Genomic DNA, 72089 nt, shown 5'->3' on the forward strand with positions numbered 1-72089 from the left:
GGAAGTTTATTTTTACTGTTATTTGTTTTAAGAAACCGAGCAAGTAGGTAACCTACACATAAAACAATTTAAAAGAGTAATTCATAAAAGGAAATATCTATGCAACTTAACTTCTGATTTCCAGTGTTCCTTCAATAATGGAATATAATATTATTTAGATTCAACAAAGCAAGTTTAGCAGAAACTTGAATGAAGAAAAGGGAAGATGGAGACAGGGAAGGGGAAAGCAACAAAATTGAGTTATTTAAATCAACATTTTGGTAATGGAATAGGATTATATACAAATGTCGAACATGAGAAGAACGTATATGAAACACAAAAAAGAGAACATCCTTACTACAACGCAAATAAATTGATAAAAAATTCTGGCTATTTCAATATGATTGATGGGAAAGAAGTGCCACGTGGTGATAGCAAGGTATTAAAGAAAAATAACGCAGAAAATGGGAACAATTATGAACAAATTTGGAATAATAATGGTGAAACAAAATGTAGTTGGTAACGAGAGAAGGATAAGAGTAACCATGGTCACAAATCAAATTTACGAGACAACCTTGTTTGTTGGGACAGAGTTGGATCGCATAGCACAATAAGCTATTCGTAAAATTTTTAAGATTAACGGGCTGCCCCCCCCCCCCCCCCCCCTCCCCCTAACGGTGTTTTTAAAATAACTTCCTAATGCTACATTGCATGGCTACAATACTTACTGAGTTTCAGTATTTATCTACTAAACACCTGCATGTCACATGTTTAGGTGCCATACCGTTCAGAGGCTTTGATATTGGCTATTACTGGAAACTACCCTTACAAATCTCTAGGAAACCCTTGTAATGGGGAAAATATAATAACTCTTGTTAGAATTATCGTTAGAACTTGAAACTTACAATACAACTTTGTTTCATCAAGAAGATTTAATTTCTATGTTTTGGACACGTGATTAATCCGACTTCCCGAGTCTTTCGGATTTTACCAGAAAATCAGAAAAACCCGGATTTCCGGGTAATTTTTGGCAGTTTTTAATGCGATAAAAATGTATAAAAAAACGTAAAATTTGTCAAATGACTCTTATTTATCTTTTAGAAACTTCAAACAGAATGTAAAAATTCGCTCTAGAACTAAAGTAATTGAATTTTAAGCAGATAGTGACATTTTGAACAAATTTTAAGCTTTTGATGACGTCACAGAAATTGTGCTGACCCAAACAAAAATTTATTGCTGTCATTTTGTTCCTTTTGTGACGGCAAAATATAACACGGCACTGTTCCTGTCAAAATATAAGCTTCCGTAAATTGTAATCAAGCACAAAAACAGATTTTCCAACCGCATTAAAATAGTTCATTGGGGTACCAAGTTTCCAGTTTTAGCTGGATTAAAAGGAAAACGGTGCATTTGAGTTACTTGCAAGGGAAGTAAAAGTCAACTATGCGGTCTGCGAATTCCTTTCTTTCTCTAGTTGTAAAAATTAATTAAATCGATTAAATATGCAAACAAAAGAATTATATATTATTATTAGGGAAAATTATAATCTAATTTGCCTGTATCACACAGACAAATACAGCTAGCTACCTTATTTTTATAAGAGATGGAAAGAATATTATTCAAAGTTAATTAAATAATACTCAATTCCAATATCGACAAAAGTATAGACCAAACAAAAGGTTCGACAACATGTTGATGTTAGCTCACATCATCATTTTATAACTCACAAACTTTTGCAAAGGAAATTATAGGATAGGACACCCCATGCCCTTCTAGGAGAAACCACTTTTCCCCGCGCCTATACTACGGCATGGATTGAGGAAAGAATTATGTTCCAGACAGTAAATTGTGACTTTGCTTGCTACAACTGAAACATCAAACGCTTACAGCACAGTTCGTATTGCAGGTTGTAGTGTCTTTATTGAAATTTAGCTTCTCTCTATCCAACACCTACGTGTTTGTTTCCAGCCTAAATCTGTTAGCTTTCGAATCATTCCTGTCAGGGGGAGGATACAGAATTTTTAGAAATACCACTGTATTTCCACTTATTTCTATTATAAGTTCTGTCTAAAAAGACTAGTACTATGTGCATGACAATATAGTTACTCCTGTTGTCTTCACTGAAAAAGATACACATGGTTATAGTACTGTCTGCTACCTACTTATATTATCAAAACTGGCAATTTAATTTTATGCTTCCGTGTTTAGGCGTAGATACATAGATATTTTTCATGTCATTTTCATACAAAAAAATTAAAACAGTTTGGGTTGCAGTTTGATAGTATTTTACGAATTAAAAAGTTATCTTTTTAATCCCTTATTGCTAATACGTCACAGCTATATCAGCAACTTAAAATACATGATAAATACAGAAAAGAAAAGAAATTAAGTGATACACTGTAGTAAATTTATTAAGAAGAAGCAAATAAATATATTTATTATTTAAAAAATTAAATAAATGACTAAGTTGAAACACAGGTAATTTTATTAGGGAGATAGTCATTTAGAACTCCAATGGATCACAAATATTTAAGAGTTCTCACTTATTACACATATTCCCACACATACTCAGGTTCGCAATCATTATTAAACACTGAAAGAATAGAACAAACAAACAAACAAACAAAACAGCCAAAAAATGAATGTTTTAAATTAAAATTAATACAGTTAAATACTTTGAAGGTTGAATTAAGTTCTCTTTATTAATTTGTTGAATTCTGTTTGTCTTTTCAAAAGAGTTGCCGATATTATGATCTTTCCGCGATTTTTTAGAAACCAGGTGATTGTTTAATCAAAAAGATCATTAAAGATTAAAATAAATTCAATTAATAAATTTATTTATTTTAATTAATTTAATTACTTTAATTTATAAAATTAATTGAAAAAAATAAAAAGTGATTTAAAATGGATGTATTATTATTTTGATACGCCATTTCGAATATAGAATCCGGTAAGCTTAATTGCTGATTCCGCGCAGGACCCACAAAAAACGAATGCAACATACTTTCACCAACTTTGTTTTGACCACTCCCGCGTAGTAAACCAATCACGACGCCCGGTTCTTTTAAAAAACCAATCCAAGATTGGAACGAAGGAACATGATGACAAAGGACATTATGATTGTGACAGCGGTCGTGGTCAGTGTTACTAGATCTGTCTGACCTTTTGTCTTCTTATCAGACCTTTTTGTCCTTTAGTAGCTTTTTATTTTTGTAACAGTTGTTTTCTGTATGTTTTCACATTGTTAAGATGAATATATTGTCACGTTTTTCAGCCATGTACAAATTTTAACCACACTAACTAAGGATTTTTAGCAGCTAACCTTTGTTATTACCATTTAGTGTGGTATTAGAGCTTCTTATGCTAGCTAACATTAATTTTTTTGTGTTAGGATGGTGGTTATCTACGTAGCTCCTTAGCTACCTATGACGAAAAGTTGAAAGTAGCCAAATGCAGTTAGGCTGCAATAAAATTCTTAGCAATTCTTATGTCAAATACAATTAGTTTGCTTACCTTTTATGATATACTGCGAAATAAGATTGCTAAGCATTTTTGTCAAGTAGAAAGGGCAATGACGAACTGTATTTCTTTTTAAACCGAAGTTGCGATAATTTTTTTTTTGCAAAAAAGTATTACGCCTATACACAGGACATGGTTACCTGTACCGAGTGTTCCACCTGGTGTCGCAATTAATTGTTAAACTTTTACGGAAACTTATTTCACCAAATAAAATAATATTGACTGATTGTTTTTGTTTAACGGGGTAACAACGGACTGGAAATTGTATTTTTATTTTTTGAACAATATATTACAGCATTATGTGCACTTTACTCAATTTACAACATACTACCTACTTGTGCATACTTGAAAAAAACTCCACTTAAATGTGTGACACAGTTTGCGGCTCTTATTAGGCGCTCCACAAAGCGTTCATAAACAGGTGGCACAGTTACTTGTGATTTAACCCGGTGTGTTGACGCAGGGTCCCCCCGGCTAGTATATTATTAACACTTTAAAAAACTTTAAATGTTATGACTAAATCCTCCTGCAACGGTATATGCGTTTTCCTCAACATCAACATCATCTCGACAACTTTTACCTTTACCATGGCCACTTTTGCCGTTTTCGACTTTCTTTTCATCTCCGTCGTTATTACTCCATATTTGGTCATATTCGTTCACATTCGTCGCATTTACTGACTTATTGTCAACATGTGACGCTTCTTTTTCACCAAAAACGTTATAATAGTTAGAATTTTTGTTTATATCGTTTGTGTTGTAATAATGACTGTCTTGTTTTTGTATTTTTTGTTCGTCGCTATCATCTCTCACTTTTGCGTATAGATTTATCCTATTACCATAGTTTGTATTTGGAAACTCAATTACTTCGTTTTCGCCTTTCTTTTCGTCTTCTTCTTTCTTGTTGACTTTGTCATAAATATTTTCTTCAATCTGAAGGAGACAAAAAAGTTTGATAAAGAAAAAGAAAAGATAAAAGAACGGAAATAAATGAAATTAATTAGCTACTTTTTATTTAGCTACGTTAACTTTTCACAAATTAAGTACTTACATTTGATTTGATATAAGCTACTTTTCTGCTTGATTTCCTAAATTGAGTAAAATAAAAATTACACTAATATTGGAGAGGACGTTTATCCTTCATAGTTTATAAAAGGAAAAATTTAAAACCAAGAAGATCTGCATAAAAATAATTATTTTTGTTGCAGACGTCTTCCTTCAACATATTTGCGTTTTTATTGTATTTGTAGATGAGTTGTGTAAAAGCAGAATTACTATTAATACTTATATAACATACTTTCTGTTAAGTTTCTTTTTGTAACATATCAAAATGATTATAATAGTAACTAAAATCAAAATTACAGTCACTGCAATTCCTGCTGCCATGGCGATGTCTCTATTTTTGTTGTGGTCTTTACTTGTACCTGTTGTTGGACTTAAAGGTATTGAGGTTTCATTGTTATTTGTAGAAAAAGAAGTTACGGGAGTAGAATTTGCAGGTGTAGCGTTTGTATTGCTTTTAGAAACTATTGTCGATAGTTTTTGCTGGGTAGTTGCTGTTGTCGTTGATACTGTCGGTTCTGGTGTTGTTGAAGATACAGGCGTAAACGATAATAGATCTAAAGGATCTATAAATAAAAATAAAAGTAATACTTTCAAGCAGCTAAACCTCAAACATTGGCAGCGTCTGCAAATATGAATGGCACAAAACCCTTGTTTGTTTAAATTTGACGGAAAGTTCGCTTAAGGGATAATCACTTTCTGTTTAACACATACCACATATCATCCTATATTAAATACGCTTGTGTGAGTGGCTATGTGAATCCATGACACGCAAATCAGGGGTCACTTTCTTATAACGTGGCGTTACGCTAACATTTACTAAGTTAAAAAGTTAGGGCTGTACTTTATAGAAATCACATATAAGTTGTTACTATATAATTGCAGCTATTTACGATATGAATATATATACCCTTATGCCAAAAAATCTATATGGGCATACATATATATAGGTATCGCTACATATGAATTAACGGTATTAGATATCCACAAAGCACATAGACTGTTAAATGAAGTTCCTGGCATAAAGAAACAGAAACTTTGTTTACAAAACGTATGGCTGTTCTTTTTTAGTATTCCCTACTCTTTCCTTTAAAATAAATCTTTAAAAACACATTTTTAAGGAGAGAGGCGGGGGAAAGATTTGCATATTTTTTTTACATTTAGGGAAATATATGTACAGGGAAGGCTGGGATGACTTTTCATTTATATACATGGTATATATAATATATACAAATTGCTGTGGGTTTTTCTTTGTTTTTGAAATTTTGTGTTAACTTTTGGGGCAAAAGGATCATAATTTTTACTAATTTTTACGGAATTTTTCTTTACATCTTGCAAGCTATTTGTGTTTTTATATTATAATGAGAAATTCAACTCTGACATTATATATGTACTAGCCGGGAAACCCGGCGTCGAAACGCCGTGATGAGCCACAAGTAACTGTTGTTGAACGCCCTAAGGAGCACTTAAAAAAAACCGCAAACTGTGCAACACAGTCAGGTGGAGCGCTTTAGTACAGGTATGCAGTATGTCGTAAATCAAGTGAAGCGACTGTAACATATTTGTCAAAAAAAACTTTCCCGCAACAAAGGCTGAAATAAAAACACAGTTTACAACCGTTATGACTCCATCATACCAAAAACAATCGGTCAATATTATTTTATTTTGCGGAATAAGTTGTTGTAAAAGTTAAAAAATTAATCATGACACCGGACTGAGCGCTTAGTACAGTTAAGCGGTGTTACACAGGTGTTAAAGGATAATACCCTTTTGAAAAAACTTTCTTGCAAACTCTATTTAAATGAAAACACAAGAAACAGTCCTTTTCTAGCACAGGGCTGAGCGGTTAGTGCAGGTAAACATTGTTGCACATTCGTAGAGGCGTGATTCCCAAGAAAGTTTAAAAATCAATTGTCACAGTGGGCTGACCCGGATAGGCGTAACAGCCTTTTCCAAAAACAGTCTATTGTTAACACTTTAAATGAAAACACAGGAAACAGCTTGTCGTTACCCCTCCCGCTAAAGGAATTGCTTCGCCATTTTATTTGCAAAAAACGTTTTAAGGAAAATAAGTTAACACTTTAAATGAAAACACAGGAAACAGCTTGTCGTTACCCCTCCCGCTAAAGGAATTGCTTCGCCATTTTATTTGCAAAAAACGTTTTAAGGAAAATAACTAAAAATGTAGCTACCTAGCTAAACTGCATTTAGCATAAGATTTATTGCTGAGAATATTGCTATATTGATAGCCAAACTGAATTTTTATACTCTCACTTTTCAGGTAAATATATGAGCTAGCTAAATGGCTACATGTAAGGAAATAATTTAATTTCTGTAATTTCTTTTGATCAATCATAAGATTTTCAATTAAACAACCCCCTTGTTTCTAAAAATTCGCAGAAAGATCAAAGGCATATCGGTAACCCTTTTGAACAGACAAAATACGGCTAGTCGTTAGCTCGTAGAAAAATCAACGGGTTCACCCGTCCTTTAAATTTAACCATCGCAACACAGTGGATAAAAGTATATCGTATTTAATATTCGTGTTTCTGTAGCATGATTTTTTAACTCAGCGGGGTCCGCGCAGACACAGACAGACAGAATGCGGCTATTATTAAAGAGACATACAAAAAGGGAAATTGTCACAAAATCCATTAACCCTGAAATTTTTAAACAATTTTAATAGATTTATGACTTTTAAACAAGTAAAGTCCTTTAGATAAATCTTAGATACTTCAGAAGATATTATTTCTACTTACACGTTGCTGTACCTTCATATTTGAAAAGAACGCAATTTTCACGTGGTGTGTATTCCTTTCCATTGCTTGCTTTACACTTGACTTCAAGTTTTATCAGCAATCCAGACCATACTGCATGAAACATTACCTTCACCTAGAGTTAATATGACAGCGCAATATTTTAATACGAATCAACTTAGTTAGTGATTGTCAAAAATGCAAACAGTTTTCAGTTTGTAAAGCGAATATAAGTCTATTTTGTTGGTATAATTGTAAATACATAAAGTCAACTTACCTCCTCGACATTAGGTATACTATATATTATTGAATTTGACATAAATGTAGGAACAACTTCCCATTGATCTGTCAGTGCTAACATTCTTACACTTGATGCTTCATGTGTACCCAGCATATTTGGACAAAGATTTCCACCATCTTTAGTAATTTGAAACTCTGTTTTGTTGAGCATGCTTTGTGTTATTAAAGGTACATCAGTTGTGTATCCGTCCACACTTAAGGAACACCCTACAAATAAATACAACATAAGTCTTAATAAACGAGAGTTTCTTTTTCCTTCCCAAGTCGGTGTAACCGGCAAAGTGGATGTGTTCATTTTTCTTTGATGTCGCCGTAAAATCTTTGATGTTACCGAAAAATATATCTATTTTGTTAGCGGGTTTACTTTGTTTACGTCACGTGATGAAAACGACTCAATTTGATTTGCTAAAATAAGTTTAACGGCTAACTTTCCAAAAATGGTGTCCCTCATCAAGTTATTCACTGAGGTCGGTTTACGCAGTGGTGTAGCATACTCGTACAACATAAGTATTGTATTGTTATGCGACCACCGATGGCATTGATAGCCCTCCTGTAGAAAAATACATCTCGCCAATAAGACGTATGTTACGGCAAAAAGAATTTGAAGTTTTTTTCTATACGTGATGTTATCCTTCTTTTGTTGTCTTTGAGCAACATTAGCAATAATAAGAAAACTAAGTAATCAAACCTGTTTCATTGGCACCTATACATTTTCCATCACCTGGTAAGTTAAGAAAAGTTGCAGTAGGACTTGGACAAGTACACGTATTTGTACATGTTGTTCCTTCTTTCGCAGTATCAAATAGTTTACCTCTTATTACAGTTACGCAGTGGCAAGTTTGTAAACACAATAACATAACGTAGAATATCATTTTACTAGTTAATCACCCAATGATTATAACTTGTAGGAACGCAAATTTACAGAAACATCTGTAATAACTTTGGAACTTAGAGTTACCTCACGAAGGTAATTCTAAGGATCTCTTTTTCACTTCCCTTTAACATATTTTTATTTGACTGAACTTTCTATATTGTCATTTTCTATAAAACGAATCTATTTGTAATAAGTAGTTAAAGTTTAAATTCTAATGAATTTAATAAACTTTTTTCATTTAATCTTTCTTTACAGCATCATGAGGGATAACAATAGAGTAATCATGTATTAGCTTGACGTATAGTTGACAGTGTCATGTGTAGATACAACCTTAATAACGCAACACTTGCTGGAAATAGAAATTTTATGCCCTTATTGTCTTAAACGTAAAGAGAAGAATCATAAATGCTGGAAATGTTACTATCTTTAGGAAGTATGTTTGTAACTTTAAGAAAGTAAATCTAAAAATGACTATAAGTTTAAACCGATACTTGTCAACTAAAGTTTCATTTACACTTTGATCAATTATTATTTGAGTACACGTAATTAAATAATGAAACCTTAATCACTCATGCTACATTTGTAGGATTTCTAAGGCAAAAGATTAACAGATTATGATATTAAGTGACCGAGTAACAGAAAAATATCACTTTGCATAGGAGGTCAAGTTGGACATATTTCGCAAGATTTTACTTAGTGTAAAGCCCGAGGCAAACCAGTCCGATATTTCATTAAACACGCTTCTCCCATGTTGTATGAAATGTTGGATGAAAAACTTCATGTTAGATGAGGTAATATTTTAGGTTTGTGGGCACTTCTTTCATCCAATATTTGAACATTTGAAAGTTTGCTCGTTCATTCATCTTAAAAAACAAAATGACGGATGACAAGAGGTGTGTAGTGCTTGTTGTGTTACTGAATGAGCTTTTGATTCAGATGACGAAAATTCAACACGTGGTAAAACAAGAGAGTAGATAAACAGGAGAGCGAAAAATAGATATTTTAATAATATCCATAATATTTTTCTTGTAACTAGCCTCTAATGTATTTTTCTTTGATTCATCAACCTTCTCTTTTTTACAAGCTCGTGAGCTTGTATTAAAACGCAAATGTGACCTACAAGAATGGAAATTTTTGCCTCTCTGAGCACCGACACGGGAGTAGTCGTGTGTTCGAATCTCATCTTGGTAACTATTTTTACTTTTTTTTTTTTTTACTTTCTCGACCGCGAGGACGTGTTTACAGACTGACCTAACGAAAACTGAAATTTCGAGAAATTTTCTATCAATATTATTGCCTATCCGAATAGCAAAATATGTCGTGTCTAACTTCAGCTTTTTATACACTTTTTTGGCGAGGTTGTTTGCGTATATCATACGTCTTGTTTTATATGTTGTGCAAAGGCTTTTCCTTTTCCAGAAGTATCTTTGTCACTGCTAGAAGACATTTTTGTTTTATCCTGCTTTTTGCCGGTAATCGCAAATGATAATGCTTTTTATTGACGCATTCGAATTGTAAACATTCCATTGACAAATTCAAATGTTTTTAAACGACGTTTCGGACGTTTTAACGTTCGAAATTCACAGAGTCTATAGATGTTGGACATAGTATACCACCAATCCAATCCAACATAAAAAATCGTGCATTTCAATTACAGAATTTCTTTAATCATGTTGAAATTGTTAGATGAAATGTTTGACAGCGATCAAACTTAATCCACCATCATCCAACACAATTTTTTCTTCTTAAAATTTTTAATATGCGCAAACCAAAAGTGTGCGACATTTCATCCAACGTGACAAAATATGCCAGTTTTATCCTAAATCGATATTTTCCATCGCAGATTCGGGATTAACTTTTCTATCTTGCTTACTTTTATTCTTTGTGGGGCCAGTGGATAATCGTTGTGAAGTTCATGTAGTTCTTTAGGGTATTCGAGATCAACCTCCAACACATACCCCTCATCCTTGTTTTTGAAATTTATGTCTGTAAGTCGTGTTCCTTCATCCATTTCAAACATCTTATTGGTAGTAGCTCTGACATTGCCTATCCGTATAGATTGTTTGCGTCCAGTTACATTTGATATTTCGATGGGTTTTTCGGATCGTAGTTCGTCAGGTACTTATTAGTTGCCATTATCTCTTCGATATCACGTGTAAAATGTAGGTCCTTTTTTTCAACTTTTAAAAGAAAAGATATCGCAAGTTTTATAGCATAAATTTACTGCAAATTATATGAATCTATGGGAATTTAAGTAAATTAATTTCGAGTGATGATATTTAAAACTCAAGAGTATGAGTTTTAAACTTTGACAAAATAATGTCTAAAGGTGATGATACTCGATCCGATTAATCGAATTCGATTTATCGAAATGTAAGAAAATGTATGAAGCATTAATATAAAATAAAAACTTGGCAGGTGATTCACGAGAACAGTTTTTTGATATTGTCAGTTCGATAAACTGTCTTCAGAGAGCGAAGACAGAGTTGAACTCGCTGCTGTTGCAGCTATTATTTCAGAAACTAAATATTTAAGAAAGCGTTAGAAACATCGTATGTGATTAGACCTGGCTGCAAATAAGATCTGGTTTTGAAGTGTGTTATATGTTATTAAACGAAATTCGGGTAGAACAAGAAGGTTTTTTTAATTTTATTGGATATCTTCTGTTAATAAGCTCCAGAGCGCTTCTTCCAACATCCATTCACTGATAAAAATCTTCTTAAATTCTTTTGTATCATTTTTGAAGACATGATGCTTTTAAGCGTTCTTTAGTAATGTTTATTTTTCATATAAAGCTCACATTTTTCTGAACGCACATTTGATGTACAGATTTTAAGCATTTTGATCGGTTAAAAACAATTCAAATAATCGAAAAAGTTAAACCGCTGTAACCGTAAAAAATTACTCCCCAAAAGAAATTACTCCCCCAACTGGAGTGGTGATTTCCCAGGAAATTATTGCTCCCACACGGAAATTATTACTCCCTTGAAATCACTCTTTTATAAATTGAGGAGTAATTTTTTCCCAGTAAAACTAACTCTCATATGAAGACATTCCACTGCAAATTTGAATGTACGAGCTTCCTTTATTCATAACTAGTAGATAAAGCCCGTGGAGTAATCCACTTAGGCAGAAGGACAATGGAAAATAGGTTGTTTTAGATTTTTTGATGACGTCAGCAATGCTGATAAAAAGAAATTGGCGAAAATTAGTTATTTGTTGCCTGTAATGTATAAAGGTTAAAACGCTGATCACAATAATGTATAGGATAGCATATGTTTTCGACGAACGCCTAAGGAGATATAAGAGTTTAAAAATGTTGGTGACGTCAGCAAAGACCCGCCAAAACACAAATTTTTGTAATTGTGTAAAACTGAAAGCGCTGATCAAGAAAATGTTTATAATCACATGATTTTGATGAATGGTTAATAAAAACTTTCTGACTTCAGCAATGGCCCGTCAAGACTCAAAATGGTTTTTTAGAAATTTGTATACATGTTGCCTTCATTTTATAGATCTTAAAACGCTGATCAAAAAAATATATAGGATTATGTACTTTTAACAAACGGTTACGGAAATATTGTGGTTTAAAGGTTTTTTGATCACGTCATAAACCCGTGCATTCCGAAACGAATTTGAGGGCCCATTTTGGGCAACTTACTCAAATTGGTCCCAGGTGGTACCTAGTTACCCACACGGTGAAACGGAACTGGGGTATTATTATATAGACTAGGCGATAAAGCCCGTGGAAAAATCCACTGAAGCAGGATAAAAATGAAAAAGAAGCGTAATTTGAAATTTGATGACCTCAGTAATTCACCCACAAAAAAGATTAGAACCTTGGATTTGCGTTGCCTCTATTGTGTAGAACTTAAACTGCTGATCAAGAAAATGTATATGATCGTGTGCTTTTGATGAACGCTTATTGAGATGTAAGGATTTAAATATTTTGCAGACGTCAGCAAAACTTGTCAAAAACAAAAAAAACTGTTTTTGGAAGTTTATTTAACCTGTTGCCTTCATCGTATAGATCTTGAAACCCTGATCAAGAAAATGATAGAAGCATGTATCTTTGACAAACGGTTAAAGAGATAATAGGGTTTGAATGTTTTTTGATGACGTCTTCAACCCTTCCATTCCGAAACGGATTCGGAGACCCAGGTTTGGGAAAATTACCCCAAATTGGTCCTAAGTGGTCCCTAGTTCAGGTTGCTCACAATCTGCAGTATACAGAACGTTTAAAAATATAAGCAGGTCAAACAACAAAATAAAAATGAAATAAAATAAAAATGCAAATGGTCTAACATAATCGAAGGTGTCTAACAACGGTTATGTAAAAAGCTAAATCTGCTAAAACTTTATACTTGCTTTGACATGCCAGAAGTACACCAGGGAAAATAGTATACCAGACATAAGAAAAAATCGTTAAGTCACACAAAAAAGATTATTGCAAAATTTCCAGTTTCTAATGCATCATACCAAATTAGCTATTTAGTCTATTGCATACAGCAACCCTCCCAATGCGTAAACGTGCCGTGCATGATAACAATGCAGTAACAATGCGGTAACGTAACAGATGTAAACAGTGATTTAACTTTGTTTACATTAAGGTTTATTTTAGCGAGATAAACTTCGTAGCGTTAAAAACAGTAACAACGGAAAAATTACTTTTTACATTTTATATAAAATCTTCTCTAGTATACACACGCTGTATTTTATAAGAATAGTGTTCTTTTTTTGTTTCAGCCTTCATGTTCTTAACTTTCCCTGGTGTACTTGTCCATTGCTTTGGAGAAAAAAGATTCAGTTTGTGAGATATATACGCAATAAAAAAGTAAATTTCTAATGAAATTTGTGCATCATACAAATTTTTATATTAAAACAAACAATCAAACTTAGACATATTCCCGGTATATTCTGACTTATTGTTTAGAGTATATTCTTACAAAAAAAAGTTGTTAATTTTCTTGACAAATACTATCCTCGTTATTCCTAATTATACCCTTGGCTGGAAATATATAATGCCTTAATAAAGTAAAGCTAGCTATAAGTTGATTGTAAATGAAGTCTCGACGACCCTACATCAAATGACAGGCACAGATAAGCGAGTTACATTTGCATACCATCCCCAAAGCAATGGATTTTGTGAGCGTCAAAATCGGACAATAAAAGACTCCTTGGTAAAAGTTCTCGAAAAAAATCCGAAAGAATGGCCTAGTTTTATCCAGGGTATACTTTTTGCACATAGAGTTAGTGTGCACTATTCGACAACGTACTCGCCGTTTTCCCTAACTTATAATCGAAATCCCGTTTTGCCGATAGATATAAAATGATCTTGTCGATGACGCTGCAGACGTTGATTCAGAAAATGAGCCTTTTGACATTGTGACCTTTCAACCTGTTCTCGACTCAAAAGCTAAACTTAGAGAAGCCGCATACCATCAAGCTAGTCTGAATATCAAAAAAGCATAAGCTAAGCATCAAAAGGACTAAAATAATCGTCATCGAACACCAGAAGTTGCATTTCCTATTGGATCAAAAGTTCTTATGCAAAATTAAACGTAACGATATGAAAGGAGGAAATTTTTTAAAAATGGATGGGACCTCTAAAATCAATTTTTAAAAGTGGACATCGCGCCCTTGTAAATAAAAAAGATATTCTGCCACAGAAAAAGTATAACGCAAGTTTGCTGAAACATTTCTACTCAATCCGAGAAGCCCAAAATCATGCCAACTAAGACGATGAGGAACAAGGTACTACCAGTCATCAACCCAAGAGTCAGCAACAAACAGCTGGTAAGAATTATTGTGATATTACAATGATGAAATTCTCGAAACTATTTTAATGAATGCCACAACCTTGGACACATTCGCTTCTATTATCAATACATGAAAATGCTTCAAGTCTTTATGAGAAGGAAGAAAGGAGGATATTCTTCAGATGGCACATATCAAATTCCCAGAAAATATGTACAATAATATACCCACACGATCAAACAAAATTAAAGTCAGCGTCAAAGAAATTTTACAGTGTTTTGGTCAATCTAGTGGTATTATTGAACGAAATCACAATTGGTTCATAGTTGAGCAGGCAATTTGAAAAAAGCAAGACAATTCTTCAGAGTAATATTCAAGAATCAAGTCAACAATTAGCTTTCAATGATAGAGGTATTATGGCTACAAACGATTTGTATTTTCTGAATCAAGAGGATCATCGCACTTTGTTGTCAAGCGATGGATGGTTGAAAGAAATTGGTTCAGATGATTTGTATCAATCAGTGCTTAAGAAACACTCAAAACCCGTACCACGCAGTTTCACAAGAGCATGTCCAGCTCCTTCAAGATGGATCACATTATTGGTTTCAAAGCTTTTGCTCAAATAGGCGTGTTCAAATTTATGACAGTCTTAGATCAAAGTTAACTCGGTCTTCAAGAAAATCGATTCAATCGCTTTACAAGAACTATATGGCTAATTGTGAACAAGTGATTACGTTTCTTTCCGTTCACAAGCAACAAGATGGCTACAATTGTTGTCCATTTGCTATTGCATATGCTGCAGAGCTCCATGGTGGTTAATCTCTTTCAGAAGCAGTATTTAAAGTCGATGAAACGCTAAAACATTTTATCACATGTTTAAAAAGTCAAAGTCTTTCTCCGTTTTCCAAAGTATCTAGTACTTAGATTATTTTTACATTTTAGATTTGTCTGTTACACGAAACAGTATTATTTTCCTACTGCTGTTTGATAATTTACTTATTTATTTTTGTTTATATTTTTTATACTTTGTTTTATTGATTTTCTAATCTTAAACAGTTTATATTTTTCTATGTTTTCTACGTTTTGTTTTATTTTTTAATCTTAAACAGTTCTTCTCTATATTTTTCTATGAGTTTCAAGCTCCAGTTATTTTTACTTGTTTGATGTTAAACTTTATCTACAACAAAATACTATTATTTACCTTATCTGATACGCTCTTAACCTCAAGGTCAAAAGTTTGTTTTTCTATTCTTTAAAGCTCTAATAATCTGTTTTTTATTTCAATTATTAATTTTTAAGTTCAAGCAGTTCATGTATTCCAGGTTTTATAAGGTTTCAAGCTTTGAAAAGTTTTTCTCTCGTGATTTGTTAGCTATAATCATTTTGTTTTTAAACTCAAAACCGATTGTACTTTTTTGTATTTTGTTAAATTTATTTCCTATTCATTTTATTACAGTTTTTCGTTGTAAGACTGTAGTTGTCGTGAAAAAATAGATTATCAAATGATCTTGAAATGATTATACTAAAGTCAAGTTCAGCTGCATATACACTAACCATTTATCAGAAACAATTAAAATCATTTGATTCTGAAAGCTTTTTGTATTGACATTTCTTTAAACAACTCTCGCTTCTTATAAAAACTTGTGTTTATATAAATTTTAATGGTTCCACCAAAAACAACAACAAAAAAACAGATCCAAACCACCGGATTTTTAACTTTTTCGATAGTCCACTTATTAAGATAGGGGACTAAGATCTGCGAGGAGTAACAATTTCCTGGAAAATAGATACTCCCGGGATTAACAATATCCCGCGAAATAAATACTAGGGAGTACTTATTTCCCAGTAAATTATTACTGGGGAGTAAACTTTTAGGGGAGTATGTTTTACGGTGACCGGTTCGACTTTATAATAATTAGACAAGTCTGGCAATGCCGAAAACATACGATGTTTAAGCGTGGTTTCCAATAAGTCGCGGCCTGTTGCGTAACTGTTGTGCAACTGTTGCGGAGTTGTTGGAAACATAATGTTGCACAACTGTTTCAATGTTGCACAACAAGTGTTTCCGAGATTGAATAATATCTATTTTGTTCTGTGTTGCAGCTTGTTGCAGAACTGTTGCTAAGCAATAGTGCTTTATTTTTGTTGAATATTTATTTTAAAAATTTTGATTCTGCAAAATAACCCTTGTACTGAACAACAACAACAAATCATATAAGGAAAGATTCATGCAAGAAGTCCAACAATACAAGATTTTATGTGAAAAATTTGACTAAATAGAGCTGATTATTATTATTAGCCTGTATTTCATACAATTTAACAAACTGTTCTTCTACCTACACGTGAATGTAATAATGAATATGTCAATTGTATTGTTAACGGCGCACAGTCTTCTGTTGCACAGATGGACAGGACGAAAGTCTTCTTTTTGTACTCTAGCTCTTTTATCTTGATAGGGATTTCGTTACGCGAGATTGTCAAAATCACGGTCGCTATATATTAAATTTCCAATTCTTTGCAAGACTCGGCAATACTACAATCTATCGTCCAATAAACGATGGGGCGGTTTATTCCAATTTAACCAGTAATTGAATATTTCAATACCAGAACTGTTTTGGAAATATATTGTCTTTAATAGTTACTACCATTGTTAGTCTTAAATTAGTCACGTCTAGATCTGCGGAATTATAATCAGGAACGAAGTATGACATTCTTAAAAAAAGAAACCATTCAGAAAACAGGAGACACGTGGTACTACCCTTCCCGTTTAACATTCCGTTATCTTCACCCTCTTTGTTCTTGTTTACATCGCCACTACTTATGCTGCCATCTAACACATGCTTGGTTTGCGTCTTAATAATTCTAATATCGATTAATAAATGGATTTATGTTGTGTTTACTACTTGTGAACGTTTAACTAAACAAACAAGTATACAGATACCACAATTATTTGCGTCGGCGAAAAAATATCAGTGGGCACAATATGTGTCACGTACTGGTAAGCGGATAAGTGTCTGAAACTGATGCGTATAAATTTGTGACGAAAAGACTATTGCCTGTGTAAACAGGTCGGTTTTAACGTGTTTTTTTTGGTGCACATGTTGTAGATGTTATGAACGTTCTTTAATATTTTTAAACAAATTATGACAATTACAGTCTCGAAAACAGTGTGATCTTAATAATTAGAAAATATAGTTGCGAACTATTTTGTGGTAGATACGAATGAGACACAATTAAAAATAGCGCATGCAAATCAATCTGGCGTTAATTTACAACTCTTCCTACAAGGCATCCGCTATGATGCAATTACTGTTAATTGCATATTAAGTGGGAGACAAATGAAAACTAATTAAGGTAATGGTTGCTTAGTTCCTGTGATGATGTTAGAACGATAATAGAAAACAATGGGTTTGATTAGTCTTTTTCATAAGCCGCATATTACATATCAATATATATTTTTATATAAATACATAGAAAGAGCTGTATAAAAAGATAGTTAAAGGAAGGAAAATGATTTATAACATTTTATAACCAATTAAAAAATCAAAGCAGTGTTCTATATTTTGATTTTAACACATATTTAAATGTGAAATAGTTATGATTACTCGTTTGTCGATTGATCAAATGATTTTTTACATCATTTTGTTGTACTTGAGAACTTGCCACAATGAAATAGTGACGCGATTTCAACATGGTGATCAGATTAAAGCGACTACATTCTGTAGAGAAGGAAACTGCAAATGTGGAAGTTCCAGTGCGACGTACTATAATTTTCCTGGAGATGAAAAATGCATACATGCTACTGACACTGGTAATGGCTACGTATCTGAGCTTTACATTAAAATTTTCTCTTTTCATTTCTTTTTACTGATGTCATTTGTTTCATTTTCTGTTTTTTCGTTAGTATGTGTAAAAATAAAAAAACAATAGGCAATACACAGATCGTGATCAAGTACGATTCTTGCAATGTAAGTATTCTAGACAAATAAGGCAGAAAAGTTTGACAAATGAAAGAATGTTCTATTGTTCTTTTTATTGCTAAAATTTCAGTATCTGTAATACATTCTTCAACAAAGAAATTTATATTTTGCAGAGTTTTGCAAACATAATTTGGCGTTTTTTGGTAAGTAATCACGTTCAAAGAAGAATACCTTATTATAACTCGCTTTTTGAAAAAAGTTAAGAAAAGTTACCGCTAACTGTTTATAATTATTGCGAATATAATAAAAACAATTTGTTTTTGCCCATCAGATGCACTTAAAATCTAAAAAATAGGATTGTGCGATCATTTTTCGTGAACTTCTTCACTTCACATCGCCCTTTAAATTATGGACATTAAAAATATTTAGGAAGAGGAAAACAGTGCTTGTTAGTTGATTAAAGCAAAAAAAAATCTCATTCGGCACAGTAGGAACTAAAATGAATATTCAGCACATTAATCAATCTGGGCGTAAATATTTCAAAGGCCTAAAAGGCTTGCAGAAAAAAAAGCAGCGGGCTACTTTAAACTTTTACTCCACAATTTTTGTAAGACATATGGGAGAACAGTTGCCAACATTGAAAAGATAAAAAGTGCTGCTTAGTACATTTATTTGTTGCAGGCATCAGCTGTTTTGTACGGCGTGATGAAGAAGAAGAAAATTCTATGTCATGGAGAATCAGCAAATTGATTCTGCAAAAACAGATTCACATTAGCATGCAGTATGACCAACAATAGTTTCACGGAAAAAGACATCTAATCTGGGCAATTCTATGTCATTTCGACAACTACGTTTGGCTTAGCTGCTTGTCATGTCATTTTGTTTAGCTGTCACGCCAAAAGTGTTTGTATTAGCTAATTAATCATTTTGATAAAGTATTTATCAAAAGATTGTCATGGCAGACTCTCGGAAAGTCACTATACATCATGTATAAGCGATGACAATTATGTGTTTTTTAACTTCATTGTTTGTGAACAACAAGAAGGGTGATTGATGGTCATTCCCATTCTTATCCCAATTGCTACGGAACTGAATAGTGAATTATTATCCGCCAGTTAAAAACAAATATGTTAATACTGTTGTCAAGGGAGTCGGCATAATAACATCTCAAAAATATTTGCTAAATTTACTTACAAATATACTTACAATATAGTTAAAAAAAATCCTAACGAAAGTAAAGTATCTCACAGTGTGAAAAGAAAAAACCGTTAAAGATGAACACTACCGTGAAAGGTAAAAAAAAGAGAGCCGAAAAAAGAGGATGGCAAAAGACTATATGTCCAGCTGAGCGAAAATGTAAAGAAAATATAGTACCACTGCTGAAGCAAATACTCGTTGAGGATATAAGCGGCATGTTTTGTAAATCATCATCTTGCTTCGTCCTTTAATTCGACGCAGCAAGCTGCAGATATTTTTAATGCTCAGAATAAAATTTAAATAAACTAAAATAAGATATTCATCAAAGCACAAAGGTAACCTCCTCTTTAAAAAACAGTAAAATATTATAGCCACTTGTAAGTTCAAAATGCAATGAAAAATAATCAAATTGCATGCGGTTAGATAAAGGAACAAAACCTTTAATTTATGAAATCGGCAAATTCCTAAAATTACTGAATAAATCGCTTTCATTCCCGTTTCAATTCAATTCAATTGACGTATTTTCTTCAACGATGACATATTTAATAACGAAAATTACCTTGTAACAAACAATAAGACGTGATTAATGAAAATGCATTGCAAAATATGCCTTGCGAGAAAGTAAGAGGTTTCAATGAATGATTTTTTGAGCAGGTACATCATACATGCATGTTGTCAATTATAAAAGTTAGCAATGCTAATAAAAATTTTAGGATCTCAGGGAACTGTAGCAAATATTCAGAGCATGCTGTGCAAAATACCACACCATGACCCCGCAACAACCACCTTTTGGTAGTATTGTTAACGCCTACCTTTCTACTTGTCAAATACAATTTTAATCAAACGAATTTTTGTGTGACTTGTTCACTAGTATTACAGTACCAATTAGTAAATAATGTCCTTATTCAATTGCAGAATGTGCACTAAAAGTGGTTGGAGATGCAACAAATGTACCTATGATTACACAAAGCATGCTCCATCATACAGAATTAAAAATAACGAAAGAAGGAGAGAATTTCTGTTCAAGTGCATTTAGAGCATCAAGCGTAAGAATTTTAGCGTTAGCAAATAATTGGCAGGAAGTGCCCATGTTCTTTGCAAATTCCATCTCAACAAAACTAAAAATCCAAGAGGTACGTTATACTTCCCCTTGGATAGCATGATGCATGCTATGTTTTAATTCCAAAAATGATTACATTTCTTCTTGTTTCTACAAACCATATCTGAGAATAAGTTTTTGCCGTTTACTATGTATATGTAATCTTTATAATTCTAGCTAACAGTCCAGTTTCGTACAATATGGCCTGGGCTGTTGATAAAGCTTGAAGTCAAGTGTAAAGAAAGTAATGAAAGGGAATATACACCACGTGAAAATTGTGTTCTTTTCAAATACGAAGGAACCGCAACTTGTAAGTAGAACGAACTTTCCCTAAATAGGACTGAACAAATGCTGAGATATGGAGATACACAGAGCTGTTGCATCTAACTACTACTGAAATAATTACATACACCTGTGCACTAGCAAACAAAACTAGTCGTGTACCCTTGCGTTTCCACCTTTATGCTCGCCAGTGATTACAAAACAAACATACTTTTTGCTTAACCGAAAACTGGAAAGCCATTAATAACATCCTGGTAATTAACCAAAAAAGTGTAGCAAAAGATGATGCAAATTTTTAAAGGTAAGAAGAAAAGAATCAAATTATCTTTATATTTGTTTATAGATCCTTTAAACTTAACATCTTTTGAAGCTTCATCTTTGACAACAGCAGGACCTTCAATATTAACGACAACGCATGGACCAGCAGCATCTACAACAACTTCACAATTTAGTACAGTTTCTAATAACAAAATAAAAGGTCCAGACACAAGTTCGGAAACGTACGCACCATCCATCTCTTCTCCGACTACTCACAGTAAACCTTTAATGTCTTTAAGTCCAAGTGTAGAAAAAAGTAAGGAAAACAAGGAAGTTGCCATGGCAACAGGGATTGCAACGGCTGTAATTTTAATATTAGTTGTAGCTATTATCATCTTGATATATTACAAGAAGAAACTTGATAGAAGGTACGTTTTATAAATCTTAATCTTGAAACATTGCAATGATGTTCCAACAAAATTATCTTAGTAATATATTTATTACAGTGAAAACTGGTAATGTCTTATAATCCGAAGCAGATTTTCTTTTTTGCAGCATATAGTTTTCTGCAATATGTAATACAATTTGTAGAGAAGCAATTTATTTTCCAGTCATTTGTTTTAGAAATACAAGCACAACCTATACAGAAACAAATGTGAGTAGATTTAATGAAGTTGAATATCTATGTAATGTTGTGTAATTATATCTATATTTAGAAATTAAAATGTGGTATTATTTAGATTGAAGAAATCAATTATGACCAAATAAACCAAAAACAAGAAGGAGAAGAAAAAGAAGGACAAAGAAACAAAGTTGAGTTTTCAAACCAAACCTACGGTTATAAAATTGATATATCTACAAATGTTGAACATGAGAACAACGTACATGAAACACAAAAACGGGAAAGTCATTATTACAACACAAATGAATTGATGAGTAATTCTAACTATTACAATATGATTGGTGGGAAAGAAATGCCACGTGATGATAACAAGCCAATGAACAAAAATAACGCAGAAAATGTGAAGGAATATGAAGAAATTTGGGATAATAATATTATAAATAACAAGAGAGTTGGTAACCAAGAAAACAACAAGAATAACCATGGTTACAATAAAACGTTATGTCATAATCTTGCGCGTAAGGAGGAGAGTGTTGAGATCATATAACATACAAGAAGCAAATCATAAAGTTGGAAGTTGTTTATAAAAGATTGGTGTCGCGGGTAGTTTTCGAGAAATATAATTGAGGAAATTCATCTTCCTATTATCCAGTATTTTAAATCTCAAAATGTTAGGAAATTACCATCGCCTTGTTAAATTGGCAGTGGTCATACTTTTAATTGCATTTAATTAAATAAATATCGTCCTCATTCGTCCTCATAAGGACATAATCTTTACACAAGTTAGGAAAATAAACTGAATTCAACAGAATGTTAAATAGAAACAGAATTTAAATTATTTGTTCTTAATTTAATTCTTCATTACATCCGCCTTTCTAATGATCTTAATAAAAAGAGATTTGTATAAAGTAAAGGATCGGCAAGTTTTTGTAAGTAAATTTTTTTGCGCACCTAAGGCCGGTTTCCACTCATTCGATTTGGTCGCGCGACTCTAGCAAATGGATATCTGAGCATGCGCAAAATCTGTTTTTGAACAATTACGAAACCTTCTGTTGTTCGCGCGAATGGTCGCCAGAAAATTAACCTTTTTGAACTACAAAGCGAATAAAAAATAATTTAAGCAATCAGAAGCCGCTATTTATCAAGAATTAAAAACATTTAAATCATAATGGCAGATGTGGGTAACTTTGACACAGAAACGAGACAGAATTTCAGCAACTTGGAGTTATTGCTTCCCGTCTCATTGAGGTTTTCATCATAACAGGTGTAACAACAGGTAAGAAGTTCTTCTAATGTGGTGGGTGTCGTACTAAATTTGCGAAAGAAGAATATTCTATCAAATAGTCGCATGTCATTTACAAGCATGTGGTATTCTCCTTTCGTTTTTTCTCCAAATAAATCTTGCGCACCCAAAATCGTTTGGCTTTCTTCTTCTTAGCATATTTTCGTCTGAATCGTCTTCTCAAAAGCAAAAGAGTTATAATTTGTCTTCTAGTAAAAGCCATCTGCATTCATAACTTAGAAAAAAATTCATCGCGTATTTAACATGGTTGTTCCGGTATTCAGCCATTTTTGTTTATGTTTTGTTGTCAAGTGAAAACTGCATTGGCTTGGTCGTGCTATTCGCGCGACTTATTTGCGCTACCAAAGCGAATGAGTGGAAACCGGCCTTTAAAACAATTTCATTGCTATTAACTTTTAAAACCACAGATGGTTGGTAACGGAAAAATATTACACGCGAAATTGCTTTGTCCCCCTCCCCTTAAAACATCCTTTGTTGGAAATTCTTGATCGTTGACCCTTATACTTAAAAAGCGGTTAAAGTTTTTTGAAGAAGTTAGATATGTGCCTATACCAATCCATCAAACCGACGTGTTGCACGATTACAAATACTAACATTTTATTTCGGTACTAATCACGATTTGAAATGTTTATGGAAACCTAAGTTGAATTTAGAAATAAGCTAGGCGTCTTTTTTGCGATAAAGGGTTAACGATAACTTCGTTTACTCGGGTCTATTTTAAGCCTCAGAGTTGCTGTGAATGGTCACACTCACCACAACTAATTTTGATTAGTCTCCTTGTCCTTAGTGTGACCAAAAAAAAACGAAGCAAAAAGTCACCACTATAGATATTATGATACAAAAGAAAATGCCTGACAAGTAACACAAAGTCAGGAATTGGTACAAAAGTTTACGCCTTAACATTCAGTGCATCAACACGAGTACTTAGTCAATAACCAAGAGTAAACAATAACTTAGTTAACACCAAGACTTTATAAATGACTTTGCAATGAATTCCAAGATCAAACACTCGTGCAAATATGTTGATGTTGAAAAGCAAAATAGAAATTCAAACATAAAGGTACCTGAAATTGTTACAATGAACATTACCTTAATAGCACATGCAACACAGTACTTCTAACAATAATATTCTTATTCTTTCTTTTGTGCACGAGAAAGAAATCGTGTTACGGAAACAGGAACAAAATATATAAAACAGAACTGGAGAAGAAACCTATGCACGGACTAGCGATCAGTATAACACTAAATCACAAATTGGCATATATACAAACTAACAATGATACTACCGTTCACTTCCAGTGCTTGAATGTTGGGTTCAAACCCCGGCCGAGTCATGCCAGAGACTATAAAAGTGTTAATCTATCCTATCTGCTTAGCGTCAGCATGAGAATAGAACTGATATCTTAAGTGGTTGTCTAGTTGAGCGATTGCTGTGCTTGCACAACTTTGGTAGCTCAAATGAGAGTTCTAAATGCGCTAAGACCCCCTTCGCAAGACCCAAGTTGATAGCAGTACCGATAGGAACTGAAGAGGTTTTCCTTGGTAAATAATTTTATTATTAAAAATAATACATCCCTTAAAAACAAATATTATTCACACAATAATAATGACAATTCAGTTGTATTAAAATGTGAATATCAGATGGATTTACTGAGAAATACTAAGAAATACAAAAATGTTATTTGAGTAAACGAAACACCAGAGAAGACAATTTCCCTGAAACAACATTCTCAGGTATAAATAAAAATTGATAAAGTTATATCAAAAATCCTAATATTATTATTAAATTGTCGGTGACCCATCCACGGGGTTGCCCCCTTTTGTACAGCGCATTTCTTGTGTTACGCTACTGCGGCATAATTTTGTGCAGGGAAAGGCAGACGACAGCTATTTCTATAAACTATTAAACACACGTGACGAATTAAAGATAATGTTATCTTCTTTATGGTACTTCGACAGTTCCTTTCATAGGAATTTCGTAGCCATCTTTTAACAAGGTCGTATAATTAGACTTAACATTTTCTTTGCTATCAAATATCAGTGGTGCATAATTCTTGTTGTCTGTGACATTTTGACAGCTCCAGTTACCCTAAAAAAGAATTAGGATGGTAATTTTTAGGTTTTACTTCATAAGATTAATTCTAGTTGCCGTGTAGTTGTGACTTTTCCTTAAATCGAAATCAAAAGTCTTGGACGCTCAAAGAGCTTACACTGATGGGCAACATAGCATTATGATGACAACAAACTTTGTTTTTTTTTCAACTTACGAATATCCAAACGCGCATTATGGATACAATGATATTTAATTTCTTATTTGGTAGTGACTATTTTGTCAAGTATCTTCATCAATGGAAATTAAGACCATGAGGACTCTTATGTCGGTAGAAGAAATAAAACAAAAAAGGATAACACATTGGTTATTCTCTTCTAGTTGTTATTTAAAAAACGACTGACTTCTAATATACTGTTCTTTCAAATTTTTGTATTTGTTAGTATTGCATTAATGACAGCTTGTATGTATACACAATGGTTGTACGCCAATAAAATTTACGTTTTTTAATGGTACTCTTGAGTTAGGCTAAATAATAATGATGCATCTTGTAGGAATTCTGCATGAAAGAAAAGAAGGGGCTGATTTCGCTCACATCTGCGTAGATTTTAAAGTATCAAAATGTCGATGGAAACACATTTCCATATAATCCAATATTTATCATCAAATTCAGCGCTGGCCGCGTTGGAAGGGAAAGTATTTTAAATTTGTAGCATTGACCAAAAATAAATAATCTTTTACAATTCTCGTTTGAGCTAGGAAAGTTATTTATAGAAGCAGGCCATAGCTATGGTGATACCTTAAGTCAAACACAAGCGTTCAGTATATGTCGCATCTTTGTTTGTACTGAAAAGAATAAACTCAGTTTTCTGTAACCAATTCAGAATGCATGTCAAATATCGTGCTTACATTGCCTTGTTCTTCACCACTGGCAGTCTTGTTAACTTTAACCTCGGGATACTCATACACAAAACTTGATTCTGTCACCTAAACGCATTTTTTATTAAATTTGCTAAAGGATTAGTTTACAAATTAATGAAAAAAAAAGCGTAAACTTGTTAATTTATCTGTATAATGTGACCACACTTACGTTAATGCTGCTAATTTCCTTGACCTTCCTAGAAAATTAAAACAGGTATTTTGGCGATAGTGTAAAAACATTATAAGGTCGAAATTCTTGAAAGATTGACGTCTAAATATAACATAGACATTCGGTCCAAGAATTTTCAAACATATTATGAATCCGCACCTCCCACCCCCTCCAAAAAAAATTAGGTCCAATTTGACTTAAACTTGGTACACTTACAGTACGTCATGAAAGAAACAAAATGGCAGCAATAAAATTTTGCTTACGTCACCATTTTTCCTGTGATGTCATCGAAAGCTTGTGAGTTCTCCAAAATACTACTATCTGCTTAAAATTCAATTACTTTAGTTCTACAGAATTTTCACATTATATTTAAATTTTTGATAGTTAAATAAAATATATTAACACACATTAACCGGTTTCGCATAGTTCGCATGAGAAATGTCGAAAAGTGCCCGTTAATTTCCGGGTAAAATTCGGGAAATCGAATTAATCACGTGTTCATAATTAACAGAATGATTCACTTATTCAAATGAAATAGTGTTGTAAGTTTGAACTTCTAAGTATAATCCTAACGAAAATTATAGATTCCCAATTATAAGGATTTCATAGAGCTTTTTAGGGGGAGTTTGGAGTAAATAGCCAATATCCACACCTGTGAGAAGTATCAGACCTGAAAATTTGGCATGCAGGTACCTCATATATAAATATTAAAACCAAGGAAGTATCATAACAATGCCGCAAAGTAAAAAAGAGATCTTAAAAAAAAAGCGGATAGAATAGGGTTACGTAATGTTTCTATAACGGAATATAGTCAAGTACTTACGTCTGACCACGGTTTTTTACTTCACGTACTAAAAAAATCACAATTATAATGAATATCAGGTTAGTGACTCCTAAGATTCCACCGACTATGAAAACACTTTTGTTATACTCGCATGGAAGGGTTGAAGAAGTCGATTCGTTAGAATTCGCATCCGTTCTTCCAGTCGTGGATGTCGTGGATGCAGAGCTCGAGTTTTCCTTTGCTTTTTTATTCAAGTTTGTTGTTTCTGTTGTCGTTGTTGTTGCTGTTTTTGTTGTTGTTTTTGTTGTTGTTGTTTCTGTTGTTGTTTTTGTTTCTGTTACTGGTGTTGTAGCTGTTGTAGTTATAGGCGCGAATGATGATAAAGTTAAAGGATCTACAAGAAAATAAACGACAAAGATACCTTAGGCCAAGGTGTTTAAATGGCCATGTATGAGGCATGAACTAAAACCCACTAAAACTGCTTTGTTTAGCTGCTAAAAAAAATTCAGAAAGATACGTCTAAAAATGTATAAAAACCATAAACAAAAAACAATTGGTATTACTTAACACTTTTTTGTTTTTTGTATCTAGTTAGTTAGTTGTTGTGCCAATTATTGTGTTACTGTTGGATATTAGAACAATAATTTTATTAAATGTTCCTTGTGTTACACAATGAAACAATATGCAATTCTTTTCAATAAGTTATCTCAACTGAGAGCACGGTTTCTATCTAATAATACGAACTTGCCAAGGCTCCCAGCTATTTGGTTAATCTTAATTGAAACTAATTGACGTTATCACAAAGTAAGAAATCCTAGTAAAAATATGATTTACTGTTACGTAATGATGCTTCGAAAATAGCTGTGAAAAGTCGCTGATAAATACTCAGTTCTAGTAATAATGTTGTTTTGAAAGATAATGTTGTTTTGGAAAAATAATGTTGTTTTGGAAAGATAATGTTGTTTTGAAAAGATAATGTTGTTTTGAAAAGATAATGTTGTTTAGGAAAGATAATGTTGTTTTGGAAAGATAATGTTGTTTTGGAAAGATAATGTTGTTTTGGAAAAATAATGTTGTTTTGAAAGATAATGCTGTTCTCGAAAGATAATGTTGTTTTGAAAGATAATGTTGTTTTGGAAAAATAATGTTGTTTTGGAAAGATAATGTTGTTTTGAAAGAAAATGTTGTTTTGAAAGATAATGTTGTTTTGGAAAGATAATGTTGTTTTGAAAGAAAATGTTGTTTTGAAAGATAATGTTGTTTTGGAAAAATAATGTTGTTTTGGAAAAATAATGTTGTTTTGAAAGAAAATGTTGTTTTGAAAAATAATGTTGTTTTGGAAAGATAATGTTGTTTTGAAAAAATAATGTTGTTTTGAAAGATAATGCTGTTCTCGAAAGATAATGTTGTTTTGAAAGATAATGTTGTTTTGGAAAAATAATGTTGTTTTGGAAAGATAATGTTGTTTTGAAAAAATAATGTTGTTTTGAAAGATAATGCTGTTCTCGAAAGATAATGTTGTTTTGAAAGAAAATGTTGTTTTGGAAAAATAATGTTGTTTTGAAAAGATAATGTTGTTTTGGAAAAATAATGTTGTTTTGAAAGATAATGCTGTTCTCGAAAGATAATGTTGTTTTGAAAGATAATGTTGTTTTGGAAAAATAATGTTGTTTTGGAAAGATAATGTTGTTTTGAAAAGATAATGTTGTTTAGGAAAGATAATGTTGTTTTGGAAAGATAATGTTGTTTTGGAAAGATAATGTTGTTTTGGAAAAATAATGTTGTTTTGAAAGATAATGCTGTTCTCGAAAGATAATGTTGTTTTGAAAGATAATGTTGTTTTGGAAAAATAATGTTGTTTTGGAAAGATAATGTTGTTTTGAAAAGATAATGTTGTTTTGAAAAGATAATGTTGTTTAGGAAAGATAATGTTGTTTTGGAAAGATAATGTTGTTTTGGAAAGATAATGTTGCTTTGAAAAAGATAATGTTGTTTTGAAAGATAATGTTGCTTTGAAAAGATAATGTTGCTTTAAAAAGAAACAAACAAACAAACAAACAAACAAACAATGGTTTTCTTAGAGCTCGACGGTTTAACCTCATTTCTCTTGTGTTTATTGGTTTATATATATTTAAAAATTTTATTGTAGTACTTTTTTGTTGCGTCGTCTGTTTTAGAGTTTTGATTCGAAATTGTTAAACATGTCCCCAAAGCCTATTTTCAACTTTGTTTACTAACTTATCAATTCTACTTATATCAGCAAAGTAAACAACTTTAAACCCTAGTAACACCGCACAAAGTGCCCGCGTCTTTTTCTTTTTTTAAATATATTTTTCCCTGTGTACTCCCTGTGAAACCCTCAAATTTTGTGACTTTTCCTAACTTTAATTGGACTTACTGGTTCTTAATTACTTTTGTTTATTCTTGTAAATATAAATAAGCCAATTGTGAAAAGGGGTCAAAATATCTAGAGATCTAGAGTAGATTTTTTTTCTTATCTTGTTCTATGTTAAATTTTTTTTAATCAAAAACTATTCAGTTGAACACATAGAAAGTGGAGCTCTCTAGCGCACTTTCGACTTATCGCCGTTTTTCACTCAAAACCCTACTTTCAAGGGTCTAGCGCAGCACTGTTTCCTCGCTATATTGATCCTCTGTGCAAAGGGTCTCTTTCCTAATTTCAAACACGTGACATCATACCTCAAATGAGTAAAACACGTGACATCATACCTCAAATGAGTAAAACACGTGACATCATACCTCAAATGAGTAAAACACGTGACATCATGTCTCAAATGAGTAAACAACATGTTATCACCCTGGTTGGGGTCACAACATAAATAAAATGTCCAGCGCGTTAGAAAATTTTCCAACATATAATAAAGCAATGAGTTTCTTTAGAAATGCAATTAGTAAATTATATAGCGCTGTCTCTGCACCAGTGGCAGCAACACGTGATGCACTCGCAGAGAGACTGCAGAGTGTGCGTGAAACTGCTTCTTTATTATACCACAAGGCTAAGGAGAGGCTTGGTTACGGTCAGGCCTTGAAAGCCACCGTTGAAGACGCTGCTGTGGAAGAAGAACAAGTGGAAGAAGTGGATCACAGTGCTGTTAAAACAGAAGGTGGATTTGATGGTAATTATTGACATTTCCGAAGTGAAGGAACACCAGAAGGTCAACTGGTGAGTATTGAACAGTACCTGGATCAACAGAAACAACATGTGGAGAAAGTCATCACAGACTTGCAAAACACTAGACAGAATTGGAAGATTCAACTGAATCTCGTGGTGGAGTTTGTGCACAAGAAAAATCCTTCCGACAAGTTCACAAAACCAATATGGAGTGAAGCTGTCACAATAATAGAAGGAAGCGACATCGAAGAATTGATCGCAGAGATGTATAAAAGCCTGCTAAAACGCTTTGAAATGACATCGGAGAAACTCAAAAAAAGCGACTACATCTTCAAGCGAATCACGGAAATAACGTATCACTGCCACATGATTGACCTTATGAGAGGCAGATCATGGTTCAAGACACCCGAATGGCTGCGAAAAAAGCACTGCATCACCAATCCCAAAAATGAAGACGAGCAGTCCTTCAAATGGGCCGTCATTACAGCACTGCACCACAACGAAATCAAAAACGATCCTCAACGCATCTCGAAGCTCAAACCATTTGTTGAACAGTACAATTGGAGTGGCATCGAGTTCCCAACTTCCAACACACACTGGAAAAAGTTTAAAAGGCAAAACCCCAACTTGGCGTTGAATGTCTACTTTTCTGAAGAAGATTTTCAGGTCAGACAGGCATATGTTTCGAAACACAACACGACACGTAAAAAGGTGGCAGATGTGCTAATCATTCAAGAAGGAGGGAAAAAGCACTACGTTGCCATTAAAAGATACTCTGCGCTCATGCGCGGTTTATCATCTAGACATCGAGGTGATAACTACTGTCGAAACTGCATGCACAGATTCCGCAGTCAAGAGACACGAGACAATCACATGAAAGTGTGCATAGACCATGATTTTTGCGAGATTATCATGCCTAAAAAAGGAACAGTCCTCAAACACGAAGATGGGCAAAAGTCGCTCAGAATGCCATTTGTCATCTATGCAGACACAGAATGTATCTTGGAACCTGTTCAAGGTTGTGATAGAGAACCTGGAAAATCCCACACCAGAGACGTCAGCAAGCATGTGGCTTCAGGATATGCCTTCATTACCAAATTTGCACATGGAGAAGTTGAAGAATCATCCGACTGCTATCGTGGAAAAGACTGCATGGAAATGTTTTGTAAGGGACTTAGAGATCAAGTCAATAGAGCTATCAGACATCCACAGAAGAAGATGATCCCGTTGACACACGAAGAGAAAGAAGCCCACAAGTCTGCAAAAAGATGCTTAATTTGCAAAGGAGTGTTCAAGAAGAACAACGAAGACATCACAATGCGCAAAGTTCGAGATCACTGTCACTACACTGGTCAGTATCGAGGAGCTGCACACAGTTCGTGCAACCTAAAATATCGCATCCCCAACGAGATTCCGGTGGTCATGCACAATCGCTCACGGTATGACGATCACATTATCACCAAGCAACTGGCCAGGGAATTCAAAAGCCACGAGTTTGAATGTCTGGGTAAAAACAGCGAAAAATACATCAGCTTCTCCATCAAGCACCCCGTCACATTTCAAGGAAAAGACGACGAACCGCTGAAGCAGATGAAGAATAACAAGAAAACCAACCAAATGAAAGAATTGGAAATCAGCACGACCTGCAAAATCAAGTTTATCGACAGCTGCAGGTTCATGCAAAGCTTATTGTCAAGCCTTGTAGATAATTTAGCTGGAACCAACAGTGAAAGTGTCAGCTGCAACGACTGCAAATCAACATGGAACTCATCGAGATTGACTCAGAGTACAAGGCGCAATTCAAGTGTCAAAGCTGTTACCGCTCTTATAAGACGGTGGAACTGAATGAGCATTCTATGAAGCAGAAATTTTCCAACACATTCAAGCATGCAAGGGGCAATGCCGAGCACTTTAGACTTTTGCTGCGTAAGGGTGTTTACCCCTACGAATACATGGATGCGTGGGAGCGTTTTGAAGAGACAGCACTTCCTCTAAAAGCACAATTTTACAGCAGCTTGAACCTTGAAAACATCACCGAAAACGACTACAAGCATGCTCAAAAGGTGTGGAAGGCTCTCAACATCAAAAACCTTGGGGAGTACCACGATCTCTACGTGATGAGCGACACGCTTCTTTTAGCAGACGTTCTTGAAAATTTTCGAGACACTTGTCAAAACATCTACGAGCTTGATCCAGCGTATTTTTACACTGCTCCAGGCCTCGCATGGCAAGCAGCTCTAAAAGTGACGGGTCAGGAGCTCGAGCTTCTCTCAGACATCGACATGCTACTGATGGTTGAAAAGGGGCTCAGGGGTGGTATTTGCCAAGCAATCAAGCGCCATGCTAAGGCAAACAATCCGTACATGGGGGAATTGTTTGATATCAACCTGTTGATCTCGTATCTGCTGTACATCGATGCCAACAATCTGTACGGAGGTGCCATGTCACAAAAGCTGCCAACACACGGCTTTAAGTGGCGTGAAGACCTCGACAATTTTACTCAAGCTTTTATAGAAAATTATAAAAATGGAGATGATGGCTATTTTCTTGAAGTGGATGTCCACTACCCGAAGAAGCTGCGCAAACTCCACAACGACTTTCCATTCTTGCCTGAAAATATGCGCCTGAACAACGACTGTGAAAAGTTGACGTGCAATGTGTTTGACAAGGAAAAATACGTGCTGCACATTCGCAAATTGCAGCAGGCACTGCAGCATGGATTGGTTCCCACCAAGGTGCACCGAGTCATTGAGTTCAAGCAAAGTGCTTCGCTGAAACCCTACATTGACATGAACACAAAGCTGCGAAAGGATGCCAAAAATGATTTTGAGAAAGACTTTTTTAAGCTGATGAAGCTCGCATCAGCTCCAAACTATCACAGCACATCAAGATTTGACAAGAAATTTGTGGCAATGGAAATGAACAAAGTGAAGGTCGTCATGAACAAACCTGTCTACCTCGGCCTCTCCATCTTGGACTTGAGCAAACTCACGATGTATGAGTTTCACTACGACTACATCAAGCCAAAGTTTGGTGCAGGCGCAGAGCTTTGATACATGGACACAGATAGTTTCGTCTACCACATCAAAACAGACGATGTCTATAAAGATATCGCAGGTGACGTTGAATCAAGGTTTGACACATCGAATTACAGTCCCGAAGACAAACGTCCCTTGCCTATTGGCAAAAACAAGAAAAAATTGTGCTTAATGAAGGATGAACTTGGTGGCAAAATCATGATCGAATTTGTTGCATTGAGGTCAAAAATGTATGCGTACAAGACACTCGAAGGATATGTGCAAAAGAAGGCAAAAGGTACAAAGAAGTGTGTCGTCAAGAAACAGATCACGTTCGCAGACTATTTGAACAGCCTGCAGACCTATCAAAATTTGTATCGCACGCAACTGAGATTTACCAGTCGAAAACACGAGATTTTCACTGAAAAGCTGAACAAAATTGCGCTGAGTGTTGATGATGACAAGCGACTTCAAGCTCAAGGTGGGTTCACCTTTGCACATGGAAGCAGTCCTGGATTGGTTTGCAAGCAAGAATTGCTCACCAGGGTGTGGCATCCCGACCATGTTAAACCATGGATGTTTTGAGTCTCGCGGTTCAAAAATTTATTTGCATCTCACACACATAGTCTCAGTGTGTTTAAAATGTCAAAATTTTCTGTTTCAAACAGTCTGTTTGCATTCAGCATGGTCTTGATCACGACAATGCATTAATAAAAATGATACTTGAACTCTTGTTGGTAATGTTGTACGTAAGTTTTTTGTACGTCTACTGCAAGTTTTCCTCTCTAATAAAAGTTATGTCAGAACTGAATGAAATTTTAGACGTCTTAGACACACCGTCACCAGCAATGAGAAAGCGGGAAAAAGTCAAGCAAAACTTGAGTCTCGTCAACTCTCTGGGAAAAAAGCAGTGAACGCCTGAGTTGCTGGATAAAATGTCAGGTGTTGACAATTTTCAGACCATGATGAGCGACATAAACGCAAACTTTCTGATTCAAAACCCGACTTCAGAGTTGATTGGTAATGTAACGGAGAAATTGTTCACCACAAGGAACTCTCCGATGGAAGTTGTAGGGTCATATATGTATGAAAAGTGCGGGCTGTGGCTCGCTCCCGTCTCTCTGTTTTGCACAGTTTTCAACCATCTGGACTGGAAAAAATTCAGCGAAATTGCCGAGGAGCGTCAAGCACAAATCAAACTGCGAAAAGATTTTCCGGATGAAATAAATGGATCAACAGGAGAACCAAGTTTCGCAGAGCAGAAGCCGTCTTGATGTAATTTGTACGTCTCACGACTTACAAATAAATGAGTGAAGAACAATCTAAAGAATGAGGGTCGTGTTGCTGCTGTCTTGAATGGAACCGCAAGAACAAGGCTGACTTACAGAAGAACTTGGGCAAAAGTACTTCGCAAGAACAAGGCTGACTTACAGAAGAACTTGGGCAAAAGTACTTCGCAAGAACAAGACTGACTTACAGAAGAACTTGGGCAAAAGTACTTCGCAAGAGGGTCAGGAACCTGTCGCAAGTCCTCACAATTTGTACGTCTCACGACTTACAAATAAATGAGTGAATCTAACCAAGTCATAACCAAGAAGAATGAGGGTCGTGTTGCTGCTGGCAAGAGACTTGCTGAATATAATCGCAAGAACAAGGCTGACTTACAGAAGAACTTGGGCAAAAGTACTTCACAAGAGGGTCAGGAACTTGTCGCAAGTCCTCACAAGTTCAGTCTTTATGTCGCTGGAGGTCTCGCTGCCGTTCTTACTGTTTGCGTGGCAGTCTATTATATACGTAAGAAGCCTAGCGTCACCGCAGGAGTACGCGTGTCAGCGGATCGCCTGGCGGCTCAGCAGCAAAAGCCTTCGAAAATCGACATTTTCGAGATGCGATAACCTATAATAAATGAGCAGCAAAGAGTATCAGAAAGAAGTCGACGATTCCTTGTGGGAATCTGTCAGACTAGTATCCTATACTATTGTCTTGGCGCTAGGCGCGAAAAAGGCTCTGGGGGTTTCTAGACCGGGGGCCAAGATGGACATGGAGGACGGCTTGAAGCTCGCTGGCTATATGACAGGAGCGATATTATTCGACGATTACGCGATAAAACAATGGTGGTATAAGCGTTCCATGATGCCTCCGAAGTAACTATCTAACTCAGAATAAATATGACTCTAGACATTATCAAAGACCCGCATACGGCAATCTTTACTGGACCGACAAGCTGTGGCAAGACGCAGTGTGTCCTGGATTTGCTTGAGAACGAGTATAGACAGCATTTCGACAACATTATCATTCTCTGCCCTACACTACGCTGGAACAAGACCTTTCTCGAGAGGTCCTCGCTGTGGGAAGATGACTACGTGTTCCTGGTGGAGCCTAAGGAGCAGCTGTTCGAGTGGATCCAAAAACTGTCGTCATTGCTGGCGGGCGAAGAGACGTTGTTTATCGTTGACGATATGATAGCCGACGATAGCCTTGATAAAAAGCGACAGCCCTTGCTTGAGCTTGCCATCAGTGGTAGACATCGCAAACACAGTCTCTGGCTACTAACCCAGTCGTATACCGCCTTACCGAAGAACCTCAGACGACAGAAGAAACAGTTGTTCATGTGGTACCCCCACGAACGATCAGACATGAAACTCGTCGACGAGGAAACAAACATGATCAGCGACTGGGAAAACATCAAGGCTCAGCTCAAGAAGTCCAAGCATGCTTGCTTGTACGTAAGACTGGAGCATCCTAGAAGTTACAAGATTGTTGGTTAGACTCTTGACATATAAGAAAAGATGGATAATGAGAGCGTCATTAAATCGTCTTTTGAGAGCCCATTCCAGACTAATAGATGCAGTGGATAATGACGATGACAGCAAACTGGTAAACACAACTCGGGATATTGAAGAGTTATGCAAAAAATATTTATAGCTTCCTCAGCTTGGTGTTGGTTATTGGACCTCGTAATTTTGTGACTTTTTTCGAGTCACAAAAAAACTGTGGTTGAGCCTTGGCGCCAGATATTTAACAAAATGGAAAAATTGAAAAGGCAGTATTGGATGGTAGACGAAGACGAGTACCGAAATGTTCTAAATAAAACTGCAAGGCTAGCCGAACTCTCGCGAAAGCGAAAAAACCACGCATACGTAGAGGAATTTCTAAAAGGGTGGGAAGCCCTGTTCGCGTACGGAACCTACACATTCGAAGGGGAGGTAGACTCCAACTTTTCAGCATCTGATGCCTGGAAGCTGATGCAGGATCCTGAAGACGCCCATCTTGACGAAAAGACGAAAAGTTTCAAAAGGCAGATGCTAAACTTTACGCGCGCTCTAAAATGGATGCAGTGCTGCGGACGTCTCACGCCTGACAAAATCCAAACTATCCATGAAATCATGATGCGCGGGGAAAAACACAGGGGCGGCAAACCCGTGCTGACAGGGAAATACAGGACGACTAAGGCATTCGCTGGTTTTCACGAATTTGCCCCTGTTTCTGCAATTCCAAGGTTAGTGATAGACGCCCTGGATCGATACTACTCTACAGAGACTGACGATCTGATATGGAACGCGGTGAGGTTGTTTATGGACTTGATTAATATCCATCCATTCGAAGATGGGAACGGGAGGCTAGTAGGTCTTGTTATTTCCCACGTACTTGTAGAGAGTGGAATGAGTCTCTTTCCGGTTTTGCTTAGCTCGTCCCACAGGCGCGGCAGGCGCCACTACCTACTGGTCTGTAGGTCTTTGATGAAGGTATGGGATAATTTCGAGCAAAACTTGGCCCTACTAGGAAAGTCGAAAATTCACTGATTCCTAGTTGAGCCTTGGCGTGTATAAGATGTCCTTGGTCAGTAATTTTTTCGAAGGCAGCAAAGTTCGTTCTTTATACATTAAGGAAGGAGGCCAATGCCTCGTAGCCAAAGACGTGTGGAGAGCTGTCGGCTATAACGATAATCGTGATGGTAGAAAAGCTATTCAAGCACATGTACCGGAGAAGCATGTAAAGCGGGCCTGGGAGGTTAAAAGTACCGCAGAAGACAAGGGGGTCGATATCGACCCCCTTCATTCAGACCGAACGTCCAAGGCACTTTCGATTTGGTCGTAATTATACACATCAGAGATTGATGGAGCTTGCCGAGATCTAGGATTTTTTTTGTAACCCTGATAGATTACAAAAACTACGCTTATGGGTATCAACTGAGCGGTTCACCCGTAGCAGGGGAACCTGTGAAATGGCTCGGGCTCGAGAAATTTACCATTGTTTAACCGAGTCAGGAGGCAGTTTCGTGTCTTCAGGAACCCGCAAAAGCTCTTCTTTCACAAACACACGCTCTGGCGCTCCTGCGGAGCCGCTAGGCGACCCATCTGCAAGGTAGTACATCGTTCGGTTGTCTGGTTCGTTGACGATGTGGTCCAAACGGAACGTTTTTTTCGACCAAATCATATCTGTTGCACGTCTTCTCTGATCTCCATGCTCTTCACCAGATTGCATCAAATATCGGTAGAAACCATCTTCTGAAAGAGGCTTCTTGTCAGGCTTGTAGCTTGCTTTTTGTGGAACTTGCTTTTTGTGGAACCTCGTCAAGTTTGACTGCATCGATAGGTTTCATCTTGATTCCAGCGGTTTTGGTGTTGTTCATCTGATCCACAATTTTGTAGAGTTGCTTGACCCATATCGTCGAGACTTTTCCCTCTTCGTTGAGCTCTTGAGCATCTTGAGCCTTGAAGAGACGCCTCGCGAGCTGCTTGTTGAAGTTTTTCACAAAGGCAGTGTGTCTATGATGGTACTTTGTCACCGTCCTGTCGATCTTGACGTCATGTTTTTGAAAGGTCTTTGTAACGTCTGCAAGGAACTCGGTTCCTGCATCTATCATGACAGTCTCGGGCCACGTCAAGGGCCTGGCCTTGCCTCCGGGCTTCGCGTAAATGTCCTCGATCATTTTGGCCACTTCTGCAGCCTTTTTCGTTCGCAGGGGTCTCGCCACTTTGAACCTGCTGGCAATGTCAATTCCTGTAAGAATGTATTTGTATTTCGAGCCATACAGGCGATCATGAGGCATGCTAAGCAAATCAAATTGATGTACTACATTTGGAACAGTAACGGTGTAATGAGGATGTTTTACCACCTTTGGCCCTGGAATGTGAACCTGCCAGAAGGCCTGGTGAGCAAGGTAGATTTTGACCTTTTTCATAGACAAACCACTAAGTTCAACAAGTTTTTCAATGGCTTCGTTTCCGATCCAGAGATGTGTGGGCTGATAGTACAATTTGTCTAATTTTTCCTTCTCTGTGGGAATATGTTTCGACATGTTTATTTTAATATTCGACATGTCGAAAACGATTACGCCCACCGTCTAGGCGAACTTGTACACTGCAAAACCAAGGAGGGCTAAGGATCCTACGATGAACGTCAGCTCGCCGTCTTGTTGCTGCTTGCTGGGTGTGTAGAAGTCGGATAACTTAGGAGCCTTCTCGATCGTTGTAATATAATAGTCTCTCATGCCTTCATCGAGCTCCTTCAAGCTCTCTCCAGCTTGCCTTTTCAGCTCTCGTTGATGGCTATACCAATCGATCTTTGCCTGCCGATCTCTTACCCATTGTTGCTGAGCTGCCTGAAGTTGTTCAATCGCCTTGTCGTGCCTTTTACGCTCGGCCTCGCCATGGCCTGACAGCTTACTGATCAAATAGTTGCCCCCCGAGAACGCGAGGGCATTGATTATAGCCACACCCGTGGGTACTAATATGCTTGCCATCTTTATTTTAGGATTTTCGTTTAATATTTGAGAGAGTGAAAACACCCATCTAAGATGTTCAGCTGAGCATCTTGAAGTAGGAAAACGTAGCATTTAATATCCCCTGTTGTTCCGTCTGCTTTCTTGGTCATATGCAAGGTTATACCGTCTGACACGCTCTCTAATGGCCTTCCAGAACCGTGTAGGCTATGATCAGGTAATGCTCGGAAATCAACAAACAGGGCGTATCTCTCTGTGAAGAACTGCCCAATCGTCACCTTTGAATCGTGGCTACCGAATAAGTTTACGATCTGCTCGAAGTGATCTTTCGGCAACATCGCGTGTGTATAGAGCTCATTAGGTTCACCCTCGACAGTAATTGAGATTTTTTCGATCTTTGGGTTGTAGAAGACCTCGTTAGCACCCGAGTAAGCCTTCACTTTTCCAGGGTCTACGAACAATAATAAGACGCCTTTTAAACTTTTTGATGGAGTCTTAATTTGCAAATTGTAGCTGGTATCAGCCTTTTTTATCATGACAACTTTGCTACGGAGTAACCTTTCATAGGGTAGCGCTAAACTCCTATACCTTGACATCATAGCGAGGGCGAGGGCCTCGTTATTAACCTTGTCAAACTTCAATGCGATATCAGTGATCTTGTAGGCAGCATCCGGTGGTTTAGCTGCCGTGCTTCCAACAGCTGGGGTACCAGCATCCTTTATAACGTCACCATATGATGCAAAATGGATCACAAACTGGAACCTATCGCGTAGCCCTGGCTGGTAGAACGGCAGATCCCTCGTGAGTTCGAACATTTTACCGGTAGGCACGCAAAACGTGCTGCCATAAGCTGCGACGATCGCCTTTTCCTCATCCGTGCCTACATGATCAGTCGCTTTTACCTGTAGGGCGCGGATTGTACCGTCGTTGGGATTGATCCCCTCTAGGATCAGGTTGTTTTCCCGATCAAACTTGGGCAACCATAGGTCCTTGTAGGTAGCAAGCACCCTGTAGTCGCTAATATTTTGCACCTCGTTATCCTTCAAATTAATACGAAGATTTTCCACCAAGGATTTACCTATATTGCTAACGATAGTGCACCTTGTGTTTGTTCTCGTAAGTTCCAGATCGAAAAGTAGTTTGATACTGCCTGGAAAAATTACATCGTTCTGCCCCATGTTGGGAATGTCAACATACAAGTCCTCGTTCTGATTAATCGTACTAGGGATATGACTTACTTTTACACGCTGCTTCTTCCCTTGCATAGCCAGCATTGTTTTAATCTCCGCGTAGGGATCGAGCTTAGTTCCGAATATGTTACTCATGCTTTATTATTAGCTGATATTCGTTTCAAATAAATGCCGATTAATCCAATATACGAAGGAGACGACTTTACGCCAGAACTAGACGAGGATTTCAGTAGGCCTGATGCCAATATAACGCCCGATCGCCTGGCGGCTCTGCAAGAGCATCACCAGCAAGATCAGGAACAATCCGGCTCGGCACGAGGCGACCTCACAAGACAGAGGGAAGAGCTATTAAAATCAAAAGTCGACGATCTTTACGAACACCTTGGTGAGAAGCTAGGGCAGCCAATCGCGAGATTTTATAATGATTTTGAGGCACGAGGAAACCAGCTTCTTTTCGATGGCATAGAAATCACGAAAAGGCATGGTGAATTAAGGAGCGTTGCCGAGATAAAGAGGAGGTTAGGTACAAATCGCATGCGAGCCATGGGGTTTACCGACTATACCACACCAAACAAAGGCAGTAAAGCAATGGCTCAGAAAATCCTTAACGAGATTGTTCATGTTGATCGCCTAGCGGCCCAGCAACAGAAGGCCGATGATATCGAAATGATGCCGCTGCTCGAGAACGTCCTTGATGAAACGGAGAGCCTGATCGAAGAGACTCCTTTTGGCGCCAGCGAAGCCTTCACAGAGCGTGAAAGAAGAGGGCTCAACCTCGAGCTTCAAACGCTAAGGGGTAACCTGAAGCACCTGAAAAGCAAGATGATCTTCTATGACAGCGATCTCGCCAAGGCAGAAGCCAAGGTGAAAAGGCTTGAGACGAAGAAAGCTACGCCTGGAGTATCAGAGGAACAGCAAACTATCTGGAACGAGGATATCGCGAGGGCTAGGGAAGAGCTAGAACGACTCCCAGATCAAAAGGAAGCAGTACGAGAAGCACACGGTTTACTTTCCTCAGATACCCAGAGCCAACTGAAAGCAATTAAGGAAACGCTGATGAAAATCAAAGAAGACGATAAATCTCTAACTGAAAAGCTTAGAATCTTGTTCAAGGAGCAAGGGATTACTATAGCAAGCATAATCTCGGCTGTTGGTCTACTGATTTCCACCATCGTACTCGCAGTTACAGGTGGAGGTTCCGCAACAGGCGCAGGAGGAAGTGCCGCAGGGAAGGGTTTTATACAAAAACAGCTGGAAAGGCTTGGAAAATTTTTGAAATACTTAGCAGGTAAGGCAGGTGCAGCGCTACCAGGGATTATTGGCACGGTTGTCTCGTTCTTTTTCAGAGTGGCTGCGAGAGTTGTCGAATATGTAGCCAAGCATCTATACATGGCGATCGCTGCTGCCGTCGCTTTGTTTTGGCATATGTTGGGAAGAGAGGCAGCGCGGAACATAGTTCCAAACTATCGTAGATGATCTAGTATATTGACAAACATATTAGACCGCCTAGCGACTCAGCATGAGCACCCTTATTTAAGCCATAGATATGCTAGGATGAGACCCACCCCCGCAGTAACCAGGGTGGCCTTGGTGTCCTCGCGAAGGTTTCCATTTCCTAGATCTGACTGAGGCATCGGTGGCATCTTTTCAGACCCCTGGTTTAGGGACCTCGATATTTCTTGCCGCGTAGCACCTCGTTTTAAAAACCGAGGCTGTGTGGGCTTGCCCCTGGGCTTAGCGTTGTTTAGGTCTAGCCTTATGCCAATCATCGCACTCGCCAGCGCGATCAAGATGTTGTTGTTATACCCCACAATTTTACCAATACGCAGGTTCATATCGGATGGTAGCATGTACACGTGGTGCATCACGGCAAAATTCACCGGGGTCCTGGCATATTGAAGCACCTTTTGAAACTCGGTGATATCGCGGCCTACGTTCTCCTCACGTTGTACCATGGCTTCGAATTTCTGTAGTAGTATCTGTCTCGCTGTAAAATTGTCAGCATCCGAACCTATAAGGGATGCCTTGGCATCAGCTTGGGACCCTAGTAGTAAAATCACGTAAACACGAATACTCTCGCTAAGCTTCGACAGACCTTCCGATGTCAGGCCTTGGCTCGTAGGCATAATAAACTTGGCCCAATCACCATCTACTTGCGGCCACCATCTACCATTTGTGAGCGAAGACATGAGAGCTTTAAACTTGTATTGGGCATTGGGGTCGGCACCATATTCACGACAAATCTGGGCATATCCAGATGTAGAGTAGGGGTTCTCGTATTGAGAAAAGCCGTCATCGTATGGCATGGGTACCTTCATTCTTGCTAGGATACGCCGCGTGTGGTAATAGACGTGGAATTTAAAGATACTGTTGATGAGAGGCACGGAGCCATTCAAGTGTTTGGCGGATATACCTAGGGCGGTACTAGCGCAATGAAAAGCGAAATTAACTTGTATATTCCAGTAGCCAAGGGCTTGACCGGTCCAATTTACACTAACCGGGTCATTCAACAGGTTAGTGGGGACTTTTATAGGGTATTTCGTAAACATCGAGAAGGTCACGGGAATGTGCGATTCTGTAGAAACGTAGAGGTCTTGATGTTCTAGATTAATTACACCGAGGGGCCATTCTCCTCTATTGGACTTGTATTTTGCCTTGTGGTTATAGCTATAAATGTTCATGTTTCTTTAAGAATAAACATGAGACAGCTGTATGTCACGGATATAGAGAAGCCTACAATTTTTGACGATTACCTAGGGCAGGACACGAGAATTGCCCTGAAATCGATAAGTATCAGGCCCGTATGGCTGAACCTCTACAGTAACAACGATTTTACAATACGCAAAGTAGGACCTGATCAGACTGTTACCCGAATTACAATAATGAACGGTCTGTACAAGATCGAGGATATCGCGGCCATCGTCAACAGTCAGGCAGGTGACAAGATCAAATTGTTTGTATTAAGAAATGGACTCTGTAGGCTTAGGGTTAGTGACGGGTATACTGTGGTAATTCATCGACAACTGCAGGAGCTTATGGGGCTACCCTACGACCCTGCAAAAAAGTATTTTACCAAAGGCGACTATGACAGCTACTACAAAACTGACGTATACCAAAGATTGAGACTCGTTTGCCCCCAGCTGAATGAAGATGATTGCCTACTGGATGGGAAGAAATCAAAAATTCTTGCTTTGCTTCCCACCAAAGAGTTAAAATGGGGAGACATGCTTACATGGAGTTTTGACACTCCAATCTACCTTCCTTTGAAAGGCTCAACAGACAGACTGGAATTCATACTGACGGACGAGCATCATCATGAAAAAAATGTTTCGTTCGTGGGAATCACGATGCATTTACTCATAGAATAAATGGCTGATACAATGAAGCTTTACCCAACTTTACCACCAAGTGCTCCTGAGCAGGAGCCTGATCGCCTGGCGGCTCCGCAGGAGCAAGAAAGTCAGGTCTACAGACTCAAGAAGATCGAAGAAATTGAGCAGTACCTGCGGTCTGAGATCAAAGAGAGAGAAAAACTCTACAAAAAGTTCAAGTTTTGGGGAATGGGGCTTCGGTATGCTGATCATGGTATGATTGCCGTTACAGTTATCACCTCCGCAGCAGGTATTGCCACGCTTGCAACCGGATTCGGAGCCCCTATAGCAATTGGTCTTGAAGCCGCGGCTCTTGCAGTGGGCATAGGCCAAGTAGGTTTGAAGAATGCCTCGAAGCGACTAGAGCACAAGGTGCACAAACATGAGTGCATCAAACTCCTAGCTGAATCAAAACTAGATACTGTATACGATAAGATTTCCAGAGCGATCCAAGATGGTATAATTTCAGACGATGAGTTTACATAGATCATGCAGGAAAAACAGCGCTATATGGTGCTCAAGGAGCAGATTCGACAACGAACGAAAAAAGCTGTGAAATCCATCAACGATAATGAACGCGCAGAGTTGCTAGCACAAGGCAGGCAAGAAGCTAAAGATGAAATTTTTAAAAAACTGCAATCTGCGCAGTATGCCAGCGCTACTTAGAGTCTCCACCCGCTTACAGAGTGCTGAGCCGCTAGGCGATCTAATATGTTGGTCGACATACTAAACGATCACTTCTTCCGTATCTTGATCTATGAGCAAGTCGCCATCATGTACGACACGTTTTTTAGCGAGATCCCTCAAATATTGTTCAAGATTTTTCTCCCATGCAATTTTAGCACAAGGCTCGCAGTACGGTCCATCCGTTTGTGTCGACGCATCCTTATACTTGACTTTGCATATGGCTTCAACAAGGTCTATTCGCTTCAACGTGGAGTACACTTTGAGGCCTAAGGCCTTAGCTTCCTGTCGCAGTTTGTCCATTTGTTTATGTAGCTGAGCACAACCAGGCTTTTCGTTATTTTTGTGACTGTCTCCAGTCACAAAAGATTACTTTTTAGTCTTCCACTTCCACAAGGTCGTAATCATAGTAAAATTGACCAGGATTCTTTGTAGATTGTTTCTTTCCAAGTGATTTGATGAACATCTGACCTGTTCGACCTATCAAAGCTTCTCTCAGTACACTCGTTGCCCATGCTCGAATTCGTTCACCATCGCAATCGATCAAGGCGATGACAGTTGCATCACCTTTTTTAGTCTTGATCTCTTCAACATACTCAATTTTGAATATGATTCCAGTGGGAACATCACGCCACTTCTTAATACTCTCGTGTTCTGATTTCAAGGCATCAAATTGTTCTGCAGATAGGAAAGGCATCTCTTTATTATAGATTTTTTTAAACCCCAACCAGGGTGACAACATTGCGGTCGTACGAGAGTGCTGCAGGACAGCGGTAATTGCCCGCGGTATTGACCCTTTGCACAGAGGATCAATATAGCGAGGAAACAGTGCTGCGCTAGACCCTTGAAAGTGGGGTTTTGAGTGAAAAACGGCGATAAGTCGAAAGTGCGCTAGAGAGCTCCACTTTCTATGTGTGTTGATAAACATTTGATAGTAATGAAACGTGTATGCTACAATTAGGTTCAGATGTGTAATTACCAGATAAAGATATATAATTTACAGACCATAATTGATATTTTACTGACCAGATTTTTATTGTCCTTGATGACGTCACATAACAGGTGGCAATGACGTCATTTTACGCAAATTAAAAATCAATTCGATTTCTATCCTCTTCTCTAAACATAGCGTACTCCAAACTTCAGCATTTTTCATTAATACATAAAAAATTCAATTACCCCTTGCCTTGATTACGTCACAACAGGCGGTAATTACGTAATTACATCAAAATTATAAGCCCATCTTATTCCTATTTTTATAATTTACCACTGTGTCATAAGTTCAAAATTAAAAATATTTTTCGACCACTTAATATTTTTTAAGTGGTTTTTTATTAAAAAATATTTTTTTAACCACTTAATATTTTTTAAGTGGTTTTTTATTAAAAAATATTTTTTTAACCACTTAATATTTTTTAAGTGGTTTTTTATTAAAAAATATTTTTTTAACCACTTAATATTTTTTAAGGGGCTTTTTATTAAAAAATATTTTTGACCACTTTATATTCTTTAAGTGGTTTTTTATTAAAAGATATTTTTCGACCACTTAATATTTTTTAAGTGGTTTTTTATTAAAAAATATTTTTTTAACCACTTAATATTTTTTAAGTGGTTTTTTATTAAAAAATATTTTTTCAACCACTTAATATTTTTTAAGTGGTTTTTTATTTAAAAATATTTGTTCAACCACTTAATATTTTTTAAGTGTTTTTTTTTAACGGCACGCTCCATCGCTCTGTTTATTTAAATTAAATTGGAAGAGCCGTGATATTCAACCTCTGCGGTAAAGCGTTTTGTAAATAAACGAAACGAATATCTCGTTGTAAGTAAAGTTTGGATGAAACAAAAATGTTATTAAGGATTCTCCTAAAAAATTACGTTATATAGTAAAAATCTGAAGACTGCAAATATGAACGAATAAATGTTGTGGCCATGTACTTACTACTCTCGTCCGCCATCTTCGCCACTCTCCAAAACAAATATTACTGAATACGGTAGGAAAACAGAGCACCACGTGGAGGATAAAAATGAAAACCATTTGTTAATATTTAACAAGTGGAAAAAATTCTTAACGCAAAAAACCACTTGTAAAAAAAATTAACAAGTGGAAAAATACTTAATGCACAAAACCACTTGTAAAAAAAATTTAACAAGTGGAAAAATAAAAATAATTCAAAAAATTACTTATAATTTTTTTTGAAAAGTAGGCCAGTACAGATGGCACTAATAAGCTTCCGTATTTATCTGATTCATTTTGCTATATGTTTTCCAGAGTAAACGATACTCAGTGCAAAGAACAGTGGGCTGGTAAACGTAGATTATATGTTTTATAATAAATTTCTAATTTCAATAAACTTTGAGTTATGTGTACTGTTTTCAAATGATAAAAATATTAAAGCCACTATTTTTGATTACTTCGTTACTTAATATTACAAGACTTTCTATGCATTGTAGAACTTACAAGGAAGAAAAACGGAGATGCTCAATTTAACGTGATGTTATTTACTTACACGTTGCTGTACCTTCATACTTGAATAGAACGCAATTTTCACGTAGTGTGTATTCGTTTCCATTGCTTGCTTTACACCTGACTTCAAGTTTTATCAGCAACCCAGGCCATACTGCATGGTAATTTACCATTACCTAGAATTATGATGACAGTGTCATTATCAATACAAATCAACTGATTGTGTGACTGCCAACAAATGCGAGAAAGTTTTCTGTGGTTTGGGAAGTAAATACCGTAATTGACGTAAAGCGCGGGACGCTTATTTTAAAATTTAATTTTAAAAAGGGGCGCTTATTTGGCAGCGGCGGTTAATTTAGCAGGGACGCTTTTTTTTTCTGAGAAGCAAATTTTTGAACTTTGTTCTCATAAGTTTTATGAATAAAAAAAGAAATACAAAAAAAGAAAGAAAGAAATACAATAGTAATACGTATCTTTTATGAAATTTCTATATTTTTATCTTCATCTTCGTTAGTAATAGTCACAGTAAAATTGCTGTTTTTCGTGCCGATCCGAATAAGTGCCCCCTTTTCTCGAAAGAGGCGCTTCGTGAATGCATAAAACCAACTTACCTCTTTGACAATAGGTATGCTATATAATATTGAGTTTGACATAAATGTAGGAACAACTTCCCATTGATCTGTCAGGGCTAACATTCTTACACTTGATGCTCCATTTGTGTCTAGCGTATTTGGACAAAGATTTCCACCATCTTTAGTGATGCGAAACATTGTTTTGTTGACCATTTTCTGTGTTATTAAAGGAACATCAGTTGTGTATCCATCCACTGTTAATAAACATCCTACAATAGAATATCCTATGATACAAACTTAGTGAACGAAGAGACATAAAATAAATTTTCTTTAGTTATTTTAAATTCCGTCATATTGGGTATATCTTATGTAAGTGTTCAGTGATTTTGATTATGTGATTTATGAAACTGGAAAGCATATTAAATCACTTTTATTTTTAGAAAGTAGGCGAATAGGCGGTATTAATAAGCCCCGGTCATAATATGTACGAAATATCCTAGATGGAAACATTTTTACCGATCCAAGATGTTTTTTAGTTTAGTCTGATCCTTACTATAGAAAAGAAATGTCAACTTTATATTTCCTTCGAATTTTGAGAGTATCTACCTAAGTATGTTTTATCGTCTGCGATGATTCTTTGATAATCGATTTTGTCCACCGTTTCCGTGTAGATTTCATGTTTGTAGCTTCTTATAACGTATATTTCTTGTGGGCATTTTTTTCTTTTTAACAGACAGTTTATCTCTTGCAGTTCTTCTTGTCATCCTTGCCTTTTTACTTTCACTTCCATCAACCTTGAATACAATTAACTTAGATCTTAGACCGACAAAATTTTTCATGTTTTTCCCACTACACTCATCCTTAAACCTTCCTAACACCATTTTGTTTGTGTCGTCGTAGTTCAGATGTTTGTTTTTCTAGTTGCAGTTTTCGTAAAAGTCTTTATCTACCAATAAATCGAGACAAAAGTCGTATGTTTGGATTTCGTAGCAGAGGTAATCGTTGTCCATGGCTTCTTCACTACGTTGTAATGAAAGTCGTTCATCAATATTCTGGATACACCTAGGATACACGCCCCAAAGTTAGTATTTTTTGGAGTTAGGAGGATAGCAAATAGGTTCTCGCGGATTATTGTCTTAGTTATGTTTTTAGCAGAGCTTTACTTTGTTGGCGTGGTTTTTTGATAATACAATATTTACCCGATTCCTAATAATATCATTTATTTACTAAACACTGAGCTGTTTATGAATTTCAAGAAGTCTTTTTCAGGCCCGTTATTGGCTTTTGTACTTAGTTTGGTGTATATGTCGATGTAAAATTTCATCCAAGATGATTGTCTGAACCTGATTCTCTGATGTATTTTTGTCAGTTTTAATTCTGTTTGACTTCGAACAAATTATAACATGTCAGCGTTGGATAGGAACTCTAGTTCTACCGATGATTGAAGCGGAGCATCCCATGATTAATCAGATGCTCTGTATTACTAATTTAGATCTAATTCGTAGTTTACCATGCATATTTTTCAAAAGTTCTGGAATAAGTCGAGGACGGATTTTAAATAACGGTCGAGATATTTATCCATGTTCATGAAGTTAAACTTTTCTATACGTTATTTGCATACTGATAATTCCCTTCTGTTGTGTGCTTTCCATATAATTCACATCTTTTAATAAAGATGTAAAAATGACGTCAGTCGCGTGAGTCGTACGTAGCCAGATATAATTTGTTCATGTGTCTGCATTTCGCCACAATTTCTGTTTTTCTATTGAGCAGATTGTTGTCAGAGTAGAATCCAATTTGGTATTTTTACTCCTGACAGAGCTGACATGAAACACTTTCCGGGGAAAACGATCTGGATGTCTGTAAGATTTTCCAACTAATATTTTTGTTTCCATTCTGCTCCATGATTCTCCAAAACTCCATAGACAAGGTCGTGCTGCCTTTGTATTTTTGATGTAAAATAAAGTCTTGTGAGTCGCGTAGCGTTTTTTGAATGCTGTTTGACAGAGACCAACATACTTTTTTTTGCCGTAGTTGGGGAGGTCGGATGTTATCGTTGCCTCATACACGACATTGGAAGCAGGACAGTTTTGGATCATTGGGCATAGATCTTTCCAACATGAACAAATTTTATCTGGCGTACGACTCACGCGACTGACGTCATTTTTACATCTTTTGTACGTCCATTTTTGATACCATTGTATTGTTATTTTTGATTCCATTGTATTGCAACTTTTACGGTTAGGTTTTATTACTACTGAAGATTGTCGTCCGTGTGGCGGCATGATTACTTGTGTATTCGCTCTGTTGAAACAACATTGAGGTTACTGAATAGTTTGTTCAGGAATGATGTCATTAACGTGAAACTGTCCAGGTAGTTCGATGTATTTTTTTGTCGACGGGTATCTTTTTGAGAATAAGATGCACTGTACTTATTTATTGGGATGCCACTGATGTATTCTTCTATTTCTCCTAATTGGTTTAAAAATAGGTGAGAATCACATCCGTGTGGAATTGTACTGGTATGAATGATGATATCTTATTATTTAGATCGCAGTTTTTATGTGTCGGCCTCTAACCTTTCCCATGTTGAAGTCTCCTACTCTTGGATTTTTAAATGGTTTATTAAATGTGACAGTTTTTGTCCTGATTAATCCTTCTAAAGAATATTTGTTAGGTCTTGATCTTATGACCCACACATGTTGAATGTATCGGTTACTCAAATGAAACTCGTCTGTGCCCTATTTGTTTTTTTGCAAATGTGACAGACGTCATTCCAATACCTTTTCCAGTCGGCTTTAGTCATTTTGATTGGTAACATGGGTGTCGTGTGATATTTTTAAATCCTTTTTTTATTTCTCTCAGATTTTTGACGACAATCTGTGCAGTATCGTCTCCGGTATAAACTATTAACTTGTACTTTGTTAGGCCTTCAACGTAGATGCAAAATCCGCATGGCTTGTAATATTGGTACTTTGTTGTGTACAAGCTCTTTCTATCTACCTCTTGATTCGATTCAAGTTTTTGTGTGATGGATTTAAAGTCACCATGTATCACAAAAGGTACGCGTATAGAACTATTAAAGTTAAACATTAGCTTTGATTTTACCTGAAAATAATTAATGCAACGCTTGCATATAAATTTTGGATACCTGTGGTTATTTATCCGTGATGATACTAGCTTGAGGAAGTTCCTGATTTAACAATAATAATTGCTTTTTCTTGGATCTTGGATATTAGTAGGAAGGCGGCTTTTCTTCGTAATCTGTAAGTGTTATAGGGCTGATTAATTTTTCGTATACGAACACGTTCACTTTCAGTCTGTTGTGTTCTTTTTCCTAGTCATGTTTTTGATGGATAATGGGAATTCTATTCCGTCAAAGTTGATATTGTTGAGGTAGTTTTTGTACTTTGTTGGTCTTTGTGTATCCTTGGATTGTAGTAGGTAAAGTGCCGATAATATTGCGTATCTAAATATTTGTTTTCATTGTTTTTAACGTTTATTACGCTTTTGTTACCTTTATCTGTTGTGGTAGTCCAATATATGTTAATCCTCTCACCCGTTTAAATAAATTAATTTCTACATCCATACCTATATGCTAAACATAATCTAACCAGATCCCGTGGTCAAAAACTCAACTAGTTTCTCAACCTCTTGAGAATATCGAACTAATTCCTAAAAAATGTCATCAAATTAACTGACATCTAGATACTTTGTCTTTGTTATACGACGATAATGTTCAATATATCTGTACTTGTTTCAATTCTATTTTCAAAATAAGGCCAACTGTGTGTTAGTTCCTGTATAATCATAGGAACAACTATTTTACACATCCTTACATAGCGCTAAACATCAAGAACTTCGACACCATCACCTGACAATTTCGAGACGCTGTCCAAAGGGTGCTAGAAGCGAAAGTGTGCTAGAACGGATAGATGTTTTGGACATGGATTGCCCTTTAATAATCAGTTTATAGTGGCTTAAATATCCCACATGAAGTAACCAAATTATTTCGACTTCGTTCTCAAGACTTCTTTCCATCGCACTTATATCAAACATTCTCTCTTCTGTTAAGAGTCTAGTTTATGTGTAGAAGATAAATGAAGCCCAGGAATGAGCTTGAACTAATCCTACTCTATGCGGAACCTTACCTGAAAGCATTGTATTAAACTTGTACAAGTTCTTTTTACTTGTCCATTTAAAGATGGCTTGTTGCTTAAAATTTCATGAAATTTAGGCCTCTTGTTGTTTATAAAGTGTTGTTTTAGTAGAGTATGTAAGAAAAAACAAATTAAACGTGAAACTTTTTTCTGTTCTTAAAAAGTGTTTAACTTCTTAAAACTTACAGTAATTTATGTTTGAAATAGTGTCAGGCGAATGTATCAGGACTATAAAGAGCAACAGCAGACTCTAAATATTTAAGAATGAAATTAACTATCTTAACTCGCACAAGTTTACATCTAGAACTGCGATGCATTTACATATGCGCTTACTACAAGAAACATTTAACCCTATTTGATCCGCGGTATTTCGAACATATTTTGACCATATGGAATTAAATTTGGCACACTTCTTGTACGTTATGAAACACTATTTCTACGACGTCATGGAAAGCTTAAAATATGTCTAGATCGAACACAGTTTAACAGTTTCTTTAACCCTATTCGGTCCGGGGTTTTTCGAACATACTGTGACCGGGCGGATTCCGCCCCCCCCCCCCTCAATAACTTTTCATAGGGTTGTTCAAATTGAATCAAACTTGGCACACTTATAGTACGTCATAAAAGGAACAAAATGGCGCCAAAAAAAATTTGCTTGCGTCAGCACATTTTCTGTGACGTCATCAAAAGCTTGAAAATTGTTAAAAATGCCACTATCTGCTTAAAATATAATTACTTTTGTTCTACAGCGAATTTTTACATTCTGTTTGAAGTTTCTGAAAGCTTAATAAAAGTTATTTAACATATCTTCCGGTTTTTACATGGATCGGATAAAAATTTGCCAAAAATTGCCCGAAAATCCGTTTTTTTTCGATTTTCGGGTAAAATCCGACAAAATCGGGAAATCGGATTAGTCACGTGTTCAAATTATTCAAAATGATTCTTTTTGATGAAACAAAGTTGTGTTGCAAGTTTCAAGTTATAAGGATAATCCTAACAGGAGTTATTATATTTTTCCCATTATAAGGATTTCATAGAGATTTTTAGGGGTAGTTTCGAGTAATGGCCAATATCAAAGCCTCTGAAAGGTATGGGACCTAAAAAATTAGCATGCAGGTGTCTAATAGATAAATGTGGAAACTCAGTAAGTATCATAGCCATATAACAAAGCAATCAGGAGTTATTAAAAAAAAACCTTCAGGGGGGGCGGAATCCGCCCCCCCCCCCGGACCGAATAGGGTTAAAGTCTCTGATGGTCAAATGAAAGTTATACAACATACTTTCCGGTTTTACATAACTCACATAAAAATAAAATGCCAAAATCGCCCGAAACTCCGATTTTCCAGTATTTTGGGAAAAAACGTAAAAAAAAAACGTGCAATCTGGTTAATCCTGTGTCCAAAGAATTTGTGTTGTAAGTTTCAAGTTCTAAAAATAATCCTAACGAGTTTTTATAAAATGCCTGTATAATCGCGAAAATAAAATAAAATCTTCGCGATTATAAGGATGTCATAACAATTTATTAGTTTCGAGTAATTGTCAATATCTAAAGTTTTGAGAGGTATGGGCCCTAAAGACTGAGCATGCAGGTGCTTAATAGATATTCATAATAACTCAGCAAGTAACTTGGCTATGTAGCATAACAAAAAGAGTTATTGAAAAAAAAAACAAGGCAGGAGGAGCAGAATCCGCCTTCGCCCAGACCGAATAGGGTTAAGTTTCAAAGTTTGTGACAAAAGTAAAGGTCTTCATTACCAGCACCTCTTGCATTTAACACTTATTATCATTCGACAAATTAAGTTTTTAATCTCTTGAACAGAAGCAGTTTCTGTTACAATATATGCCTCCTTACAAAAATTCATTATCTTTAAATCGCGTCGATGTTTGTTTAAAATATTCTGCTTCATGGGGACAAATATGCAAGCACAACAAAATGAAGCACAAGTAAGTTTATTAATAAGTACAAAAAATAAACAAGTAGTTTATAACCATCTCTATTGACACTTTTTTATTTGGATTTGTTTACTTTATTTGCATTTGATAGCAACACGACTTTCCGGATAGATGTCTTTTCAAAATGGATAAAATTATATATAGCTTTGTAGACTTTAGTTTGCTAGTGGATGTACTGAAATAACCCATCTCACATACAACTTTAATTAGTTAAAGTTGGATATACACATGCCAAAAATTTGACGATTATATGTTAATTGTCTTGCCACAGGCAATAAATTAACTAAAGTTCTTTTCAGGCCGTAATGATATAAAAAGATGTCTTAGGCACAATTTGGTGACTAAGACTGTGGATGAATAATCCAGATAAAATCCAATAAGATCAAAGTTACGGCAACAGTTATTTCAGGAAAAATTATGAGTTATTTTTTTTGAGTAATGTTGTCGCACGCTAAGTAAGTTGTCAAACCTGTTTTATTAGCGGCTACACAACTTCCATATTCTGGCAAATAAAAGAAAGTTGCAGTAGGACTTTGATAAGTACATGTATTTCTACATGCTAATCCTCCCCTTGCAGTTTCAATTCGTTCACCTCTCGTTACAGTTATGCAATGACAAGTATGTAAACACAACAAGATAACGTAGAAAGATTATAATTTAATTGCAGTGAGGCAAAGATACAGAGCAAATGTGCAGTGAATTTAAAGCAAAGTCTCTAATGTGATACGTCTGCACATTCAAATGATAATTTATTTACTTTCTCTTTAACATTTCCCGTACAGTATGTTTAATAAATTGATCTTTCTGCATTGGCATCTTCTGTCAAGCAAATCCACTACACCCGTCAGTATTATATTTCATTACTTTTTTTTATCGTATTTGTGATTAATACTGTCATTTTGTACCTTTAATAATATTGTCGTAATAAGAAAGCTAAGTAATCAAACCTGTTCCATTAGCACCTATACATTTTTCTTCCCCTCGTACATAAAAGAAAGTTGCACTAGGACTTCGACAAGTACACGTATTTCTACATGCTGCTACTCCTCCTTTTGCAGTTTCAATTCGTTCACCTCTCGCCACAGTTATGCAATGACAAGTATGTAAACACAACATGATAATGTAAAAAATCATTTTACTAGTTCATAAACCAATGATTATAACTAAATTGCAGCGACAAAACTGTACCAGGAGAATCTGTAGTTTCTCATCTAAACATTCATATGATCTCTTAATTACTCTTTCTTTAACATTTTTTATTATAAATAAACTTTCTTTATTGGTATTGATCACAAGCGTATTCGTAATAGGTAGTTAATAGTGTTTTTTAATCTCATAATGGTTGCATATAACGCTTTTTCTAATAACTACACATTAAAATGATACGGTAAAAAGCAAGCAAAAAGTGACCTACATAGAAGATAATGTGAGTGGAAAATTTATAAAAAGGAAAATCAATGTAACTTGACTTGTGCTTATTTCTTTTATGAAATATGACACTATTAAGATTCAAGACACCAAGTTAGCCAAAAACAAGAAGAAAAAGGAAGAAAACATAGGGAAGAGAAGAGAAACGAAATTAAATTTTCAAACCAGACTTCGGATGTCGAGCATGAGAACAAAATAAATGAAACGCAAAAACAAGAAAGCCATTGTTAGAACACAAATGAATTGATGAGTAATTCTAACTATTACAATATGATTGGTGAGAAAATAATGCGACGTAATGACGGTAAACCAATGCACATATTTAACGCAGAAAGTATGAACGAATATTAAAACAGTGGAATAATAATGGTTGAAACAACTTTGTAGTTGGTAACAAAGAGAAGGATAGCAGTTGGGAAAGTAAAGTTACGAGGCAACTGTTGTTAAGATCGTATAGCACAAGGTGTAACTTATAATATTTTGAGATACTAGTCGTTAGCCCGTGGAAAAATCCACGGGTTCGGGCGTCCGTTTTATACTGCATTGCGTGCGTCTCGCTACTTGCGCAGCTATGCTACCTTTTTGCGTGACAGTCAGACGGACAGACGTATACGGTTTTTATAATATAGATTTTTTGTGAAATAATATGAAATAAATTGACCAGGATTTCTTTTTCCTGTTTAATTACAAGAAAATCATATTTATTTTAAGTTCATATTTATTTAGTTTTTAAAGGCCTGAAATTGAAATATACTATCGCCCTTCAGAATGCATTATATTGAATAAATAAACAAATATAATAAGAGGATATTAGTCACTAGTCGTTATCCCGTGGAAAAATCCACAAGTTCGCCCGTCCTTTTTATACTCGCACAGCTAAGCTACCATTTTCCATGACAGACAGATAGACAGACAGACGACGTATACGGGTATTTTAATATAGACTAGTCGTTAACCCGTGGAAGAATCCTCAGGGTCGCCCTCCTTTATATATTGCATTTTGTGTTTCCGTAACAAAAAGACAAACAGACGCACGAATAGACAGACGACAGCTATTATTGTAGCGATAGCCGGGAGACCCGGCGTCGAAACGCTGAGTTAAGCCAAAAGTGTTGTTGAACGCCCTGAGGAGCGCTTAGTTAGAGTCGTAAACTGTGCCCCACGGTCAGGTGGAGTGGTTTAGTACAGATATGCAGTATGTCGTAAATCAAGTGAAGCGCATACACCATTGTAGTGTTGCGACTGTAACATATATTTTAAAAAATAACTTCCTGCAACAAAAGCTGAAATAAAAACAGAGTTTACAAACCGTTGTTTCTACGTCATAGCAAATAAAATTAGTCAATATTATTTTATCTCAGTAAATATTAAGAAATTAATTGTGACACTGGACTGGGTGCTTAGTACAACTAAACCGTGTCACACACGAGTTAATAGCCGTATAAAACCATTTTCCTAAAAAAACTGTATCGCAACAGTTAATATAAAAACGGAGAAAACGTTTTTTGGAAAATGTTTTTTGGGAAAGCTTGGTGCACAGGCGTATAAAGATAATGCCATTTTGAAACACAGTGTCTTGCAGACTGTGTTTAAATAAAAACACAAAAAGAAGTCCTTTGCTAACACGGGGTTGAGCGGTTAGCCCAGTAAACAGTGTTGCACATCCGTACAGGCGTGATTCCCGAGAAAGTTTAAAAATTAATTGTCACAGTGGGCTGACCTCCTAGTACATGTAAACCACATTGCACATGCGCCTAGACGTTACAGCCTTACTTAAAAAACAGTCCGTTGTTAACACTGAGCGTAGCGCTTAGTACAGGTAAATTGTGTCGCACATGCGTATAAGGTTAATAGCCTTTTTCAAAAACCTTCAGTTTAAATAAAAACATAGGAAACAGACCGTCGTTTAACAACACGGGATAGGCACATAGCACAGGTCTCATTAATAAACTTTTGACTTTTGCTAAAGTTTATACTACAGTAAAGTGGTAGCTAACTACTTAATTGCATTTAATATAAAAAAGATTGCTTAAAAATTCTGTTGCAGCCAACTTTATTTGGTTACTTTTACATCTTAACCAAAAATCAGATTGGCTAAGGTAACACAAAAATCAGAAAGTTAGCTAACATCTACGTTGGTAGCCAGAATCTTAAAATTGGTTTTGTTTCAGATTAATATATGGCTAGAGAACGTGACAGTAAGAGGCAAATAAAACTAATACAAAGCTTTAGGTGGCTGAATAGGTAGCTTTAGCTAGCTAACTATAAAGTATAGGTGAATAAACATGTAAACAAATAGAAAAAATACCCAAAAGTAGTTTTAAATGAAACTGCGATCTTGTTAGAATACAAATAGAAGTATCAGAAAGAAAAAATGAACCAAACAGTTAATGAACTTTTCTTTCCCCAGCAATGATTTGGTTCAATCTGCTTGCCAAATTTCGGACCGTAACGTAAAAATCGTTGCTAAGAAATATAAAGAGCTTTAGCTTCTGATTGGTCATTTATATAAACTCTGCTCCTGATTGGACCAGCGGGAGTCCGTCCCTGTACAAGCAGAGGCCCGACGCGTTTTCGTCCCTGCGCTAGCGGGTTAGTATTTCGTGCGTGTTTAACACAAGTCGCTTTTGACGCACGAACAGACAGACGGAAGACGGCTATTATTAAAGAGAAGATCATCATCTGCACGTGAGCAAATTGCTCTGTCGACTAATTTTAGATATTTTCTATTCCTTCCTATTATTTCGAATTTTCTCCGGTTTTTCATTTGTGAAAGCACTATATTGTTTTCAATAATCTCAGAGAAGGAGAGTGGGCGGGGAAAAAATACTTTAAATTATCCTTTTATCGAATGGTAGGAAAATTAATGCTTTTATAAAACATTCTATTTTTGAATGACGGAAAATAAATTAAAACTTGTTCTACGCTTTAGTTCCTTTACTTAATCTATCTTAAAATTAAAGATAAGAGAGTTATTCGATTTGAAAAGTGAATGGTTTCTGTGCATTGGTAATTTAAACTCAATTAGTTGTATGGTTTCAAGTTGTGAAATTGTTAAAAATTTTGTCCCATCAATTTAAAATAAAACTTGTTCCATGCATATTCAGTGAAATCAATTATCGAGATTATTCAGCCTCGCTGTGGTGATATTTAACTTAGCCAAGGCCTTGTGGAATAACACAATCTGGATTGAATAATTCTTAAAATTTCACTTTATCGATTATATCTTTATAACTAAAACATTGTTCTTTAAATCTAAAAGACCGTCCTTCTAAACATTTAAGTCCATAATATACCCTTGAATGTTGGCAGGTACAGATCAAGAATGTTAATGGAATTTAGCAAAATCTTAATATAAACAGATTCCTAAAATACATTGTGTCAATTTATTTTTAAATTCTCAATTCTATCCGCCTTTCGAATAAAAATTATTAACAAACTGATTGGAAAAGATCACAAAATTTTTGTAAGTGGATTCTTTCTCACGCCTTTTAAGAAATCAGACATTACAAGCTTTTGCACTAACCAGCTACATATCGACTATTTCATACAACACTTTTTATATTTTTGTGAGGGTATGCCTATAGGTGCTTTGTTGATTTATCCGTAATGCCGCATAATTGGTACAGGATGGTAAGTTAATGCTAACCACAATCAAGAATACGCAGGATTTTCATGCAAAAGCAAGACTGTTACGCTCTTCCTTTGTGAAAGATATTTGTAAAGGTTTTCGAAGTCTCCTAATTAAAAGATAAAAAATAATAGTACTAAGCGATTCCTTCCATATTCTCCTCTACACAAAACGCAACATCGAAAGCTCTTGCTGTCTCTTTATGAAACATCTATTATCGATTTATTATTCTGCCTTTTTTAAATATATTAATGAAATACAAACTTGAACCCTGAACCCACTGTACATGACTTACAGGAAGCAACATATCAGCTCCATGGACGCATATCTGTCGGAGCGGATTATTTGTCGGATCATTAACCATATTCGATCCAGGGGGGGGGCGGATTCCGCCCCCCCTGACGGTTTTTTTTTAATAACTCCTGATTGCTTTGCTATATGGCTATGATACTTACTGAGTTTCAACATTTATCTATTAGACACCTGCACGCTAATTTTTTAGGTCCCATACCTTTCAGAGGCTTTGATATTGGCCATTACTCGAAACTACCCCTAAAAATCTCTATGAAATCCTTATAATGGGGAAAAGATAATAACTCCTGTTAGGATTATCCTTAGAACTTGAAACTTGCAACACAACTTTGTTTCATCAAGAAGAATCATTTAGAATAATTGGAACACGTGACTAATCCGATTTCCCGATTTTGTCGGATTTTACCCGAAAATCGAAAAAAAACGGATTTTCGGGCAATTTTTGGCAATTTTTTATCCGATCCATGAAAAAACCGGAAGATATGTTAAATAACTATTATTTAAATTTCCGAAACTTCAAACAGAATGTAAAAATTCGCTCTAGAACAAAAGTAATTATATTTTAAGCAGATAGTGGCATTTTCAACAATTTTCAAGCTTTTGATGACGTCACAGAAAATGTGCTGACGCAAGCAAGTTTTTTTTGGCGCCATTTTGTTCCTTTTATGATGTACTATAAGTGTGCCAAGTTTGATTCAATTTGAACCACCCTATGAAAAGTTATTAAGGGGGGGCGGAATCCGCCCCCCCCCCCGGTCATAGTATGTTCGAAAAACCCCGGACCGAATAGGATTAAAATGTAAATAGGAAGAATGACAGATTTGTGGCGAGCTCTTGCAAAAGTATTCCTTAAAAAGGACTTTATACGTAAAGGGCATCACTGGTTGTGTAACAACTTCTGACTTTTCTATTAAATTTCTCGATCTGCATCAAATTAAGACATTTTATGGATATACATTCCTCAAAAGGCTATATTTTCAGAATCATTGTCATTATATGTTTAGAATTATTATAACTAAATAAATACACTTAGCGAAATGTTCCAGAAGCTATTTTAACACTTTTGTATGTGTATGGAACAAATTTTTCGAAACATTTGAAACTTTGGAAAATTTTGAACTACTAGAAAACTGTTATAAAATCTAATCGGTCTGTTGTTCATACTTTCTGCCCCTACGCATAGGCCCTTGTATAATTCACTTTGACTTCTACTACTTGATTTGACAGCACTCTCTTTTCCCCCGTGTCACTTGGGCCCTTAGTCGTTATTACTGATCGAACAATATTGACACTGCTACAGACTGGTATCAAGATACAAAAATGCCCACATATACTAAACATTTTTGAAATTTCGGCCGCACTATGTTTAGCTACAACGCACACACTTTTTTGTGTCCAAAACATCGAGATTCTCTGTGGCAAGCCAACATAACATAATTTATGCAGAATAATTAAATGTTAAAATCTCGAAAGGTGAATATCTTGAGAAGGAACAGAATTTTTCTACAAATTAAAAAAAGACTTTTTGAGTTACACAACCATTATTTCACCCAACCTTTCACCCCATCAGCACCGGTCGCCTTAACGTTGTTTTTAAAATTTATGTTAATAAAAAAATTATTGTGCTGAAAAGATCTGCCAAGATGTATGTACAAATTATGAACAAGAATGCGAAGAAAAGAATGAATAAAGAACAACCATCAAACCATTCAATGGAAATAAAAACAACCTGTGCTAAAAGAAATGAAAATTTTAAATGTAACTTAAATGTTGTTGAGTCAGCATAATTTTAATGAAAATTAAGTTTTTTTATCTTTATTGAGACGTTTTTTGTTAAGACGTTCTCACGTTAATTGGTTAATTTTTAGAGAAAGTACCAGTACCGTGGCCAAACAAGTACATAGAGTGTTCGCTATATGTTGGCTTTGCTTCAGAAAAGAGATTGCGCGAATACACATAAATACACCCATTAATACACATACATAAATACACATATACATATACATAAATAACCCAATACGCATAAATACAGCCATTTTTTCAGATTCCCTAATATACCTCGCATATAGTAAGTACTTTTCGGGTAAGCTGTTCTTTAATCCATTAAACAAAAAATGCAAATCATTTTCATATTCTCGTGAAAGGGATCCTCAAATGATCACTGTATGACAGAATGCATATTTCAGTGACTGGATTCTTACAAAATTTTAAGGATTGCGAATTTATCCTCATTACTAGAAAGTCTAGCAAGCGTCATTTTCGGGCAGTCGGGCTTGTTCGAAAGTGATGAATTCTTTAGTCAATTACAGTGCTCAAAAGCAGACAAAAATTTTTTCACACTTTACTGGTAAAAGGGTTGCTATTTTTCATAATAGTGCAGTTGAAGATCCTTTGACAATTCTGATGTTCTTGCGTCTGAACCTGTTAATTACAATTTGGAGATTAAAAAGAGTCTTTTGACACATACAGAAAAACCATTTTTCAACTGAAATATATAGAAATATAACGTCAGCATTTTTCTATTTATTTGATTGATTAATTTTTTCTTATAGTAACTGTAGAGAGCATTTTTTATAACATTTTTCTAGATACAAATATGAATGTGATCATAGCTTTTGTCGTTGTTATAAACAGTTTTATCACACTTTATATGCATCAAAAAGTATTTGTTGTTTCAATAGGTAAATAAGTCAATCACAATAAAATGGCGGAGGGGTTGTGACGCCAACAATTTTTTTCTTCATATGTTGCAACATTCTTGTGCGAAATATGAAACTAAACTTTTAAATAATGTTTTCACTTGTTATTGTTCTAAAATCTTATCAAAATAATGTAGTGTAATGAGTAAAGTTTTATTGTCAAAGAACAACTTTTGATGTGTTGGCAAAACACAATTGTTGATGTGTTTTTGATGGTTTTTTTATGAACGCTATGCGTTTGTTACAACGGTAAAGTACCAAATCGAATTAATATACAGTAGACGTCCGTTAATTCGAACACGCTGGGGACTAAAGTATTTGTTCGAATTAACGAATATTCGGATTATCGGAAGTTCAGAAAAAACAAGAATTTTAATAAACTTTTAAAGGTTTTATGCTAATATAACTTTATTACAACTTTACTACAACTTTTTATAAAAATCTTTTAACGTTGTTTCCTTGGAGATGGGCTAAGCCTCCAAATTCCTTGTAAACTTCATTTTATTGGAAATGTCAATGTAAGGATTTTTTTAGGGTTTTTTTTAGATTATAGGTATATTTCGCCGTTATATAAATGTTACAGGTTAAAATATCTTGTAATATATACAAAAATGGCCAGAGCAAAAAGAAGGCACAAATTGCCTTATCACTAAGCCCCGTTGTTAAGCAAAAAGAAAGAGAGTTAAAATAATACTTAATATAATAAAGCAATATTCTAACTATATATATTCCATAAAAAGATTAGTTGAATTTACAAAGGTCTATGTGAGAGTGTGCATCTAAAAATGTTTACAAATGTCTATAAGATCAGTCGTTAATAATTTTGTTTTTACATTTTTCTTGAAAATATTAAGAGTTGAGTTTGTTTTAATATAATCAGATAAAAATTTATTCCATAGGTATGGTCCCCTATGTCTAATTGAAAACGTGCAAGATTTTAATAAAATCTTTGGCACTTGCTAATTATTTTTTGAAAATCTAGTATTATATTTATGTTGTATTAAACTAAATTGGTTAGTAAACAATTTTGGTGTTATGTTTTGTTTCATCTTGTACATGAAAAGTAAAACTTGATGCATATTCAATTGATAAATGTTCAAAGCCCCAATTTGAAGAAATAAGTGTTGCGTTGGTGCATATCTGTCTGAACCAAAAATTATGCAACAAGCATGTTTTTGTTTATTATACAACTTTTTTAATTTATTCACATTATTACTTGCCCAGGATATATTACAATACGTTAAGTAGCTGTGTATAAAAGAAAAATATAGGTTCTTTAAGCAATGGAAATTTAAGTATCGTTTGGCCTTATATAATATCCCTAAGTTTTTAGAGATTTTATTTTCAAGGGTTTGTATATGTTTATTCCATGTTAATGATTCGTCTAAAAGTACGCCAAGAAATTTTATTGTTTCTTCTCTCTTTATGTTTACGTTATTAATTTTAAGAGATGTTAGTTTGAGTGGAATATTATCAGTTTTGTAGCGGTTATAGAATAACACATATTTAGTTTTACTTATATTGAGTGAGAATTTATTTGCTTTAAACCATTCGTTTATATGCGCAAATTCTTGGTTACGAGTTCTTGGTAACGAACACGCAAAATCGTAGAATTGATCATTGAACGGGAACGCATGCAGCTTGTCGCGAAAGGTCGAGAAGAGGCCAAGGAAGAACTACTCAAAAAACTTCAATCTGCGCAGTATGTCAGCGCTACTTAGAGGAGCCGCCTGCTTACACAGGGATCTAGTGTGTTTTGTCAACACATTAGACGATTTTGAGTACTTCCGGGGTGTCTCGATCAATGATAAGACCACAGTCATGTACGACACGTCGCTGCTTTTCAGCAAGCTGATTAAGGCATTGTTCGAGGTTCTTCAGCCAAGCGAGCCTGACTCAAGGTTTGCAAAAGGGACGGTCGCTTTGTGTCGAGGTGTCCTTGTACTTGACCTTGCGGATCGCCTCAAGAAGAGGTCCCCTATTCATAGTTGAATAGTTAGAAACACGTAGTGCTTTCGCTTCTTTTTTCAGTGCAGGAACGTTCATGTTTGTTTCTATGTTGAAGTGCAACATAGAACCTTGATAAGCCACTTACAGGACGGTGAAGCCCTCTTGATCATCGGAGTCACTAAAGTAGCAAGTGCCGTAACCCTCAACTTCGTTGTATTTGCAATCTTCCAAATAGGTCTGTGCGTAGTAGTTGCGCCCTTGCATATAAATGCTTGCTAGTTTGATGATGACTTTGCATTCGCAGCTTTTTTATGGTATCTTCTTATAGAAGTTGGTTCTGACTTTACCATCCCACATCTTGAGTTTGGTGCTGAGGTACCGTCCTTTTTTCACGCTGATATTGGGGAAGCAACCCCCCTCCAAGGACTCCACCCTGTTCAAGATCTCCTCGTATTTTTCTAACCACTCGGGATAGCTGACCAGGTCGAATGACATAGTTAGCGCGGAACCCTCTGTATTGAGAGACACCCTTGGAGCGGATCTTTTCAGGGGTCAGTATCAGTAACGGTCCTAGGTTGCCGTCTTGGTCCTGATAGCCAATCACGAAGCGCTCATCCTTCACTTTGTTTGCAAGAACAGGGTCGCTCACCACAAGGTTTTCAACTTGGACTTCTTCGATTTTTAGCGGTTTCAAAATGGTGTAAAACTCTTCAGATTTTACAGTTTTATCTCCAAATTTCAATAACGTTCTCAGCGGCTATGTTAGTCATTGTGTCGTCCAGTCTGCTTCAAGTTTGGCTAAGTGGGATTATTGTTTTGAACTATGCCTATGTCTTATTTAGCTCTCACATGAAGTCACTTCAAACCTTGTCTGCATACTGTTGCATTTCTAGTTGATCAATTTTTTGTTTGTTTTTATCGTTTTTACTGTTTTTACTGCTTTTTTCCATTTTTATTCTCAGACAGGACAGACATTGATAGCAGTTTTTTTTGTATTTATGTATATATTTGCGAATTACTGAAGTCCTCATCCTGTATAAATATTTTTAAATAAATAGAATAAATAAATAAATAAATGAGTCCAAGGGTCATAGGGATTCCCGGACCTGTCCGAGGATGGTTTTTTTAACGGGAGACTGGTCCGGGACCCGCAGGCTAAGGGTAATGAAAATTTGTTTTTACATTTTGCAAGATGAGTTTTTTCTTTAATCGTAGAAAAATTAGTAGGTTCAATTTTTAGATTTTTAAAATAATTCAAGTCTGGATCAGTCATGTCTTTCAATGTTAAGTTAGAGTTAAATATGTCGAAAAAAGATGCGTTATCATCCATTTTTATGTTAAGTTGTTATACTATGTTAAAATAAAAAATAAAAAAGTGAGTTAGTTTTCGCCTGTATTTTTCTCTTTGTATTTTCTTGCGATCAGTCTATCATAAACAATTCGCGAGAATTTTCCCTGTCTTTTTTCATTTGTACTCTCAATTCTTTTTTTATTTCGTTTGTTGCATCCGAAAAATCCTCATTAATGTAGATGTTCGTCTCCTTTAATCTGTTAGTATTTTTGTCTTAGTAATTCAGTAATTTAAATATTATTGTCCGTGGTCTGGCGTTATCTTGTGCTGTGTATGGTCCCATTCTATAGATTCTTTTAATGTCTATGTCTTTTGTGATGATTTATCGATTTTTAAACAGCTTCTGCACCTTGTCTTCGATTTCCTCTGAATCCTCTCCCTCTGTTTCATCAAACCCATCTATACGAAGATTGTTGCGACGATTTCTGCCTTCTAGTGTTCGTATTTTGTGTTTCAGTTCTTTTTGTTTTTCTACGTATATTTTTCTTTTGTTACTCGTTGCTGTTCGTTCGTTCGTTTAATCTCTTCAATCTTTTCGTTTAATGCTTTATCCATTTCCTTTATTTTGTCATCAATTAACCCTTGCGTAAATTCAAGGCTTATTTTAAATTCACCAACCGTGGATTCCAATTCCTTTGACATTGAGATAATAAATAATAGTAACTAGTATAGAAAGTGTTGCGGAGAGGTTGCCAAGGCAAAGGCATTAAGTACGACTCAAAAGATTACCTATTATACTCAATATAGCTAATATCATATACTTATGAATACCTGCTTGTTGTAGATGCAAGATAATTATATTTTTCCTAGCCCTGTCCAGGATTTGAACCTGGATCTCTCATTTGCATGAGTGTCATAGCCATTAGACCAACAGGGCATGAATATATATAATGAAAAACTTTACATGTGCATCTTATATATCCTAACTTCGGTTCAAACAAACAGACAGTTAACAAGCTGTTGTTATCCTACGCACCTAAAACAATTTTACTTTGTGGAAAATTTTGTAACGTTTAAAAATAAAAATACAGTTTATAACCTGTTTTTACCCTCTTAAAGCAAAAAAAAAAACTGCAATATTTTATGGGAAAAGTTTCTGTGAAAGATCAAAAATTAATCGTGACATCTGATAGGCGCACATTTTCCCAAAAAACTTTCTTGCAACTTCGGTTTAAAAAAACACAGCGGAAACAGCCTGTTGTTATCCTGTCCAGCTAAAAATCAAACAGCAGTATATGTTTATTTTGCAAACAAGTTTTCATGACGGTAGATAGATAGATGTGCATATTTTACATGGCTAGCCTCACAAATATCGAGGGATATACCCTGTCTATTATTTCCAGGAGGGGCCATGGCGTAGATGGAGAGTCCTAGAGTATTTAATGCTCATTTTGAGCTACGCAGACCCAATTAGAGCCCGCACTCTACTAGACAACTCCCGGCAACATCTAACGGCCCACACAGTGTGCCATCTTCCCAATTTCCCTCACATGGCTTGGGTTAACCCGGGGCTATGGTAACATTCACTCGCCCATGTTGAATCGCCGTCAAGAGGAATCGAACCCCGGTCTCCCGCACAGAGTACGAGAGCTATAACCACTAATCTACGGCGCCACGGTAGGATAAAAAACTCTTATTCCAAACTGAAAAAAACATATACATATCGTGAAAAAGAAATAATGAATACATTTGCAGATTTTCAATACATGTCGACGATTGAACGAGAACCGCTATTCATAATTTAAAAAGCCTCAGTAATAACAAATGTTGATGTTGTAAAAATTTCCCGATATATATATATATATATATATTGAAATAATTTTCGCTTCTGCAACTTAAGCCGCACTGATGTATGCTCAGCGGCAGGGTTAAAAAAGTTTATTTCCTGACGTGTGTACAATATATATAGCTAGCTACAACCGTCCACGAAAATATAGCTCTCTATTCCCTCTTAATGTTAAGAACTGCCCATTTGTGGCTAAGCAACGTAAACAATTACACGTGACATACCTGTATATAAACATTTATTATCTGCAAAATATCTAGCTGGCTATGTTTGGCCATTTTGTGGACGATTGTAGCTAGAACAAGCTGTATGATGGGACATTCCTACAGAGTAGAATTATCTCACTCACTGTGTAGTATATAGCTATGTATAATAGCTAGCTAGATAGAGGATAGGTAGAAAATCAGTCTCAAACAATTTTTCTATGCTAGCTATGTTGCTGATTTTATGCCAGCAAAAATAGCAATTTATTGCTAGCTACATGGGTAGTTCTATCCCAGCTAAGTAGTTAATTTTCTGCAAGCTTTGTAGCTAGTTTTATGCTAGCTATATTGCATTGTTTGTTTGTTTTTATGCTAGCTAACTCTTACAGTAGCTAGGTAGCTAAATGCTATCTAAGTTCTATTATTATTCTATCTAAATCGGCAGTTTTAAGCTAGCTAGCTTTAGGTGTGAGTGAGAATAAGAATGGGTTCATTACATGTAAAAATAGTGATATACAAGCGAGCTAAACATACCCTTTCTTCATTTTCTTGAACAAGCCCTTCCTCCTTCGGCTGCGATATAGCTAGCTTAGATTAACGGAAGTTTGAGTTTGAGGCGCTATGTTATCCGAGAAAAAGTCACGTGATATTAGTCAAAGTGACTATATATCACGTGGCTAAAGGTACCTTAATCTCAACTGGAAATCCCCGTTAGGCCATTTTTAAAAGTTACAAAACACTCCATCACCGTGCCTTTGATGTTGTCTCGTTGAATCATAAATTTACGGGGAAAATGACCAGAGTAAGCTACTGGGCAACCCAGTCAATAAGTTGACGAAAATTGAAAATTTTGATGTATAGGTGCGGAAACCCTATAACCCTCCACCGTCCCTTATAATTGCCTTATTTAATCATATTTGGCTTATTTAATGAGGAAATGGGCTCCGCTACGCTCCGGGCGCTGACGCGCCCTCCGCTTCTCTCCGCAACCAGTATAGAAAGTGTTGCGGAGAGGTTGCCAAGGCAAAGGCATTAAGCACGGCAAGGAAAGGGCACGGCAAAGGCAGGCAAGGAAACAGGAAGAGGAATCAGCAAGGCAGGGGTAGGCAAGACAGGGGTAGGACAGGGGTAGCAAGGAAAGGGCACGGCAAAGGCAGGCAAGGAAACAGGAAGAGGAATCAGCAAGGCAGGGGTAGGCAAGGCATGGGAGGCACAGGCAAGGGTACAGTAGGCAGGCACCAGAAACGGCAAAGGAAGAGTAAGGGTGTATTATTAAGCAGGGCAAGGTAAGGGCACGGCAAAGAAACAGGAAACAGCAAAGCAGGGATAAATTAGGCATGGGAAGCGTAGGCAAAGGCATTAAGGACGGCAAGGAAAAGGCACGGTAAGTACGTATAGGACCACCTTAAATGCCACAAAAAGGGGAGTGAGAACCATATTTTTGTGGAAGATTGTAGTTACATTTTAGGCAAGTCACAAAAGAAGTGGTATTAGACAGGTCAAGTTGTAGGTCAGGAAATTGTATTTTTTAACACTGGCAGTAAGAATGCAGCAGTTCCGGTAGCGCGTAGAAAAAACATGGGTTCGCCCGTTCTTTTATATATCGCATTTCGTGTTTCCCCGCACTAGCAGACGACGGCTACATTAAATACAAAAAATTTCGGACGTTTTTATTTTAAGACATTTGAAAAGTCCGAATTTAATAACGTCCGAAATTTTTTGTGTCCGAATTTTTCAAACCACTTTTTCGCCAAACGTTTCAAAACACTTTACTTTTTCAACGGAACTTTTTTTTTAAGATTTATTATCTATACAAAATTCATAGTTTTCCTCGGTTGCTTCGAAATTTTAAGAATTTTGGTGTCTCTCTATTTGGAGCTTTACAAAAGTTAAGCAAAAGTCCGAAATTCGGCTGAAAAAACGCCCGAAAATTTAAGGTCCGATAATTTGAAGTCCGAATTTTTTTGTACATAATGTATTATTATAGACTAGACTAAGTGTAGTTCAGGGGAGACAATTTGTCTGATCTCAGGACGATTAAGTTGTTGTACTACTGCTCTATAAAAGCAGTTGCCATCCCCTATTGTCAATTCTCGATATGTTATATTTGACAGACCAATACTTCTAGCATAAGCAACTATATGATCAGCAGAATTTGACTGATTTAGAAGATGGGTGGCATAAGATTCCTGTAGCGATATTTGGAAGTCAATATCGTTGTTATTAAAGGGTCCAGGATTGCTTTCAACGTCACCAGATAACAATAACATTAATTTCAAAGATGCAAGATTGATATTACAGCTGAGACAACACATGAAAATTACTGAAATAAAAAGTTTCAAAAAACTATTGAAGTTGTTATTATCCACCTTGTCAAAAAGCATTTCTGCATGGTTGTGCAAATTCATTGTTTCATTTTTAATATTTTTGGAGTGGCTAGCAGCTACATTATAAAAGGAACTGGCACGATATGCTTGGACAGATATCATGATTAATTTGTCTTGATTGCTCTACGATGCTACAATTGACTACAATGTGCACAATTTCTATGATGCTACGGTTGCTTCCTAGCTGCAGTTAGAACCTAAATCAGATATAAACAGAAGTATATCTTTTTCCTTGCCGACTGTGGCAATGTAGTTATAGTCCTTGAATCAAAATACAGGACAGAGCAGGGGACAAAAAATAAGATATAAACAGTAAGCTACAACTACTACGATATAGCTATCTAGCTAGCTATATAATAGTACGCCAAAATGCAGGGACACAGCTGGGGACAAAAAATCAGATATAAAGATGCACCTAGCTGCAGTTTACACCTAGCTGAATGTGTTTTGTTTACTAACACAAAAGAGACGGACAAAATTATCAAATAATACTTATCCAATAATCCAGAAAGTATCAATTTCGTTCCAGCAAACAAACACAACACACTCCGGTAAACTTCCAGAGGGTTTGAAAAAAGTGGCGCCAGAAAAGTATATTTCCGTCGCCTAAACCACGTGTTCTATTTTATCCAATTAAAGCGAAGAATTTTTGTGTTTGGAAAAATCTACGTGATCCATTTTGTCCAATCAATCGATGGAAAAAATGTTTGTTTTTGTAAAAACTATTTATAGTAGCAAATAGCAAATTTGCAGTTTGTTCAGGCGCAATATTTTACGGGCTAATGACATTACTTTTTGTTTATAATCTGACCAATCAGAAACTGCTGAGATGTAAATAAACATGATATCCGGCGTCCGTGTGCCTACAGTTTTAATCCTATAGCTAGGCATTCCTAATCAGGGCAAAATTTGTTGACTCAGTATAATATGTGTAGCCAAAAGATATGAGCCTGTCAAGAACAATTCTTTTTTTTCAGCTACTTTTATACTAGCCAGCTAATTTAGTTTTATGCTCACTAACTTTAGTTAGGAAGCTAATGGTCTTTTTACATGTCTTTGCATTAGTTAGGACACGTAAGTGCTGGCAAGGCAAAGGAACGGCAGGGTAGGGGCAGCCACCCTAATAGAAACTCTTCTCCCATACAACTCAAAGATTACGTATACTCAATATGTCTAAGCTATGTATCATATTAGTCTAGGAGTAGAGAACATATTGAGGTACAAATAGTTCAAGTTCAATACCTAAAAAATGGCATTAAATTTGTTACAAGATCAATATAGAGTGAATCATCTTAGCAGAATTATGTGCCAATATAAGAATTTAAACAATTGGTCATAATGACAAAAAAATCATGTATATATTGATAAATTTGAGATTAAAAGTCAACTTGGTTCAAATGAATTTGAGAATATGGATTTTTACTAACTCTAACAACATTAAAAAGTCAAGGTAGAGAAATGATTAGAGAAGTCAACTAGAAAAGCATTATTTTTTAGTAAAAAAGTCTTTTTTGGTTTCTTGTGCCTACCAGGTTCATCAACACAAAACTTTTTAACAAAAAGTGACAGATCTATTACAAAAACAAAGCATTTGTGGGCTCTATAAATTAAAGTGATGAATGTATGTAACTCCCCCCTCTACAACTCAAAGATTACCTATTATACTCAATATATAGCTAATATCATATATGAATACCTGGTTGTTGTAGGTGCAAGATAATTATGTTTTTCCTAGCCCTGTCCAGGATTTGAACCTGAATCTCTCATTTGCATGAGTGTCATAGCCATTAGACCAGCAGGGCATAAATATATATATATACGAAACTTTACAGGTGAATATTATATACACTTAGGAATTTACAGCACACAGCCTAGTTAATTAACCTTTTGAGAAATGCTGGTCAAGTAACTGTGTTAAACGCTTGGTGGACCAATTAATATAAATTGTAAACTGCGCCTTAGTACAAGTTTTCATGACATTAGAATAAAAAGCTCTTATTCCAAACTGAACAGAAACTTCAAAAGTATAGCAATAAATTAGGCTAGCTTGGTACCTAGCTAGAGCTGGACTTAAACATGATATCCAGCATTGGTGTAAAGTTCAGGTCAAGTTACAGAAAAAGAAATTATATATCAAGACATTATTTGTATATATACATATAAGGAAATTAAATAAGAAATATATATATAATGAATGTATTTGAAGATTTTCAAAACATGTTGACGATTGCACGAGAACCGCTTTTCAGAATTTAAAAAGCCTCAGTAATATATTGAAATAATTTTCGTTTCTGTAACTTGAGCCGCATGATGTATGCTCACCGGCAGGGTTAAAAAAGTTTATTTCCAGATGTGTGTACAATATATATAGCTAGCTACCATCGTCCACGAAAAGATGGCTCTCCCATTTCCCCTCAATGTTAAAAACTGCCCTTTAATGGCTAAGCAACGTAAACAATTACATGTGACATACCTTTATATAAACATTGATCATGAGTGAGAACATAACACACTATCTGCAAAATATCTAGCTAGCTATGTTCTTTTGCTGACTTTGCTAAACTTTTTGGTTCTTGATCTTTGGTATAAAATTGCCAAAGACAACAAATTGTATGGACGATTGTAGCTAGAACCAGCTATGTGATGGGGCATTCCTACGCTACAGTGTAGAATTATCTCACTCACTGTTAGTATATGTAAAGCTAGCTAGCTATAGCTAGAAAATCTGTCTGAAAGAATATTTCTATTAGCAAGCTATTTTGCTGATTTAATGCCAGCTAAAATAGCTAATTTTATGCTAGATACATTGGTAGTTTTACCCCAACTAAGTAGTTAATTTTATGCTAGCCTTGTAGCTAGTTTTGTGCTAACCATAGGTACTGTTTGCTCTTTTTTATACTATCTAGCTAGCTATATGCTATCTAAGTTCTATTATTATTCTATCTAAATCTGTAGTTTTAAGCTAGCTAGCTTTAGGTGTGAGTGAGAATAAGAATGGGTTCATTACATGTAAAAAATAGTGATATACTAGCGAGCTAAACATACCCTTTCTTCGTTTTCATGAACAAGCCCTTCCTCCATCGGCTGCGATATAGCTAGCTTAGATTAACGGAAGTTTGAGTTTGAGGCGCTATGTTATCCGAGAAAAAGTCACATGATATTAGTTGAAGTGACCATATATTACATGGCTAAAGATAACTTAATCTCAACTGGAAATCC

At 35.8% G+C, this 72089-nt stretch overlaps 3 protein-coding genes across 4 annotated transcripts; 1 reads left to right on the plus strand and 2 right to left on the minus strand.

Moving 5' to 3' along the window:
• Positions 1-3689: 3689 nt before the first annotated feature.
• LOC130625153 (uncharacterized) lies at positions 3690-8668 on the minus strand. Of its 2 annotated transcripts, XM_057440223.1 has the most exons (6): positions 8304-8668; positions 7593-7822; positions 7319-7451; positions 4860-5125; positions 4549-4585; positions 3690-4430 (listed from the first exon to the last, which is right to left on the minus strand). In XM_057440223.1, exons 1-6 carry the CDS (start codon positions 8485-8487, stop codon positions 4426-4428), a joined length of 855 nt encoding a protein of 284 aa, XP_057296206.1. In that variant the 5' UTR covers positions 8488-8668; the 3' UTR covers positions 3690-4425. The 2 variants fall into 2 exon arrangements, with proteins under 2 accessions (XP_057296206.1, XP_057296205.1); XM_057440222.1 differs by lacking the exons at positions 3690-4430; positions 4549-4585 and having other exon boundaries at positions 4650-5125.
• Positions 8669-17210: 8542 nt separating this feature from the next.
• On the plus strand, positions 17211-22268 carry LOC130625155 (putative uncharacterized protein DDB_G0291608). The gene is made up of 6 exons (XM_057440224.1): positions 17211-18057; positions 20279-20496; positions 20640-20772; positions 21088-21430; positions 21627-21657; positions 21743-22268. Exons 1-6 carry the CDS (start codon positions 17844-17846, stop codon positions 22169-22171), a joined length of 1368 nt encoding a protein of 455 aa, XP_057296207.1. The 5' UTR covers positions 17211-17843; the 3' UTR covers positions 22172-22268.
• A 2263-nt stretch (positions 22269-24531) lies between these two features.
• Positions 24532-54583, minus strand: LOC130625457 (uncharacterized). The gene is made up of 7 exons (XM_057440559.1): positions 54071-54583; positions 47050-47279; positions 46482-46614; positions 26891-27245; positions 26068-26095; positions 25887-25964; positions 24532-25016 (listed from the first exon to the last, which is right to left on the minus strand). The coding sequence occupies exons 1-7, from the start codon at positions 54255-54257 to the stop codon at positions 24870-24872; spliced, it is 1158 nt and encodes a 385-aa protein (XP_057296542.1). The 5' UTR covers positions 54258-54583; the 3' UTR covers positions 24532-24869.
• Between the last annotated feature and the right edge of the window lie 17506 nt (positions 54584-72089).

This window comes from Hydractinia symbiolongicarpus, chromosome 14, assembly GCF_029227915.1.
Source record: "Hydractinia symbiolongicarpus strain clone_291-10 chromosome 14, HSymV2.1, whole genome shotgun sequence".
NCBI classification, from domain to species: domain Eukaryota; kingdom Metazoa; phylum Cnidaria; class Hydrozoa; order Anthoathecata; family Hydractiniidae; genus Hydractinia; species Hydractinia symbiolongicarpus.

Excerpts from the sequence above, each read along its gene's own strand:
- LOC130625153 (XM_057440222.1), bottom strand. The coding sequence starts at position 8,487 with ATGATATTCTACGTTATGTTATTGTGTTTACAAACTTGCCACTGCGTA. Across the intron at positions 7,823-8,303 it reads TATAGGTGCCAATGAAACAG|GGTGTTCCTTAAGTGTGGAC; the intron begins GTTTGATTACTT and ends ATTTATTTGTAG. Across the intron at positions 5,126-7,318 it reads ATATGAAGGTACAGCAACGT|ATCCTTTAGATCTATTATCG; the intron begins GTAAGTAGAAAT and ends TTTTATTTATAG.
- LOC130625155 (XM_057440224.1), top strand. The coding sequence starts at position 17,844 with ATGATTACTCGTTTGTCGATTGATCAAATGATTTTTTACATCATTTTG. Across the intron at positions 18,058-20,278 it reads CATACATGCTACTGACACTG|AATGTGCACTAAAAGTGGTT; the intron begins GTAATGGCTACG and ends ATTCAATTGCAG. Across the intron at positions 21,431-21,626 it reads AAGAAGAAACTTGATAGAAG|AAATACAAGCACAACCTATA; the intron begins GTACGTTTTATA and ends CATTTGTTTTAG.
- LOC130625457 (XM_057440559.1), bottom strand. The coding sequence starts at position 54,257 with ATGATTTTTTACATTATCATGTTGTGTTTACATACTTGTCATTGCATA. Across the intron at positions 47,280-54,070 it reads TATAGGTGCTAATGGAACAG|GATGTTTATTAACAGTGGAT; the intron begins GTTTGATTACTT and ends ATTCTATTGTAG. Across the intron at positions 25,017-25,886 it reads GTGGTGAAGAACAAGGCAAT|GGTAACTGGAGCTGTCAAAA; the intron begins GTAAGCACGATA and ends ATTCTTTTTTAG.